Genomic DNA, 61,747 nt, shown 5'->3' on the forward strand with positions numbered 1-61,747 from the left:
TTCTTGTTTGAGTTTTTTTTTTTTTTTTTTAGTTTTGTGGATATTATATTTACATTTTTTTATTTGAGTTTTTTGTTTATTGTGAACATTCTATTTATGTATATTTGATTAAGTTTCTATCAACTGCAAAAAAAAAAATTTAGATATTAACTCGCTTTAACTTTTCTGTTGGTATATATATTTGTTTTAAGTTTTTCGCTCATGTTTATACTTGTTTATGAATTTTGGTCGCTCTATTATTTATGTTGATTATACTGTAATATTTTAAATTCTATTTTTAATAAAAATAAATTGTTCATTCTTTTTTTTTTAAAATTGTCCCGAAAACTTATTATCAACAGAACTACCTAGAATTATTTTTTTCTTTTAATAATGAAAATAGAAAAAGTCCAAAAAAACAGTTTCATTAAATAAGAAAAAATGATCCAATTTTTTTTTCTTTTGATAAAAATAAGTTTAATAAAGTTTCCTTTTAAATACAAACACTCCAAAATTTTTATTCTAATAAAATAGTCCAAAAATCATTTTTATTTTTTTAATAAAAAAAAATATAGAAAACTCCTTTTAAAGGTTCTAGAAAATTTGTTTTAAAAAAATCGAGAAAATCTATTTTAAAAAGTTACAGAAAATTTTTGTAACAAAGAAAAGGATTCCAAAAATTGTCTTTTAAAAAAAACCCATTAAAATTTGTTTTAATTTAAAAGGTCCAAAAAATTGTTTTTAATAAAATAGTCTAGAAAATCAGTTTTTTTTTAAATAAGTAAAAAATAAAGGTCCAGAAAATTATTTATGAAAAGTACAAAAAACTTTTTTTTTTTTTGGAAAAGTCTAGAATTATTATTATTATTATTATTGAAGAAAAGAGACTCAGAAGATAATTTTACTTTTTTTTCTGAAAAAAATAATAAATAAATAAATAAAAATCTCTTTTAACACATTTGATTTTCTTTATAAATTATTGGATAAAGTTTGGAACTCTTTTTAATTAAATTGAAGTATATATAAATATTTTAAACATCATTTTCTTAATAAATTGGTTTTGAAATAATTTTGTATATAGAATTTGTTAAAAAAAAAAATTGTAACTTGTAAAGTTACATTCCTTAAATAAGACTTTATATTGAACTTTTTCTTTAATAAATAAGTGAAATCCCTTTCTTTGTAAAATCACTTTTCATTTAATACATTTTTGTAAAATTATTAAAATATTGTTTTTAATAAAGATAATAGGAAGTTTACTTCTTTTGTAAATAAATTGAAAAATCTTTTTGTGAATAAATTTGTATTATTTTTTTTAATTTGTAAAAAACCATTCCTTAAATAATTTGTAAACATCCTTTTTTAGTAAATAAAATTTGAATTGAAATATTTTCTTGGAAATAAAATGGTAAAAATTCTTTGTTTTTCTAGAAAAGATAAATCAAAATCACTTCTTGTAAATAAAATCAAATTCAAATATTTATCTTATATTAGAATTGCATTTAATAAATTCTTTTAATAAAGACAAGACAAAGTATTTGAAAATACATTTAAATGCTAATAAAATTAAATCTTTTGATGAATAAATATAAGCTTTGTGAATAATTGAATTGAGGTTATAAATTGAAATCTTTTTTTAATAAACTCTTTTAAGTCTTCTCTCTCTCTCTCTCTCTTTTATCAAAATTATATTATGGCATTTTTGTAATTTATTTTTTCACCTCACAACCTATTGTATGTTTACTTGTGTCGTACTTTCTTGGTATTTATGATTGATTAATTAATTGTCATAATTCTATTAATTTATTCAATAAAGACTGTAGATATACAGATTTAGAGGAGTGTTATGATTTATTACCATACCTTTCTAACTGACCCCCAAATTTGTTTTTGGTTTATAGACTTGATTCTTTTTTCAAATAAAAAGTCACACATGATTTCTTTCTTATTTTAAAAAAAGAAATAAGTAGTAACCCCAACTTTTTCAAAAATCAGTTTTTTACAATAAAAAATCAAATTATACCCTTGACTGGGAATATACATGAAAAATGCAAATCCAGGTTTTGTTACACAATTGACTAATGCTAAGCAGTATACTTTAAACCACCAACTAAAACCATCTTTTCAATTGATAAAGAATTTTCATTCCCAATATTTTCCACAGCCAATGATTATTTCCTTTTTATTGTCTCCAAAAGTGATTAATCCTCCTTTTTATTAAGAGTGACAAAGTTAGATTTGTTTCTAGTCACGTGCCTTGAGCATCCGTCATCCAAAAACCACTTTTCTTTTCTTAGAACCTATAAATTAAACAAGTGAAGACTACTTATCCTCTACAACCTCAACAATTTTTAGTTTAAGAGTAATAAAAGATGACTTTCTCATAAGGCAAGTATTATTTGTGTAATATTTTCCCCCACAAAATTGTAAATAGTAGATGAGCTTATGTTAGAAGCTTCTTTCATAAAGTAACTTTTATTCTTAAAAAGCTTATAGCCTAGCTCCTTTTTGTCAAATATAAATTTTTGTCATGCAAAAATCATCTCAAAGGTTTCTTGCCCCTGAGAGAATTTTGAGCTTGAGTGGGAAGAGATCAACCACTTATTCTTCTTTTTCAAAATGTCATTTTCCTTTTCAAAAGAGATTTTCATCTTATGATGATTTTCAATTCTTTTTTAAGCCTATTGAGCTCATGTTCCAAACATAAAATCTTTTTGTTTAGACAGACAATTTTCAAAGTTTTCTTCAAATACATATTGAGGATCATCATCATTATCATCACCAGTAGTAGAATTTCTCTCATCTTCACGATTCTCAATTGTCATGAAGCACGTGTTTACTACTTCATTCTTCAATCAACTCCATCATAGGAAGTTTGGTAAGATCATTTGCCTCTTGTATTCTTGTGATTTTGACTTGCCATTTCTTAGAAAGGGACCTTAAGATTTTTATCACTCTCTTTGATTCCATATGGGATAATTACATTTTGGACTCATCTGGGCCTAAAAATTAAGATTTTGTCCATAAAAATTGCATAATTGAAGGGAATGATATAAAATATGAAAAGACTCATATACCCTTCAAAACTATTTTGAGTATTTTCTACCATAATGTTTAACAAACTTTTTTTATCTTAATTTTTTTTAATAATTATTCTGAAAATTTATTATTTTTAGAAAACTAATTTTTTTTAAAAAAATATTCTAAAAATATATCATTTAAAAATAATAATTTTGACACGTTTTTAGTTATTTTTTACATACATAATTTTAAACATATATATTTTTCAAGATGTTTGATTTTTAAATAATAATAATAATAATAATTTATTTTTATTTTTTTGGAAAATGGTGCATTTTTTTTTTCAAATCACTAAATTAAATTAAATTTTATTGAGGTTTATAAAGAATAAAATTTAAATTAATGTTTTTTTACTCTTTTTTTTCATAATCAATAAAGGTCATTTTTAGACAGATAAAAAATTCATATTCTTTTTCTTAATTTTCATACTTTCTTTAGGTCTTGAGTTTAAATGATGAACTTATATGGACCAAAACTTAAGTTTTAGGTCCAACTAGGTGTAAAACACAATTATCCTTATATCCTTTCCCATGACTTGGAGTTCATTAGTGATGTTAGCGAGTAAACACAATAATTTCATCATCTTTCATCGAAAGTAACTCATGGTTATGCACAAAAATATTAATCTTAGATTTTTTTTAACTTGATTAATTCCCTCGTGATTGATTATCTAAAAGTCTCTCAATATCCTTAGTCAACTCACACGTAATTGACATATTTTAATATGTTTATTTCTATCTAAAACCCAACGAAGATAATAGATTGCCCTTACATTTGGTTGAACATTTTTATTGTCATGTTGATCCCATTGATCATTGGTTTTGGAAATCGATCGTAGGAGAACATGAGGACCATTTTGGATGAGATATCACAAATCATAATTAATAGATTTTAAAAACCATATCATTCAATTTTTCTAAGAAGTATGATCGGTTCCCCTAAAAAGTTCCTTATATCACAACAAATGGATTTTTTTTTAAAAAAAAAATTATTTTCAAAAAGTAAATATAAAAATATGATATTTTTTATTTTTATTTTTGCATTGGAATTGTTTCTTTAAAAAATAAATTCACTTTTTATGTTAAACTTATTTTTTCAAAAGACAAATTTAATATAAAAAGTGATTTGTCAATATGAGTAAAAAAAAAAAAAAAACAAATGATGAAAAGTGTCATATTTTTATATTTATTATTTAAATAACTATTTTTTTAATAACTTATTTTTTCTAAAATAATGTTTTTCCTTAGAAAAAAAAAAATCCCTACAAGCATACCACTAACCTATTTTTTTCACTCTAACTCATCCGAATAACCACCATTTTATGGATTTCCTTTTTCAGAAAAGAAAAAAAACACATAATCCCAAAAAAAGAAAAAAGGAAAAAAAAAAAAAAAACCCGGTTCATGCTCTAGCTTGGATTATTCTTGAAGAGAAAAGTGCCCTAAGGTAATGAAGCCTTCTGCATTCAAATGATTTCAAAGAATTAAAACCTGCCAATATATTGGCGGGAACTTCCCATTCTGGCGTGTAAGCGAATTAAAGGAGTGAAACTGATTCAATTTGAATTGAGAAAAAAGGAGGAGTGGATCTAAATCAATTTCGAATTAATCCTCAGAATGGATGTTTGAGACCGCACAGTTGTTTGGATTAATATGGTATCATTTTCCAATTCAAGATCATAGTTTCTAACATCATAGAATTGGAGATTCATTGGAATAGAAAATGTTGGCTTGATTTGGGGGAAAATGGAGTTGCTTAAATTTTCTAAATTCAAGATCCAGCTTCAAGCCCTAATAGCCGAAGTTCGACAACTCCGTGTAAAATTCTTGCCATCATCTGTCTCTCGATAAGCGTCATGTTTTTTTTTTTTTTTTTTGTATTCATCTGAAATCCTTGGTTTCTGGAATTTCAGGAGAGGGAACGCTCAACTAGAGAAGAGCTCCGTCTGTTAATACAGGTCTCACTTAATATGGTTTCGCATGTGCGGTGTTTTCTTTCATATTTTTTTTCCCTGGAAAACTGTTTGTTCGGTGGTGTTTTGATTCAGAAACAAAAGCAAAACGAGGAGGAATTGGTTAGAAGGGTGCAGGATTTGCAGGCGGAGTTGGTTTCGTCCAATGAACTGAGAGAAAAACTCGAAAGGAAGGTTTGTGAGTTTCTATGAATTGTGAACTTTACAGTCATGTGTTTCGAGATTCACATTAGGGACTGCTGAAGCGTTTTTGCATATTTGTGGCATTTGTTTGGCTGCCGAGGAAATGTATGAGAAGAAACTTCCACTTAACTAATTTTTGTACTACTCTTGGGCTTAATTAAGCTGAGGTTCTCTCTTTCTGGATATCAAATGATGTAGAAGATATGGTTCAAAGTTTTAGCTTCTTTGATTTTCCTTGGGTTTCCCAGCAACTGAATTGGAAGTGGGTGGTGGTTAATTTGTTTCTTATGTAAGCTTAGTTTTACAGATGAGCTACCTTCAAAATGACAATGCCTTGCTTGAAAACAAGCAAAGGGAGTTAAATGGAACCATACAGAACCTACTCCAGTCGAGGGAAAATTTTGTTAGTGTTTATGAGGTCTGTATCTTTTGCTCTATATTAACAACTTTTTTTATTATTATTTGTCTTCTTATTCCATTGAAACTGAATGTTACAAGTGAAAGTGTGGCATAGCCCAATCTGAAATTGGAATTGATTGGAGATTACTTCTCTCTCTCTCTCTCTCTCTCTCTCTCTCTCTTCAGAAAAGGAAATGAAAGTATATTAAAAAGAAAGAGGACAATTCACACGCTATAGTAAGTCCTTGCTTTGGCGTCATCTATTATAATACTTAAAAGATTAGAGGGTAAGTCAAAATAGGTGAAACGACGCTATCCTGAGGGATTGCCCTACATTTTAGACAATTAATCTGCAGCCAAATGACCCTCCATATCTAAAACAAAACAAAACCTTAAGAAAGAATTCTCGAAAAGAGGCAATTTCATGAGGTACCATGAACTCCAAGGCCAATGCATAATCTCATTTAAATAGCCTGTAGCAACCTGAGAATATGAACAATACTGTAACATGGTTGAAAATCTTGAGATGCCATTTTTAACTTTAATAAACCCCACCTAATAGCTCAGAGTTCTTGAACCCAAAATTAGTCAACTTCATTAGAGGTGATTTCTTATCTGAGAATAACTAATACACTGTTTGAAGATATTGACATGATGCAAGGTGGATTGTTCTCTTGGCAAAATGGTGAATAAGGAATGATCTTTAGGAGAAATCTCAATCCCATCTCTGGTAGTTTACAACAGCTTAACCATGTTAGTCTACCAAGTGCTTGTCAGACTTTCTTGATCAATTCTATATGGTTTCAAAGAGGCATTGGTCCAATGGAGTTTGATTATGATTCAGACAAATTAATGAACATTTTTGTGTTCTTGGTTCCAATTGGGGATGTATGATTTGGTAATTTATGGATTCTCTATGGATCTGCTTGTCAAATTATGCAATCACTGGAAGGTATATAATATTTGGCAAACAATAATAACAGAGAAGGTGTGGTGATGGATGGCTTTGATCTTCTGAACCATCCACTTCACTTCCTTGAGCTAATTCTTTAGGGTGAAATAAGGTTTTGTATTAAGAGTTGAATTCATATGTATATCATATTCACTGGAAGATTTTTGTCTCACACTGCTATTGGTGGAATTTCTGGAAGTTTGTGAAATTCATCATATCAGCAGCTACTATAAATTAGGCTAGGAATAAAGGGATTTGGTCCTTTTATATGTTACCAACTGAGAGCTAGGAAGTGTTGCCATATGTTGGTTTTCTGTTGTCATTTAGGATTTTCATGGTTCATCCAGGTTACTTCTTCTTTCTCACTATCAAAGCTGCAAATTCTGAAGATTTTATTATATCAAGAAGCGTAAATCAAAATGTCATATTGATGTGCAGGACTCCACTTGTGAAATGAAACGTTCAATTGAAACCAGAGATAGGAAGCTTGCTATCCTTTCTCAGAAGATAAATGCTCATATATTATTGTTTGATTCAATAGAAAAGGAGGCTTCCAGTGTCAAGCAAGTGGTGAATAATGTGCAGCGCCTTGTGAGTGAAAAAGAAGAAGTAGGCATGTAGTTTTCTAAATGTTACCTATTCTGTTTCTATGCTCATGTGTGGCTTTGCAGCAGAAATTTCCTAGTTCCATTGTAATTACACTATGTTGATTTCTTCTTATATTTGCTTGTTATATTCAGTAGCAGGACTAAAAAGCAAAGTGGAAAAGGTTTCTGCATTTGAGAAAGTATTTTTTGGTAATTTCAAATTCTCAATCACTTCTCTTGATTAGCTCTTCATGATGAACCTTATGACCATAAATACATAATTCATAAATTATTTGGATTTTATATAAATGCTCATTGATCATCTTCAATGTCAGATAAAGGAGAGTTTGCAGAACATTTTCCATGTGATTTTGTGATTGGGAACTCTAGAATTGCACCAAAGAAGTTCATTGTACATCAATTATTTGAACTCTTCAACACTCACTGCTGAACAACGTTATTGTTTGTTAACATAACATTTAATCCATTTATGTTTTCATACAACTAGAATTCACTTTACTCTATGCAGAAAAGATCAGTGATCTGCAAAATAAATTGAGAAACAATGAGGAGGAGCTCCAAAGAAAGGATAAAATCATTTCAGAGATCGAAGTAAAGCTGGAGGCAGCAAATGTTGGTAACAACTGGCAACAACATATAGAAGAGATATCCATATAAACATTGGGAAAATATCTGTATGCTCTAAGATCCCAAAGAACCCAATGCACTTTCAGCTAAAAGTATTTCTTATGAGTTTATCTTAACCAATCTCACCTCCAGAAGAGTCTGTCAGCCAAGGATGCAGTCATACAGAATCTGCTTTCTGAGAAACAGGTCTGAATTTAGGCGTTTAGTTTTTATTTGATTTCATATTGTCAGTTACTTTTGTCTCCAAAACTTCTCCTGAAATAATCGGTGGTCAGGCATTGCATTTTGAAGTGGGATGTTTAGGAATTGTCTTACAGAAGATTCAGGACGCTGTTACAAATATGAATGAGAAGGTGAGAAGGGGTTTGATTTTACCTCTGAATTTGTTAGTCTTGAAATACAGTCTTTCTTGAATGTTCTCCCTTGTGAAATTTTCCCACTTTACAATGAGTGGCTATGATTGAGAAACAGCATACCTATTGTACGCAATAGGTGCCTAGGTGGGATCTAGAAATTTCTACATTTGGCATAATAATTTTGGAGCTTGCCTTGGAAGAAAGAATTTACAATTTGATGACTAAAAATTTTATCTAATAGATGTTATATCATTCATGCCACTTTGTTTATAACCAGGCTACACTATTTAGAAATTCCTCTCTCGACTCACTTGATTGTGTCAGTTATGATTGTTCAGGCTAGTTTTATTTGGGGTATATATGTGATTTTGATGTGACCTCTTAATTGTTTTTCATTTTGAACCCTGTTATGCCCCTATCATCCTGTCTCTGTGTTCTTCCTGTGGACCTTGTTTTTGTTACCTTTATACTTGTACTAGTTTGCTTGTGCTTGTGATTGTCACTTGCTTTCTCTGTGCTAAATATTGTTGATCCTGATGGCAGGATAAAAGGGTATTCTCCTCAATACTGGAAGGACAGGAAGTATGTGCTATGGAAACAACAAAGGAATATAGTAGGTAGAATAAATAACTTCATCCTCTACATCCATATTCAGGTTGAATGCTTTTCAACTTTTAAATTAGGACCTTTTTTTTTTTTCCAAAGAAGCTTAAGGTCTAGAAGGTTTACAGTTGGAAGCCATTTTTTTACCTATTGAGCAGAGATGGCACAAGCTCTATGATTATGAGTCAACATTCTGTTCCATGTTTTTGGGTTTGCCAGAATAATACTATGCATAGCAGCCATCCATCCTGAAAAATTTTATTCCCTAGATTGTTACCATAATGTTCTATCTGAGGCACAGCCAAAGATGTGCAGCATGTGAAGGGTACTGGTAGTAATAGGTTCACAATGTTAGCCTGTCTTTATGGTCCACTCAGTGTGTGCACATACTTGTTTGTGTGAAGCATACGTGCATCCCAGTCCTCACTTTCCTTGAAGATATGAATTTTAATAAAATGGAGAAATGGCTGATTTGGCTGAATGGTATTTCTTTCAAGGATCCCAAATGTTGTTAGTGCATTCCAATTCTCATTCTTCCCATCAGATTTTAATCCACTGAATGAAAAAACTCCTTTCCTTTTGGAGATCCCAAACATATGGGATAAGGGCTATAAGACTCCATAAATTCTTCTTCTTGCTTTGGTAAGTGTTTTTTATTTTTATTGTAATTGTTGCTGGCATACCAGAATTGACGAAGTGGTGCAAGGTAGTAGAGAAACCTCTCCACACAAGGCTTCAGAGGAAGATGTAAATACAGGTCTACTCTGCCTTTTTCAAAGTTTTCTCTTCTGGTGAGCTTAGTGATAGAGGAGTTGAGTATATTCACATGAATTTATGTCATTTTTTAATTATAAGTCTACCAAATACATGGAAACTCTGCAATCTGGAGAATTCTTAAGCTAGTAAATTCAGCATGCGTATAAGATAGCCTAACCTTACTGATACTTTAATAGGAATACATGTTGCCACCAAGTCATGCCAATCTACAAGCAGTTGGGACTAAGTGTAGCAATAAAAAATTGAAATAGTATGAAACAAGTTGGGTCTTGAACTGTTCAAATAGTATCCTTTTTCCTCCAATTTCTAATTTTTAATTTAAAAGAAGAAAGACTATCCAATGCTTATCTCTAGTTATTTTGAAAATCTGCAGCATATCAGAATAATTCTTTTGGCTTTAGAAGTGGAGGAAAATATGTTTCCTATTACAAGAAGTACCAAATATAGACAAAGGTGTTCTGTAATATTAACTTGTTGAGGCAAAATCTCCCACTTGTGGCAAGGAGTGGCACTGGTTCAAAGTAGAGCTGTTGATCCAATGCATAGGTATGCTAGAGCCACATTTTAAACCGGCCAATCACCTTCCCAGATGCCATCACATAGCTGCCTTTTTTTTGCCAATTCCTTGGTTGACTCTGCAAATGGCATTCCAACAAAAACATGAGAAAACTGTGAAACTAATATGTTGCCAGTGGAGAAGCCCCATCAATCAATTTTCATATCAGAAGTTTCCCATTTCTAGATCCTTGGCAAGGCAATGACTGTGCTTCAATTTGATTCTTACCAGTGCATGTTTTGTTTCTATATTGAACAAAGATGAAGTTTGCTGAATCCACTTCAGGGCATCCAAAGGGAGAGCCAGAGCCCATTTTTCTGACTACTTTTGTGGAGATGAAAAAATTTTGCTTCTTTGATGATGTCATTTTGAATGTCCCATGGTGATAGAATCTGAGGCCATTTTGTTTGGCATATTTGTTGAAGGTGAAAATTAATATATGATTGTATAAATCTGAATTTTCACTTAAAAAATCCTAGAACTGGATCCTAAACATGCAATAGAACAGTCATTCAAATGCCATGCGAAGCAAAGTAGTATAACTGTAAATGCAGTATTAAACACAAATGGATGACTAGATTCTTGTGGGACATCAGAATGTGTCCTCTTCCAGTATAATATATCAATAATTACTACAAGATTTATTAACAGATGTGAACTTTAAATTTTTTCTCCAAAATGTAGCTTCACCTGTATCTCAGAAGAATAATCCAGTAAGCAATGCCGTGCTGGAGAACAAGAATTTTGACTCCTGTGTGTCAGAGGCAAGTTGTTCTTTGTTCTCAGTTGAAAGTGTAGTAGTTTGAAATCCATTTGGTAATGTGCTGATAAAGATAAAAAAGTAATTACTTCCGTAAGATCCTATGGTTGTCTGCTTGTTCTTCTCCACAGTCTGCTTGCTTGGAACCTCAGTTAGAAGCTAATATTCCATGCATCTCTGCAAATGGAGCAAAGGTATGTAAGCAGTTTGCAGCATTGCTACTTGGATATATTATGGCTTAAATCCATGTCACCACAACTCTTGTAATTTTTAAGCTTGAATCTGGGATGTGAGAGCTAAAGCTACAAGCTAGTAACCACACATGGCCTTAGGCTTTTTGTGCCAGAACAAAACAGTCTTTGTTCCTTTTTTGTTGTTATGATCAATGCAGTAATTAGGATTGCCAGGTATTTACTTTTTATTATAACAAATCGCTTAAAAGAAATCAAAATTTAATAAAATCATCAGTACACCTTATTATATCACACTTGACACCGTTATATATTTTGTTGTAATGTGTATATGCATATAGGATAACAACACAGCATCAGTCTACCACTTGGATTCTGAGAGCTCAACAACCCAAGCAGAAACCTAGGAAGATCCCAGTTAAGTTGTTCTTAAAGTCTCAGCCTTTTATTCTTGAATGCTGGATCATGTGAACAATATTCTGATAGCTTACTAGAAGATATCCTTGTTCAAATTTCAGCAGGATGTCTGAAAGCCAATGCTTCTATCTTTTCTAATAGAACAGTCGTTGTTGGAATTCTTATTGGGCCCCTATTTTTTAAGAGATTGCAGTTCAGTTGTCGCTTTCTCAAAGATCAACGACATAGGTACAGGAAAGTTGTGTAATTGACATAGGTACGCATGCCCCACTTGTAGATGCCGTGCACGCTTTACAGATTTGAATGCTAAATGCATAATTTGAATGCAGATTGGGAAAGGGGTTTCCGGAGCTCAAACCATTTCTTTTTCTTATTGTTTATCTTAACTTTTCCATGTTAATTTGTCATCCTACCCATCTTGAATGACTCAAACAGGGTCAAGGCTACCTTTCTCAGACGGACATGGTCTAGCTTTTGTAGGCATGTTGGATAGTTGTGGGAAAGGTCAAGCAGATGATTATAAACCCGTGGTGAGTTTAGGGAGGAGAGGATCAAGTGGTTGAGATTTGATAATGGACTCAAAGTGCCGTTGAGAAACAACTAGTTAAAAGGTTTAGTAGAGGAACAAAGTGGCTTGGAAAAAGTCATCATAAGCAACAAAGTAAACCAACCAGTTGTTTTGCAGGCAAACTCATTTATATGCATTGGATTTTTTTCGTTGCGTTCGGAGCCAGAAAAACCGTCCTTTTAATGGAACCATGATAAAAAATAAAAAGCGATGTCCACAATTAGGTGGCTTAATATTGTATGGTATTAGTTGGCCATGTCTATACTCAAGACAGTTGTTTCTATCCCTTTCTGTTTTGATTTTGATTTTTAATCGTTAATCCTCACAAGTGGGCATCTTTTGGTTGCTTTGGGAGCATCCCCCTGCAAATTTGTCTGGACCTATTCAAAATTTAGCAAAGATGTAGGAGATACCAGCTCTATGTGTATCTGGTGTTGGGGGGCAAAGAAGCCAATTCCTGAACGGTTGGTGATCGACCCTAGAAATGCTGATTGTGTCCAATCTACATATGCCCAATTGACCTATCACCTGTCTTATCAACCCAATTCAAATTCCACACTATTCTTTCTGGTACGTAGTTTCTGCCTTTTTCTTTTTTTTTTGGCTTACACTGATTTCATGAACATAAAGCAGATAACACATTAGTTTGGTTGACATGATAAGATAGTATATTAATACATTATTATATCATATTCCGTTAGATTCAAAATGTATAAAAGATATAAATATGATTTTCAAGAAGATATAATATTCTTGAATATTAAATCAAGGTAGCACATCAATAAAATATATTATAATATTTTTATATTTAATTTATAAAATGAAAAAATAAATAAATACAATCGAATATTTAATATTTTTTTAATATTTAAAATAAAAGAGTTATATTATATTTTGATATTTTCTATTTTTAAAAATATGTAAAATTCAATATTCATATTTAAAATATTTAACATTTACAAATAAAAAAAATTATATTATATTATTCAATATATAAAAATAATGTATATAGATAATACATATATTAATATTATTTTATAATTCTTTTTTAATTAAAATTTAATTTTATATTAAATAAAAGAAAAATAAATTATGATACATAAAATATAAATTAACATTTATCCTATTTCATCCTCAATCCAAAGTGGAATACGATGTGTCATTCATTTTCTTATTCTATTTATGTTATATAACTTATATTTAGCTAATTAAACATATTCTAAATTAAAAAAAAAATGATTGGATTCAATTCTATTAGGTTACTATTTGATTTGGTCCCAAGTACATTTAAAAATAAATAAAAAAGATAAAATACGGGTTGCAGTTTTGTTGAATTAAGTAGGAGGGAAAAAATTAAAATCAAATGATTTTATATATATAAATATATATATATTGTATATTGTACGAGCAGAAACTATCATTCCAATACAAGGGATCTACCAAAACCCTTTGCGTGCGGGTCACTCCAATAAATTTGGAAATAGTAAGGAGGTTGATAACCAAATCGATGAATTACATTAGACAGAGCGGGTAATTAGATGTAGTGCAGAAGAAGAAACGATGATTAATATTTTGTCCGATGGTCCCCCACGAGTCCATGGCCCATCATCCCCACCATAAGCATTGAATATAGAATGCTGGGGAATCCCATTATTTTTAAATATTTTGGTATGCCATAGAGTGATGGACTGCCAAAGGAATTAAAAGCAAGAAAAGAATCTCCTATAATAATAAGAATGTGTCCCCACTCCCTCTCTCCCCGTGGAACTAGGACCAAGTGGTGCCTCATTCTTATTCATTTCTAATCGCTGGCGCACATTGATTTCTGGACCCTGTTTTTATGTCCCAACTGCCCTTTTTCTCACTTTTTACTTTTTATTTTTTTTAAATAATAACAATCTTTTGTAATTTTTATAAGGTTTTAATGTAATTTGCACCATTAATATGTCATTTTTATTCTTTTTTTTAATAATATTAATAAATAAAATTAATTTTTTTTTATCTCACAACTAATATAAACGAACTTAAAATAAAATAAGATATAAAATAACGTATCTTATCTCATAAACGAACTTCTATTTATAAAAATATGATTTTTCATTCTCAAAACTATTTTAAAAAAACATTAAAATTAAAATATATATTTTATACAATACCATCAACTAAAAACTACTTTGTATGAATGACAACCATTGGTGGAACCAGAAAATGACTTGAGGGAGGATAAATCTAATTATTAATTTTAGGGATATAAAAATGAATAAAATGTATATGCAGTTTGACGGTAACGAGGGATTTTTAACATATTCATTGAAGGCATATGACCCAGGCATTCATTGAATCTTGCTGCCAACTTATAAAAAGGATAAAAAAAAAAATTATTAAAAAAAAACACCCTCTTCTAGAAAAAATGAGAGTCAACAAAGGAATTTTCTCAAAAAAAAATTATTTTTTAAATCTTACTAACTTTTCCTAATTCTTTAAAAAAAAATTAATAATCATCTCATAGCTTCCAAGATATTCCAATTTTAAAATACTAATTTATAATTTTAAATCAATCAACTAAAATGAGAAAACATTAAAAGTCAGGATGTATTTTGTTATGACACTTTATTTGCCCTTGGTTATTGAAATATTTACAATGATGTCACTTATTATATTTATCTATACATATTATAATATTTACCATAATATCATTCATTATATTATTGGCTATGCCACTTACTATTTACAAAACAATAATATATATTATTGACTTGTTTTTAATATAAAATAATTTGTAAAAAATGTCATTCAAGAATTCTCTCACAATTTTTTCCAAATCTTTAAATTTTTTACTAGTTTTAATTATCTCATAATTTTCAAGATAGTATAATTTAAAAATACTAGTTTAAAATTTTTAAAAATCAATTGCTTCAATCAATTAAAATTAGAAGATTTTTTTTTTAAAAAAAAAAAAAACTTAAATGTCTTCATTAATTTACAAGTATGAATGATTAAAGTAGGTGTCATGTCGAAATTGACATCATAACTCTCAATTGTTAGCAATCTTATTTAGAAAAAGTGTAGACACATTTGCATGATATGTTTTTTAAAGGTTATACTTCGTTGGTCGTGGTCAAACCATGATAATTATGATACTAAAAAAATAACTTTTCTCTATCACATATCTTCTTTTCAACCAAGGACAAATTTCTATATATATAATTGGTATTTTCAACCAATAACATACTTATATGCATATAAATTGATATTTTAAAGTTTTTCTCTTTAAAGATAATTAATTCAAAGATCAAAATTTGTTTGACTGCATCAAATTTAAAATTCACAAAACTATAGTCACAAATTTAATCATAGGCTTTAACATTTTCTATATTAGAACTTTAAATGATTCAAAAGTCTATTGAATTATTGCTTATAAAAAAGACTCAATGTTACAACTTACGACCAATGGGATGATGTTGTTGTCAGGCTAGGATGATGCTTTGGATTAGAGCCGGAGGGGAGCAATAGTCAACGAATGTTAGGGTAGAAGGTAAATTGATTTGTTCAAAACCGACCAAGTCAACCGGTTCATTGGTTTGATCGTTGTTTTCGACGATTTTAGACTGATTCAAAAGTTGTCTAATTTAAAAGTACGAACCAAGTTGGAATGGTGACTAATGGACCAATCTAGTCCTTTTTTTCAAACCATGACTATACAAGGTAATGTTTATTCTATATTTGACTTTTACTTACGACTATTGATTTAGATAAAATTTTTGTGTCTAATTTATTCCTAGTTTTTTTATATCCAACTAATTTTTTGAATATTTTTATCAAAATAAAATTATTTTAAAAAGAATGTAATATATTGTATATCTATTTCTCATGGTATGATTAATAAATTCTTACATCAAAACTTTATTTTACATGTAATTTATGTTACAACTACTGAATTCTTAATTATTAATGTTTATAAAATTTAAAGTATTAAATTTTAGAGAGTTTTGATATTATTTCTCTCTATTTTAAAAAAAATACTTTTAAAATAATTCTTATCAAATAATCAAAATTAATTTTATTATCTAATCCTTCATGTTCAAACCTTCCTTAGCATTAATAAAAGATGATATGCTTACTTGGCTACTTCTATAGTTGAACATTGCTTACTATGCTATTCTATTTCTATAGTTGAACATTTAAAAAATCTTCAATTTTTCAACTTTTATTTTTATTTTTATCTCTCTACCTGCTTCCCTCCCTCATTTTTTGGTTATGCCAGAGAAGAAAGAAAATAAAATAAAAAGGAAAGTACAAAAAATTGGTTTTTTTTTAATCTATTAATTTTTTTTTATAAAAAATTTTAAAACCTAGACTTATATGCTTAAAATAAAAAAAAAATCTATGCAAAAAACAAATTATTTTTCAAATAAAAACACGAAAAATATTACATTTACAAATTTGAGATTATTCCATCTATTTTAACTAATTAATTTTTTTAAAAACATATTTTCCCCGTGTATTCTACTTTATTTTGTAACATTTTTAGAGTTTGTTTTTTTAAGAAAAAATGGTTATAAAATTCATCTTATTTTTTTTCTATATATTTATATTTCTTTAATATATTTTAATCATTAATTACTAATACTTAATCAATAATAAATTTATCAAAAGTAAGAATGGTTAGGAAAAGATTAAGGTATACGTTTAGATAAGTTTTTCAAAAAACAATTATTAAGAAACAATTTTAAAAATAATTTAAAAAAACACTTCTTTAATATTTGTTGGAACAAATATTTTTTAAAAATAACTTTTTTTATAATATTTAATTATTTTCATATTTATATTTGCAAAACAATCCCCATAACTCTATTTTCATAATAATTCTCAAAAATCTATTTTAAAAATAATTGATAGTTAAAAAACTGTTACTGGCGGTGACCCTAGTTGTTAAATATTTTTTTTTTTAAAAAAGTATTATTTCAATATAAAATTTTAATTAATTTTTCTAATTGTTTGATGGAATATTATAATACAAAGTTCGTAAAAAGGACGACAGCAATAATTGCACCTGTGTCCCCCGTGTAGAATTGAATATGCATTGCAAGTTGCACCTACTTTGTTGGCGTAGTGTATTGAAAACCTTAATACTCGAAAAACTTTTAGGACGTATTTAATTACGTAAATAAAAGAGTTAAGATATGAAGGGGAAGATGATACTAAATCCATGGTAAAAGTCCAGGGTGTTGACTGTTGAGTGGGTACCCCGAATCATGGCAGTTTGTCTTAAAGAAGAAGAGGAAGAAGAGGGCAGAGGGCAGAGGCGAGAGGGGAGACATGAGTACATGTGGCTGCATTTAAGGGAGCGTGGGGTGAGGCCCAGAGGGTCCTAATCCCTTGCTTCTCGGGAGTTGGGGTAGTCTGTTAGCTGTACCCATCTCTAAACCATATTTGCATATATATTTTGGACTTTTCAATTTCTGAAGGAGCTGTACCCTTTGGACGTTTACCTCTCATTGCTCCATGGCCCCATTCCAAATTTATCTCAACCACAACATTGCCCAATTTTCTATCACTATGTATAAGTATATGCTTTGACATTTGCTCCCATTCCCTTGCCAACAATAACCACTTTGATCACAAAAATTCTTTCAAGAAAATCGTTTTCATGCGCAATTTTTATCATTTAGTGGGCGGTGATGTGATGTGACCCTCAATATTCCACCACATTATTCGTCAAAGCATAAGAAATTATGTTCAACTTCTCCAACGCGTTAAAATATCGCATGTGAACAGGAAGCTAGCTTGAAATATGGTTTATATTCCTTGTGCTCTAAATTTCAAACATATATAATTACACATTTGGAAAAATGGGTTGGAAGGGAAATTTGTCTTCTTCCATTGGCATTTCTCCCAAATGTAGGGTGTATGTAAAAGCTTTTGCATTAACTTGTATGCTTGTGATTCGTAATTGAGAAAGTGCATTGATACATCAAGGCCTATGTGGGGTATTCAATTTCTTCAGCCTTTGGTAATTGGTACTGTACCCTCCTTAAAAGCTTGTGCTCCAGGGCTTTGCCTAAGGTTCGGTGAGTGAGGATGACTGGATGAGTCTTATCTCTTCATTACAATCGTCGTTTCCCACAACAAAAATGGTAATGAGCGAATGTCCTTTTTAGGTGGTGTGACAGATTCTGTCTCACCAACTATTCCTATTACAAGTCACGCATCCATTATTATTCACAAATGGTGTACCAAATCTTTTTACAAGGAAGAAAGTATCGGGCAAGGGCAATGTGGTGTGCTAGGAAATTGATTAGAGAAAATAAGAGTTGAAAGGAGGGGTGGGTTTGGGTAGGTGAATGGAGGAAAGGGTCATTGTCTTGAAAAGGGTGACCAAAATTTGGAAGAAGAGAGCCACTGTGTGAAATAGGAAAAAGGTTGAAACTCCAAGCAATCCTATTCCGCCAATGGCAACTCAGCCCACATCCAGATGGCAATCGAAACAATAATCGGAAATGAATTGATGAAGCGGAAGGCAAATCATATAGAAATGTCAAATATGTAAGAGGAGATCTGGGACAGGCTCACCCCACACGTTGGGCAAACCAAACACAGCCACGTCTCTTCGTCCTGCCGCTACGTGGGTCCCCAGCCCCACCAGATGCCTTACGCAGCCACCTGCCTTCCTAGTTGTTTTCATTTTTCCTTTTTTGGGTTTTTAACCATCCTCTTCTGCTGAATTCTACTCGGCTTCGAATAATTCTCTCGCTCTATCTCTCTCCTCTCTCGGGAATGGAATTTGGTGGAAGGTGAGAGTTGAGAGTTGAGAGGTGATCATTCTGGGGGAGGGATCATGGGTGCTTGTGTTTCGTCCCCAGAATCGTGTGTGGGAGGAAAGCTCAAGTATCCAAAGAACAAGTTTCGGAAGAGGAGGAAAATCAAGAGACGTGCGGTGTCTCGCTTCGCCGATGTAACATCATTTGACAAGGCTGACAGGCCAAGTAGGCCTGGACCACCGCCGGATCGATCCTTCACCAACCCCACTTTCCGTGGTCTGTGTCTCTCTCTTCCTTCATATTTGTTTAAGTGTATATGTCCATGTTTTTGTGGTTTCCTTTTGCGTTTCATTTGCGGTTTGAATTGGAATTATGGATGGGGTCAACTGCTTCTCCGCCATTGTTGCCGAGCTCTAATATAGTTGTGTGAGAGAGGGTGGGGAGGGTCTTCTATGAACGCATATTCTTTTACAAAGGCATGTTTGTTGGATTTGGGTGGCGTGGCTATAGGGGTATATCTCGACACTTGATCAATATGCCAGGTAAGTTATTCTGTTTATGCAAGGTTCTGGTGCGTATTTGGATAAAACTGATCGTGCTGATCGGCATTTAGTTTCAGGGTTGATACAAATTTCAGATCCTTCCCTTTAGTTTAAGTTCTTTCGGCTTGAAAATTTCCTTGGAATTCAGGACTTCTTTTGGGTTGGGTTCCTTATTTATTCTTTTTGTGGGTCGTTGTATAAAAGAGAATCCAGTTATTATCAGCAATTCTAGGAGGTTCACAGTAGTGAGATGAAATTGATAAGTTTGGGCTAGATTCTTCATTTTCTGGAGGATAAGCCGATTGCTGATCTTTAACAGATTGAGTTGGTGGTTGGTCCATTTGTTGCTTGACAAGTTGATCAAACCATATTGAGGGATTGGAGAGTCCATCTTGAGAGGCTAGTCTATGAACTGAAAACAGAGTAGTATTCTTTGCAGGCAATACCACCTGCTAGATATTTTCAGTGAAAATCGAAGTAATTTGAGTGGCCTGTCTTTATTTCTGGCTAAAGAGAAGCAGCATTGGATTTGGTGGTGGCACCCAGTCTTTCAGGCAACTATTAGATGGACCTGCAATACATTCATAAAGCTTAGATCTGGATGGCTTGTTTAATTCCTGTACTAAGGTTTTTGCAAGAATGAATACTAGTAGGCAATTCAATTTCTATACATGCAATGTGGTGGTTTATGAAAGAAAATTGATGGATCTTTATCTCTTTGGGATGACATTGGGTAAATTACTTGAGGAGCAATTTTCAAAGGCATTAAGATGGTACTTGGCTTTGTGATTAGCTGCTGAGGATTAAATTGAAATGCATAGAATCTTGGTAGATGCAAACTGGATGGCTCTGAAAGTACTCATTGGGACTCAATCTTGACCATAAAAATGCTTAGTTCTGCCTTTGGAAGAAGTCAAAATTCAAGTATTGTTACGAAATCCCAGTTCAGAGTGATGGTATGGCAATTGGGAGGTCTGCCCCTGTTGTGTAGGCTGTTGTTGCCTTCACATTGATAAGTATTTGTGCACTCTTATATATCCCTCGAACATGATCTTGTTTGCATTAGAATCACTTAACATTTTTTTCTAGTATTTGAAAATAATTACACAATGCTATTGTTTCAATTAATGTCGTGTATTTTTTTCTGTAAATAATTTCACCGTCACAAAAGGAATTCTATTGTATACTTACTTTGATTAATAAAGTACTTTTTACTAACAAGAGAATTATTAAAGTATTTCTAATGTCAATGGCCATTGGCTTGATATGCTTGTGTTTGCTTTATACTTCTTCAATCATTTGGAGGTTTTTGCTGAAAATGTTTAAAAATGAACAGTTCTCCTATGAGAAGACGGGTGTGGGAAATGCAAAGCAGTTATTTTATTTTTTTCCTTCTGCGATTATTATTATTATTATTATTTTTAATTTTATTCTTCCTCCCCCATACACCATATGATTAAAATTTTTTATTTCATTTCAAACTGTCATTTGATCTTTTCTTCTAGTAATTACCTGATTTCTATTACAATGTGATGGCATCAGCGGGAAGTCTTGATGAGGCATGGTTTGATTCTATTCCAGTTTTTGAGTCTGACTGTGAAGAAGAGTTTGAAAGTGTTCAAGAAGGTACTATATTTTGGAGATTTTTAAATTCCATTATCTAGTTCCAATTTGCCACTCCCTTTCTAATTTAAGACACAGTGGATGTTGATTTTGGATGCCTTCAATATCTGCAGAGGTTTTTTCTGTCAATGGCTTTGAAGGTGCTTCAGTATCAAGTATTTCATCTCTCAGAGATAGTAGTCTTTGGGACTGTAATGTCAACGTCCAACATACCTCTGGCATGGGTGAGCTACATAGACCAGGGGATTTGTCAACTAAAGGTTCTGCTTTTAATTCTGTGATTGAGGTTGCAAGAATTTCTCATAGTCAGGTCTTACATTCAGATGGTGTTGATTCTCAACTGAAACCTGATGGGCCTTCTAATGAGGCAAAGCAACCTGTGTTCCTTGATGAAATCTCCTTGACCGCGGATGAAAGTGGTGGCAGAGAGGAAGGAATGCTGGAAAATTGTGGCATTCTTCCAAACAATTGTTTGCCTTGTCTTGCTTCCACTGCGTCCTCCGAGGAAAAGAGAGGATCACTAAGCTCTAGTCCTCCAAGTTCACGGAAAAAGGGTGCCTTAAAAATTTCCTTCAAATGGAGGGAGGGAAATGCTAATGCCTCTTTACGTAAGTAACTTGCTGTAATAATTTGAAATTTTATAATCAATTGGATACCAACATACTAGTAAATTCAGAGTTTACAAGAGTTTACATCATTACAACTGCATCTCCTGTGGTATTAGCATCATTTGTATCATAATTATCATCCTTATTATATTGTTCTTGTTAATTTTTCTCTCCCATCATATTTTTCTTTATTATTATTATTATTATTATTGTTATTGTTGTTATTATTATCAATAGTATTAACATTGTTAGTATTATTCTTATTATTATTTCCTTGTTTCACAAATTTCCTTGTTCCTGTGCTATGGCTTCTGTCCACCATCTCTATTTTACGCTCTAATGTGATTACTTTCAGAGGGTCTTCCCTGTGATTGATGGGCATGGTAGATATTATAAACCTTTTTTGATTAGCTCACAGAATGTTTAATTTTTTGATATGACTGGAATCTGTAAATTTATGTCACTAAATATCATGTAGATAATGTTTTGAAATGTTTTTTTTTCCATGTTGAATAGCTTTTACTCATGCTGAAATCAGATATGATGACCAGCTTTAATGACTTTTCTGTTAAGAGAAACAAATTAAAATATATTTCTAAATGGATCTGTTCTACTCGAACTTATGGTCCATGGAAGTGCATATATTTTTTTTTTCAATTATTCATCATTTTTCAAGGTAACGGTTCTTCAAATGGAGTGTGCCTTCTGTTCATACAATAGTTTCTATTACAAGTTGGAGAAATCGGTTATATACAACTCAGGAACTGCAGGTTGAGTGTAAACATTATGTTTATCTGTTATATTATTATCATTATGAAGTTGTGTCTGGCTTTCATCATCAGTCAGTAGATTTTCTGAGTTATGTATTTCTTTTTCCTTAAAGTTATGCAATCAATTATATTTTTATTTTTGCGGCATTTTCAATTATGGTGCCCTGTTTTTGTCATGTAACATATTGCAGCTGGTAATGTAATTATTTTTTTGTATAACTCACTTTGTTTATCATGTGCATTTGCATTTGTTTATCAGCCTAGAAAATGAATTAAATCTTTGCCCTTATGTTTGTGGTTTGGAAGAAATTATTTGAACTTGATCCCCTCATTTGATTTCCTTGAGTTCCAAGCACATTCCATGTCTTGGCTTGATGAGTTGATTCCTAGTTTCTAGAAGCATATGATTGTGCTATGTGTTAATAATATCTTAATTTTTCAGGGAATCAAAATTCAAATAAAGATGCTAGATGGGGTCTTATGGTGAGCATCAGAACTAATATGTATGGATGTTCATAACAACAGTACATCAATATAGGAGGTCAATCTAGTTTAACACATTAGATATTATGTGAAGGGGCATTTGTATATATATATATATATACCCTGCAAAAATGGCAGATATATGAAAATTTTGCTAACAGATGGTGCACTCTGTCTGATCACTTAGTAATATGTGGATATGCATTCTTTCACTGCCTGGTATTTTGTGAGATGGAGTTTATCTGGCCTTGGGGAATAGATGAGTTGGTGACTGAAGTATGGGGATTATTAAGGAACAAACTTGCAAATGATAGACATTTTACGCGGGCAAATATAAGTTAGACCCATATACCCTCTCTGTTTTGGTGGTTTGTGTTCATCAAAGATATTTTTATATATCAAATAGACTTCAAAGTGTAATGTTCGTTGCACTTGATCAAGGCATTGAGCATTGATGGTCCCTCAGAAGATAGCATAACCTCTGAAGGTTTAGTTACTTGAACTTTTCATTTTTCTCTTTTGTTTCAGTTTCTTCAAGGATGCTTCTGCAGAGGCCAATAGCAGGATCCCAAGTACCTTTTTGTCCGATAGAGAAGAAAATGCTTGACTCTTGGTCAAATATTGAGCCAAGCACTTTTAAAGTTAGAGGAGAGAACTATTTCAGGTCAGAGAACAATGATTAACTGGTTTATATATAAATATACATGTATTGATGTTATAGCATTTACCTTTCTGAAAGGTGCATAAATCCTGGAATTATGAGTCTACAGATGTGGCTTATTTGTTACCCAGATGTTAGTCTGTTATAGCGGTTCAGTTGACAACCACCTTTTGTTTGTCAGGGATAAAAGGAAGGATTTTGCTCCAAATTATGCTGCATATTATCCATTTGGTGTTGATGTCTTTTTATGTCCTCAGAAAATTAGTCACATTGCTCAGTTTGTGGAACTCCCTACTGTTAATTCTTCTGGGAAATTCCCACCAATTCTAGTTGTAAATGTTCAGGTATTCCGTCCTTTTATTTTCTATTGCTTTCATCATTGTTTTCTTCTGTTTGTTGTGGTTATAAACATATTAATTTGCTACAATGAATTGGGTCCTTTCATTTATATTAATTGGGGTTGTAAAGCTAATTTGTTTGCCATTATTAATCAATTCATATTGATACTCATGTGTTTTTGTGAGTTCTACAGATTCCATTGTATCCTGCCACAATTTTTCAGAGTGAAACGGATGGAGAAGGAATGAGTGTTGTTTTGTATTTTAAACTTTCAGAAAGTTACTCTAAGGAACTTCCCTCCTGCTTTCAAGAAAATATCGGGGTAAGGTGTAGCAATTGTAGTTTTCATTTGAATTCCTTCTGTTTCATATCTTTATAATCTGTTTGATTTCTTATATATCTAATGCTGGTTTGGCCGCCATTCTAGTAACATCACAATAAGGAAGAGTTTGGTGATCTTTTACACTCGTGTTCTCATTTGATTGAATATGCTTATCTTTTCATTTGCTATGAGGTTGAGGCACATTTCATTGTTGTAATGGTGCTTTTTCATCTGTTATTATTTGCTCTCCTGCTTTATATGTTGTAAGATATTTTCATATTTTCTGATTCACAACTATATTCCTGCTAGTTAAAGCATTGGTCTTTTTTTGGAATAGAGGTTAATTGATGATGAGATGGAGAAAGTCAAAGGTTTTCCTGTAGATGCAATTGTACCCTTCCGAGAAAGGTTGAAGGTATTGGGCCGTGTGGTAAATGTGGAAGATCTTCATTTAAGTGGTGCAGAGCGGAAGCTTATGCAGGCATACAATGAAAAACCATTCCTTTCACGCCCTCAACATGAGTTCTATTCGGTAAGTTTTTTTCCAAGATTGTTTCAACATTTCGTACCGTACTTCTGCTTTGAAATAGATTTAATGCATGCCCTCAACATGAGTTCCATTCAGTTAGTTTTTATCCAAGACTGTTTCAATATAACTTACTGTATTTTTGCTCTGAAAGAGATTAAGATTGTGTTTGATAGTGATTTTTGTAAGTGTTTCTATCATTTCTAACACTTGAAATTTTTTATTTTTCAAGCATTAGAAATACTAAAAACATTTCTTAGAATCACTACCAAACATACTTTAAATGATACTTGGAATGTTTAATAGTTGAACAGACTCATCTAGATTCAGGAATCACTGCTAAGTCTCCAAATGATTTATTGCTTTCACTTGCACAAAAACTTCTTTTTCGGCTGAAATGACTATGAATATTGAAAGTGAAATGTGCTTTATCTATATTTTACTTGTAATGTGAGACTCGCTATTTCTTTTGGACTTCTAGCCCTGGTGGCAAGTTAGCTACTGTAGCAACACATAACATTTCTGGTCTTGGATCCACTTTTACCTGTTGTAGCATGACTCTTTCATCTGCTAAACACTTCGGCTCATCTACTTATTTCTGCTAGGTAAAGAGTTTCACTCTGGATCATGGATGCATATATCAAGAGTGGTGCTTTAGCCCCAAAAGATTGGCATGCTGAACATGGTCTTGTATTTGTATGTTAGAAATACTGAAAGTCTTTCTCGCAGCTTGACTAGTATTTATATTACAACTTATATAGTTTTATTGACATATTTATGTTTTTCCAAGAATGAGGTTGTTGGGGAATCTAGAGAAGTAAGAATGGGAGGAATGGGAATATAACAAAAAATTGATCACTTTTGGAATACGCAAGAACGACATCTATGGTTGATATGTTAGAAAGTCTCTCAAATTCCTATTTATCACATATCCTTTTTAGTAAAGAATCTTATATAAAATATTTCATATATTGGTATTTCCTTATGAAATTAAGTTTCCTTATGGAATAAAGAGTGATGCTAGAAATATCTTATATAGATAGTTAAAGACATGAGAGGTAAAAGGTTATGAGATCAGTGGGCTAGATAAGACCTAGGAGTAGAAGATTTGATGCTTTTCCCCTAGGTTTGCTTGATGTCAAAGTTACCACATAGGCAGAGCTATGAGGAAGAGTGAGAGACACTTGGTGGAGGCTGGAACAAGAATGACGGTTCAGATTGGAAATATTTAGTGTGGGAAATCAGGATGTTTAAAGGCTTAGAGGTTTTACCCGGGAAGTAGCATTATACTGTGTGTAGCATAACCTTGACTCTTACGGAAAATGAAAATAGTGTTTGTTGATGTGTATCTGACATTTCATAGCTGATAAATTTAATCTGTTTTATGGTGCTACCTTCATTAATTGCTGTACTATTACTCACTTAATGTGAGCATGTTAAATTGAAAGTGGATTATATAAGATTGTCAATACTAGAAAACGGTTTCATTTTGTGTCTTTCTCACTCATTGTAATGAAATTTATGCAGGGAGAAAACTATTTTGAGATTGACTTGGATATGCACAGATTTAGTTACATCTCTAGGAAAGGATTTGAAGCATTCCAGGATAGATTAAAGATCTGTGTCTTAGATCTTGGTCTAACAATTCAGGTAAGCTTTTATTCCTTACTACAAACAAGTTCATTGTTATTTTGTCATTCTTTTTTCTTCTTTCTCATCTCTTCCCTCTCCCCCCTTTCTAGCTTTTTAAAGTCCATTTTTGTGAAATCTTATTTCAATGTAAAACAGGGGAACAAAGTCGAGGAGTTGCCAGAGCAGATTCTATGTTGTATCCGGTTAAATGGAATTGAGCACATAAATTACCACCAACTGGGGTTGGGTCAAGAACCCCTTTGAATCTACATATTCTCAAACAATGTAAGGCTTAAAGTTTGATAAATTGAATAAAAATTCTAATTTCCATGGCAGCCATTGTTGCCTCTTGTTTATAGTTCCTGGGTCTCTCCTCATGTGAGAGGTGTGAGTCTGCTCCCATTCAAGCACAACCAAAAATACACATTTAATGGAATATACAAGTTTTGGAAAAAAGTATACTGTTACATGCTTTCCAGTCATCAATTTTCTCAGGAAAGGATGGTTGATACTGTAGCCTCAATCTTTTGCTTCTCCTAGTTAATGATTGAATATTGTTCACCATTCTGTCTGGAGGCATGTTCTAATTCATGAAGATGAAACATTTGGAGTACCATTATGATTTTCCAAGTGATGGATTTGGGAACAAAATGGTGCAGGCATGACTTCCATTATTTGGCCAGCATACTTGGCCATTTTCTTGTGGAGAGGGGGAGATCTCTTTTCTTTCTTCATCTGTTTGTTTTGTTGGGTCTCTTATTTATTTCATTAACAACTCGCTTCAACCAGATATGGGAGAAAACTTGGTTGTAAAAGATATTGAGAGAGACATTCATTGTTATTTTTCCAAATGAATATGATTAAAATCACGAATTTAACTCAGGGGGCAAGAGAAAAGAACATTCAATGCTCAAGGCTTACAAGGAGCAAGGGGCCTACCGCATAAAGCTCTGTTTCCAGAATAGGAGCTCCTTGGGAAGTCATCCAGGGGCTTACCATTAGGAATTTGTCCCACCAGAAGGTTATCTGACAAATCCAACTCTTTCAGCTTTCTCAACATCAAATACCCATCTGGTATCTTCCCTGTAAACCGGTTTTTCTCCAGCTTCAGCCTCTCCAATGATTTCACATTCCCCAGAGACTCTGGCAAGTTGAAACCCAATTCATTGTGGCTCAAATCCAAACTTCGCATCAGTTCCAATCTTCCTATGGAAGTTGGCAATCTACCTTTGAGAAAGTTATGAGATAAATTGAGAAACTCAATCCCATGTTGTTCTCCTGCACCGATCTGCTCAATTCCACTTGAGAAACTGTTATGAGAAAGATCGATGTACCTCAGTGATCCACCAGGTAAAATGCTTCCCATCTTGAACACCTCAATTATGGAGCCTGTTAGCTTGTTAGAGTGGAGATCAAGTACACCCAACTCATGCAACCTTGTGATTGAATCAGGAATCTCTGAAACTAGTGCATTCTTGGAGAGATTTAACAAGTAGAGCTGACTCAGGCCACCAAGCCATGATGGGATGCTTCCTGTAAGATGGTTGGCTGATAAGTCCAGCTCCTGTATTGGTTTTCTCTGCAAAAATTCTGGAATTTCACCTTGGAGTCCACATCCTGCCATGTAAATCTGGGAAATTGATGGTAATTCTGCCATCCACTTGGGGATGGAGGAGAAGTTTAAAGGGTTGAATGACAAAGTGAGGGTTTGAAGATTCTGGAGGGAAGACATCTCATGAGGCAACCCTCGAATCAAATTGTTTGAAAGGTTTAAGTTGATAAGCTGAGAGAGTCGACTGAATGCTATTGGTATTAGGCCTGATAACCGGTTGCCACTGAGGTACAACTCCCTCAAATCTGAGAGATTACCCAAACTGGAAGGTATTGGCCCATTGAGCTTGTTATTTTCTAGGTATAATCTCTGTAGGGAGACCAGATATCCCAAAGCTGGGGGTATCCTTCCAGTCAGATGGTTGTGATGGAGGGCTAGAAAGCGGAGGAAGGGCATTTGGCCAGAGCAGGAGGGGAATGGGATCTCTCCCTCAAGGGAGTTGTTACTCAAGTCAATATCTTGAACAGTAGTGATATTAGTTAATGAAACTGGAATTTTCCCGCTTAAGAGATTCTCCGAAAGATCAAGCTGTTCCAGGACCTGCAGTTCACCAATTTTGGCTGGCATATGACCGTTCAAATAGTTGTGATGAAGATCTAAAACAACCAAAATTGTCAAGTTTACAAGAGAATCAGGTATTGCACCAGAAAATTGGTTTGAATCCAATAGAAGTCTATTGAGATTCTTCAGATTCCCAAGGCTCAAAGGGAGAGACCCAGAGAAGCGATTCTCACTTAGTATGATTTCCTCAAGTTTGGACAACTTACCAATGCTTTCTGGAATTGGGCCACTCAGCTTGTTGCGAAGGAGATAGAGTTTTCGGAGGTTTGGGAGGTGAAAACCAATTGAAGTTGGAATGTTTCCAGTAATGAAACTGAGTTCACTGAGATCAATTACTTGAAGAGAGGTGAGAAGTGTTATCTTTGGAGATAGTGAGCCTTTCATCTGAGTTTGGAGGATAGAAACATCTGTGGAGATGAACCCTGGGAGGAGGAGTTGTGTCACCCTCCCAGTTGTATTATCACAGGAAATGCCCTCCCATTTGCAGCAACTGCGGCCAACCCACCTCTCCAACCGACCTGAAGTATCAATCCGAATTCCAGCCTTGAAACTGATTAGACCCATCAGGTCATCAGGATGGCACGATTCACCTGTACTTTTCTTGCTTTCTCCCATCGATATGAGAGTGAACGCTACAATAATCCATAGTAGCCGACACCCCATTTTGTTCACACAGATGAATGAGGCTCTCATGTTGCTGTGATTTCAGCAGAGGAAGCAGGACAAAATGAGTTGGGTGTGTTGGTTGCAGCCTTGAATATCAATTCAAGGAGGACCAAAAGCACAATAAGAAATAGAACTTTAGGGTCGGTCAAATATCTCAATTTTCGCTTTCTTTTTTTGGCTTCTTTTTTCCTTTACAGTTTGTAGTGCCAAAAAGCACATGTGTGTCCGAATCATTATGTTCCTTGGTTACGAGTAAAGGAGTCAGGGAGATGAAAGACCCGCACATTTGATTATTTTGAGAAAATGTCTGAGAACTCTTCCCCCAATAGACTCAACATGATCAACATATTCCTCAGCTTCTTTTGTACTGTTCAAAAGATCCAAAACAGCTCCCTGTGAAGCTGCAATTGTATATGCGAAGCTGCAATTGTATATGCAGCAGTTTCAAGCCAAGTTTCCTGTAAGTGCGCCTCAAAATCAGTCCACTGACAGCACTCTAGCTCCTTAAATCCACAAGGCAAGTAGATGGGGCCTCAGTGGTGATGGTCAAAGGGTTATCTTGCTTCCCGGATCATGCCTTCATTGTCTTTCCCTCATAGGAAAAGTTGTGCAATTTCCATGTTCTTAGATTAACGGTCCTGTTAATCTACTTTAAAAGACTACTTTGTCTTCCTGCCGTTTGTTTATTCACTCCGAGGACTAATCTCTATTTCATATGTTTGGAATTTCAAGGAGGATCTTACAGCCAACAGCATTGTTTAAGACTTTTTCAGGGCACAGTTTTTGTCACACCAATTAAAATGAGATTCAGCTATTAAGGGTGCACTTTACAACAAATCTGAAGCTACTACAAGAGATAATATATATATATAGATAGAGAGAGAGAGAGAGCTGAAGCTACTCTTTCAAATTTCATCCCAGTTACCAATGCATAATAAATAGAAGTCCTCGACGTATTTGAATAAAGAAAAAAATAATCAGCACTGCATGAAAAAATTGCATGTTGAGCTAGTAATTCGTACAATTGATATAATTAGTGCCAGATAAAAGGAAGAGCATGTTGCCTGTGTGATGAGTGAATTAATATGAAGCTAAAAATGGATGTGATTGAAAAATATGGGAGCCCTCCCTCAGTTTTGGATATCTAACAGTTCTAAGAAGGTTCTCGTGGTACAATTTGGTTGAGATGATTTAATCTCCATATTGAAATTGTTCTTGAGAACAGTTTTTTCATTTATTAAACATTTTTGGTGAACTTTTCACAAAAAACAGTTACAAAAATGTGTTATAAAAACATGTTTTTTGAGAACAAAATTTAGGTGTTTTTATTTGTTTTTTTGCATAATGTTTTGAACATTAATTAAAATATTCAGAATTTTTAAAAGCTTTTTCATTGTACATAAGTGCAAGATACTTTCATAAAAAATAAGTTAAAAAAACCATTTTTCATATTTGAGTTTCCAAAAAGAATTTTGCTTCCTAAAATAATTGATAACCATTTTTTAGGAGTTTTTCTTAAAACCTTTTTTTTGAGAATTGTTTTTGAAAATGTTCCAAACAAGCTCTTAATTATTGTAAATAAATATCTAGATTATGATATTAAAATAAAGGGAGGTTGAATGATATATTCTTCGATAATGCCCAAGATTTTGAAAATAACATAAATTCATGTTGAAATTAGTGTTGTGCCAATGAGGAGAACTTAGTCGTGTAACAAATTTTCTTTAGTAAATGGCCAAAGAAATTTAGGTTTTTTCATTCTATATTCTTTCCTATCTTGCCATTGAAAAGGAACTTAAATTTCCTTCTTTCTACTCTTTATGTTTTTGATATTTTTAATTAGATAGTATTTATTTGAAGAACTAATGAAATAGTAACTTCTTTGAGTGTAATGGAGACTTTTTAGCACTGTAATTACTCTTTTGAATATAGTGAATTGGTTTCCTCTTTCCTTGTGGAAGTCAACACTTTGTTGAATCACATTAAGTTAAATCTTGTGTTGTCATAATTGCTTTTATGTTTATTTATTTTTCTTTTCTTATTTTTCACTTGCTTTATTATAAGATACAATAAGTGATATCAGAACCAAAACAATTAATGTTTGGGACTAAGTATCAGATAAACAAATTTTTTTAGGAATAACTTTTTCTATGAAAATGGTAAATGAAGGATCTACTAATTCAACAAGGAGTTCACAAAGTACTACAAGGTAAGTCAAAGAAAGCTAAATATATAACAAATAAAATATTTGAGGAATGGATGAGAAAGTTGTTAGTATGATTTGTCTAAATCATTTTGATGAGGTAATACATACTATAAATTTGATTGATGAAACAACAACCAAAGATATTTCAAGTAGCTTGAAGTAGTTGTATATGATGAAAAACTTGTTAGATAATTGATATATGAAGAAAGAGTTGTATGGTACATGTATGTAAAAAAACTCAAATAAATTACAACACTTGAATATTTTGAATTGCTTGACTTCACAACTATTGCAATTTAGGGTAATGATTAAAGATAAGGATAATAATTTTGTTGTTGACGTCACTTTCTTCATCATATGATAATATTATAACCACCCTATTGTATGAGAAAAAGAATGGTGTTTGATAAGATTACTAGAGCTTTTTTGTCATATGATAAAAACTTTGGGTGAAAAACAACAAGAAATTAAATAGTTTGGTAGCAAATTTAAAAGACAAAAGGGGGTTAGGTTGTCTAGAGGAAGTTCATTGAATGTATATATAATTATAGGGTACAATCATGTCATCAAGATAAATTTTGAAAAAGGCTTGAAAGAAAGACTAAAAAAGAGCCCATAAATGTAACCCATGTTATTGAAGTTAAAGATGAATCTAATGAATTAAAAGTACATTTGTTCATAATTTCTTCAGATAGAAATCTTCTTTAAAATGTTTAGATTATAAATTCCGCTTGCTCCTATTATTAGATTCGAAATGTTTGATGAAGTGTTTGAACCCTCATAGGTGTTATATGCATTCTTGAATTGAAGAGCAATTTGATTTCCTTTACTACATTAGATGCCGTGAGATGTAGTTATACAACTAGAAATGAAAAGTCGAAAGTACCCAAAGGAGCATTGGTGGTTTTGAAAGATGAAAATATTATAAATTTATATAATTTGGTGGAAAACTCTATTCTAAGTAGGGTTGCACTCTCCACAATATGAGAGTTAGATTCAGATGATACAAAGTTATCACATAGTCTTCTTGGACATTTGGGTGAATGGAGCATAGTGGAATTATATAAAAGAAATTTATTAAAAATATGAAGTCATGTAAATTAGACTTATGTGAATTCCTCATGTTTGAGAAACAACATAATTTTAGTTTCAAGTTAGAATCACACTGAGTTTAGGTAATCTTGATCATATTCATTCTAATGTTTAGAGTCTTGTTTCAATTCCTTTTATTAGTGGTATATATTATTTTATTTGTTTCATTGATGATCATTCAAGAAAATTATTGAAGTATAAATTTGAGCTCTTTACTATACTTAAGCAATGGAAAAAAGAAATTAAAAACTAGAGAAGAAGGAAGACACAATATTTTAAATAAGATGTTATAGGAATACTTTTGGTATCGCTTGATATTTTACATGTAAAGGTACTCCATAACAGAATGAGGTGATTAAAAGGATGAACAAAACACTATTGAAACTTGCTACATGTATGATGTTTAAAGTCAAGTTACCTATTGAGGCTTGTAAACACAACTTTTTATATAATAAAATTGATTTTCTTGCTTTTCAATTAATTTCAAGATTTTGGAAGAATGGTAGTTTGGACCACTTCCATCATATTTTCCGCGTAAGTTAGCGTTAAAGGGAACCATCTTACCCTTGTAATGGCTAGGAGATTCCTACATTGAATTCTTCAAGTAGCAATCTCGGAAGAGTGCTAGTCCTTACCATTTTCTCAATCATAATTAGAGTAGATATTTCCTTATAAATTTTAACTTTCATTATGTTTGTAGTAGCAATAAATGGTTTGTTGTTAGCTTTTACAAGTTTTACCTCATCATTGTTCCTAAAGATTAAGAATTAGTGTAGAGAAAAGGGAAGACAAAAGCTGACTTGTACTTAATTTCTTCCCAACAGTAGGTTGTAGCTTAAACTATTGTCCACAACAAAAATGCCATATATGGTAAAAGTTTGTCTTCCAATAGTGGGGTTAAGTGGAATCATTATCAATGTCTAAACCTTGCATCCACAATTTTTTCAACATAAAATAGGTTGGAATAAGGACTTACCCCCTTTTTATAGCTTCTCTAATGTAGATAAAGACAAAGAAATTGATTACAAGTCCATTGTTGATCAACACCCTACTCACTGACTATCCTTTTAGGTATGTTGTGATGTGTAGTGGCTTTTGGTTCTCAATCAATATTTTTTTGTTAGCTTTTCAAATACATAGCATTATGGCTTTCCACCATCTTCTTCATTTCCCTGCATGATTGTACTAATATATTAGACTTGTCCACCATGCTAACTCTTTCTTCCATAACATGGTTGGTAATGTGAATACCATGTTATACTTAGTTGACCTTAGGATTATGCCAAAATTTGCATGATTTTGCTTATGTTTCTCAAAGCTAACTAGGTGAACTACACTTTTTAGTTGTTCGTTTTGCTTAATCTCTATTTCTTCTATTTTTCTCGAAGCTTTTTCTCATTGGTTTTTTTTTTTTTATAGATTTTTTTTCTTAGGTTCTAACTTACCACATATTGATTTGGTAACACTTGTTTGTTGGAACATGAGATGGTTTAAAAATCATTCCATGTGATTGATTATCTTTATGGGTGTGTTAGAATAGGTTTTCAAGGAGAGCCACCAAAAAATCCATTTTGTGACTACTATGTGGACTTTGGGTGGCACTTATTAAAAGAAGGAAGAAGTAAGAAGCTCCTGAGATGTCCTTTCTAATGGTTAAGTCAATCATTTCCTTTAATTTTCTTAAGAATTCCTAAAAAGGAAAAACATCCCTTGCCTTTGTTACATGCTGCATATATAGTAGGCACCAACGACAACCTAACATTTGACATCACTCGATACTTAGCTTTCAACTATAAGTTGCTTTAGCTACTTGTATGGGTTTAACATGGACCACTTACTCTTTTTTAATTAGGGAGTATGACAAGGAGAAAGAGATGGCTAACATTCTCTATAAGGGGTGTGTAGGGAATTAAACCAAATTCCTAACCCGTGAGAAACAAAAATAGAGAAAAACACACGCCAAAGAAAAACAATCACATGCACAAAACAATATTTATGTGGTTCGGCAATTTGCCTACGTCCACAGAGTTGCAGGGATATCACTATTATCAGGGAAGAATACAGAGTACAACCCCAGCGGCTACAATATTTTCTCTCTATATATAACACGACAACCATACCATACTAAAAAACCCTAATTACAAAAGGTGGTTCCACAATGGACTAAATGGGCCCAACAGGCCTCAATAAATCTCCCATTAAAAAGTCATGCAATATTATTCGGGTCAAGTCGTCAAATCGGATCAAACAAAACTAGGTTCCACAAAGCCCAACAAATCTCCCACTTGGAGACTAGTCCAATCACCAACATCAAACCGCTATCTTCCAAGAAACAAACCCTCATCCCTGCAACTCATCCTCCTGTCCTCAAGCTAGAAGACCAATTGAAGCTGCGCACAGCTTCAACTTCTCAATAGTGACACCCTTAGTCAACATGTCTGCCAGGTTCTTAGATCCACAAATCTTCTCAAGTATTACCAGTTTATCTTCAACAAGATAACGGATAAAGTGGTATTTTGTTTGTATATGTTTCGATTTTGAATGAAAAATCGAATTTTTGGCAAGAAAAATTGCACTCTGACTGTCACTGTGTAGAATGCCCATCTTCTGCTTCTTACCCAATTCATCTAAGAAACCATGTAGTCAAATCATCTCCTTTCCAGCTTCCAAATCCTTCATTGCAAATTGTTTGGACAATTGCTTCTTCAGATTATTAATCTCCTCAATGCCAAACCCTACAATAAGCATATCACCCACATACAACAATAATATGATGTAAGAATTGTCAAAAAACTTAACATAGCAACAGTGATAAGCTTCACATCTCTTGAACCCAATTCTATGCATAAAACTGTCAAACTTCTTGTACCACTGTCTAGGAGCTTGTTTAAGGCCATACAAGCTATTTCTCAATTTGCATACTAGATTCTCTTGTCCCTGAACAATGAACCTTTCTGGCTGAATCATGTAAAGGTCTTCCTCCAAGTCACCATGAAGGAATGCTGTCTTCACATCTAATTGCTCAAGATGTAAGTTTTCTGCAGCCACCATTCCCAGTACAAGTTTGATTGTTGACATCTTCACAACTGGAGAAAATATCTCTATGTAGTCAATGCCCTCCTTCTACTGGAACCCTTTAACAACTAATCTGGCCTTGTAATGTTTGCTACCATCATGCTTATTCTTTATTTTGTATACCCATTTGTTGTGCAAAGCCTTCTTTCCTATTGGCAATTCAGTCAGTTCCCATGTTTGATTCCCTAACAAGGAATCTATCTCATCCTTCATGACCAACTCCTACTTGCTTGAATTCTCATCTTGCAAGGCTTCATCATAACACTCTGGCTCACCACCATCAATCAACAGGAGATAATTTAAAATAGGTGAATAACACTGCAGAGGTCTAATGTTCCTAGAAGATCTGCGAACTTCAGCTACAGGTGTACTCAGATCTACCTGTGAATTTATATTCTCCTTATCTTCTTCACCCCCTTTTTGGACAGTACTTTCAGTCAATTCATCTAAGTTGACAAACTCAGATTTCTTTTGATCTATCTCTGTAACATCTGACACTACAGTTGACCTGTCCTTGTACATAACATGTTCATTAAATATTACATTTCTACTTTTGATGATTTTCCTGTTTTGTTTATCCCAAAACCTATAGCCAAATTTCTCATCACCATAGCCAATGAAAAAACATATTTTTGACTTTGCATCAAGTTTACTATGAGCATCAGAATCAATATGAACATAAGAAACACAACAAAAAAACTTTTAAATGTGAAAACTTCACCTCTTTACCGCTCCAAACCTCCTCAGGAAGTCTAAACTCCATGGGAACTGATGGTCCTCGGTTTATCAGGTAAGCTGCAGTGCTAACAGCATCAGCCCAAAAAGTTTTTGGTAGTCCAGCATGCAACCTCATACTTCTAGCACGCTCATTGAGAGTTCTGTTCATGCGCTCAGCCACACCATTCTGCTGTGGTGTCCTAGAAATGGTCTTCTCCATCCTAATTCCCTGTACAACACAATACTCACTGAACCCTCTATCTATGTACTCTCCTCCATTATCTAACCTCAAACATTTTACTTTCAAACCTGTTTCTATCTCAACCATGACCTTCCATTTTTTAAAAGTTTCAAATACATCAGATTTATTTTTCAGAAAATAAACTCATACCTTTCTACTTGAGTCATCAATAAAAGTGATGTAGTACCTTGAACCACCAAGGGATGCAACCGGAGAAGGCCCCCACAAATCAGTGTGTACTAGTTCCAATTTTTCAGCCTTTGGTGTCCTGCCAGTTTTCAAAAAGCTCACATTTTTTTGCTTTCCTAAGATGCAACTTTCACACATGTCAAAATCAATGGACTTCAATTCTGGTAGTTTTCTTTTTGACAATAACATCTTCATCCCTTTCTCACTCATGTGACCAAGTCTACGGTGCCATAGGCTTGTATCAGTACTTGCATCAGCAACTGCAATTGTGTCTCTTGGACATGAGGTCATATACAGAGTACCAGTCTTCTTTCCACGAGCCAATACCCTAGCTCCATTTGTAACCTTCCAAGTACCACCAACAAATAGTATTGCATGTCTTTCATCATCAAGTTGTCTAACAAAAATCAAATTCCTCTTTAGGTCAGGAATATGTCGAACCTTCTCCAGTAACCAAATAGACCCATTGGGCAACGATATCCGGACGTCTCCCAGACCCACAACATCCAAGGCTGAACCATCATCCAAATACACCTTACCAAAATCATCTGCAACATAATTTTGTATGATTTCTCGGTGTGGAGTGGTATGAAACGAAACTCCTGAATCCAAAACCCAATCATTAAGTGGACTGTCTACTGCAAGAAGTAATGCATCTTGTACCTCTTCTATTACAACATTAGTAGAATCATCTTCATTATTCTTCTTAGGGCTTTTGCATTGTCTTTTAAAGTGACCTGTTTTCCCACAGTTCTAGCATTGTACTTGTTGGCTTGATCTAGATTTGCTTATGTTCCAATTAGAATTTTTGGATTTTGATCTACCCTGGTTTGAATTTCTGTCATTACCTTTGCCTTTTGTCTCAAGGTTTAGGGTAGAACCAGATCCTGAGGTTTCGCCTGCATCTCTTTGGCGAATCTCCTCAACCAGAATTAAATCTTGTATATCATTGTACTTGAGCTTTTCCTTTCCCGTAGAATTGCTTACTGCCATCCTCATTGCCTCCCAACTGTTTGGCAAAGAAGCCAAGACGATCAGAGCACGAATCTCATCATCAAAATCAATTTCTACAGACGATAATTGATTTGTGATTGTATTAAATTCATTCAAATGTTGTGTTACTGATGCATTCTTTGCCATCTTTAAATTGAATAATTTCTTCATCAGATGCACCTTATTGTTTGTGGACGGCTTTTCATACATACTAGACAAAGCCTTCATCAGATCTGCTGTGGTCTTCTCCTTTACAACATTGTGTGCAACAGACCTAGACAGAGTTAACCTAATAACTCATAGAACCTGTCTATCAAGAAGCGCCCATTCCTCAGCCTTCATACTTTCAGGTTTTGTCCCTAAAAGAGGCAGATACAATTTCCTCCCATATAGATAATATTCAATCTGCATCCTCCAATACGCAAAGTCTGTGCCATCAAACTTTTTTATTCCATACGCCTTTCCTGCTTCCTCTGCCATTGCTTCCACTAAAACCTAACCCTAGGCTCTGATACTAGTTGTGGGGAATTAAACCGAATTCCCAACCTGTGAGAAACAAAAATAGAGAAAAACACACGCTAAAGAAAAACAATCATATGCACAAGACAATATTTACGTGGTTCGACAATTTGCCTACGTCCACGGAGTTGCAGGGATATCACTATTATCAGGGAAGAATATAGAGTACAACCCCAACGGCTACAATATTTTCTCTCTATATATAACACGACAACCACACCACACTAAAAAAACCCAAATTACAAAAGGTGGTTCCACAATGGGCTAAATGGGCCCAACAGGCCTCAGTAAATCTCCCATTAAAAAGCCATGCAATATTATTAGGGTTGGGTCGTCAAATCAGATCAAACAAAACTAGGCTCCACAAAATCCAACAAGGTGGATCTATAAGGAATGGACACTCTATGCGACAACACATTACAAGAGAATAGTTATCACTTGAGATAACATGGAATTGTTAGTCTCATTATAGGTTGTTGTTTTTCAAACTTACATTTTGGGGAACATTTGCTTGAATAAGATGCTTAGCCCATCCATTCATTACTTGGGGCAATTGTAGAAGTTTGGAGCACCCTTAACAACTTTTATATTTTAATTTGTCCCGAGCCTAGGGGAGTGGGAAAAACCTACCTTTAAGGCCTTTCAAATTTTAAATGGAGTATGGGTGTAGGTCAAATGGCATCATGGGGAGATACTATCGGATATTTTCTTGAAAAACACACTTAATGTTTATTTAGTCACTTCCGATAGGAACAATGATGATGCTTTTTATTTTCCTAAGGTAACTATTTAGTTCGGTATTTGACCTTTTTTTTTCACATTTTCTATCTTTCCTACCAATTCTATTGCATCCACAATATTAATGAGTTCTTGCTTTCCATTAAAGACATAACCAAGACCCCTTTCTAGGAGTTCAACTCACTTTATTAAGGTCACTACTTCTTTTTTATTTTTGTATGATCTTTCTTTCTATTTTCCCTCTCTTTTTAAGGCTATTTCTCTTCTCCAAGTAATATCGATAGTGATGGTTGTCACATGGTCTTGTGGCATTGGTAGGTGCCCTAGTGGTAGTGACTTTATTTATTTATTTTTTCGCTATTGATCATGAACTTTTATCTATCCTAGGGTTGGGGTTCCCTTTAGGCACTATAGGTGCTATCACTAAGTCCTTAGACTTATAACCTAGGGTAGTTTTTGACTTGGGGTCATTAATATACCTCAATGAACTTTTGGCCTCATAGTGTGTCTAACTTAAGCAAAAAGACCGATGTGACACAAGATGACCTACTCACAACCTTAAGCATAACGCTTGGCGGATTTGCCAACTTATTACCATTTGGGTAGGGACTCCAACTGTGATAGAGGTGATGAATCTGATAACTTGATTTGTAATATTCTAGAGTTTTGGGTTCTCAGGCTAAATGGAGAAGGGGAGCGGATCTTCCATGAGCAAGGGCATGTGTAATGACCTAAATGTTACTTAAAGTCTAATATTGGTTTTCTTAGTCTATTGATGAAGATTAATAACCTAATTAGTGAATTGATTAGTTACTAAATTAAGAAACATGATTAATTGGATAATTAACATACTAAACTAGTTGAAAAGTAGTTTAATGATGGTTAACAATAGTGGAATTTTTTTTGCAACACCAAGTTGGTAACTTAGTCGACTGCTTGTTGAATTTTGTGTTGTTGAAAATTCAGCTAACTTTTTCTATTTTACGTAATTACAATAGAAGCCATTTGTTATCTCAATATTTATCTAAAAAGGAGTTAGAATGGGTGCTATAATCTTGTGATTAGTAGAACACTTAGAGTGGTTTAGAATTAGACATTTAGTAGTAGCTTAATAGAGTCAACCAACTACTAGTTTCAACTTATACTTTTAATATGTAAACTTAAATGTGTAAGAAAAAAGTACAACAAAAAATTTTCTTTGAAAACTAGAATCACAGATAAAGGGAAGTCAAGGGAAAATTTGGAAGTTAAAGATTAATAAGTTATTGAATAGGTAGAAAAGTACCTATTTTTTGAAAACTTTATTTTATGATGATTCTATGAATTAAAACTATTAAATAATAATCTTGAATTATATACGAATTGTAAAAACAGTTGATATGTTGAAATTACTTATTCATGAGAAAATTTTGATCTAATGTTATGATTGAATAAGATTGATATTATTGAATTGCTAGGAAGTGTTAGCTCATGGCTGATATTTTCTTTTTGTTGCGATATACTCTATTTGTTGAGATTAACTAGAGTTTGCAGCATAAGCAACATGGAGTGTTGAAGTCACTAGAAACTCATATTTAAGGCACCATGAGGAGCAACCTCATAAGAAATCATAGTGGGAATGGTCCATAGGTGAGAGTTCTTAAAGGAAGAATGGTAAAGCACCCTAGGATGAAAGACTAAAAACATCCTCAAGAGATCTAAACATGTGTTCCTAAGTGAAAGTCTGTGAAATATAAGGTATTTACAGTTGTGGACAAAGGAATGCTAGTTAGAAAGGTATATGAAAGTCTCAAGGAAAATATATAGTAAGTTGAAAATGATTTGGAGGAAATATATTTATATTTTGGTGAAAATTCACATCTTTGAATGAATTCTGATGTAGTGCTATTAAAGAGTATTGAATACATATTTTATAAATATTTTAATTATAAATAAACTCTTATTCATTGAGCTATGACACACTTTATTTTAAAAAAAAATTGATTTTCTTGATTAAGTTGGAGGTGTATAGGAAATGAAGAACACTTGAATAGTTATGCAAAACTTGAAGACTTTTGTTGGTTGTGTTAAGTGTGGTTTCTTTATGTATTTTAAGTGTCCTTTGGTATTAGGTTGTTGTAAATGAAAGGAATAAAGGGTTGTAATCATAACTTCATAAAAGTAATTACTCTTTATAGGAGCTAGGTGAAGGTTCATCATTTTGGAGATATATAAATTTGATTTTGATTATGGAAATCTAGATCTTTAGTTGTAAATAAGTTTTTAAAGTTTAAAATTATTCAATAAAAGTTTGAAGTTAATTTTTTGAAGTTCTAAGTATAGAAAAAAATAAAGAAATTATGAAAAAATAGGGAAGTTTTAGGGTTTGGCAGAGGTATTGGGTGTATCAAGTTGAGTTGTGCTAGTAAAGGTATGCCATTCTTCCTAAGGAGCATAAGATTCTTTTAAGCATAATGTACACAACTTAAGTGGTATGCAACTTAGTGGCACACCTCTCAACTTGTATACCTATTAGCTTAGTTACTTAAGTTCAACCACTTTTACCCCAACACCTCAACACAGTTATACTCTCAACATTATATTTAATTAAATGTCCTCATTTATTATTTTATCATTTATATCTCCATTTACTTTAAGTTTATAATGTAAATAACATAATACCCTTAGTTAAATTCAATAAAATTAGTTAAATTCAATAAAATACTTAAGAAGCTAATTTTGAGTAAATCAAAATCTGATTTTTCAATTTCAATTATAAATTGATAGTTTTTAAAGAATTTTCTTTGAAAAAAGTTTGCTTAAGTAAAATTATCAAAGATAAAATACCAAAACATTATTTTCAATATCACTAATGTGAAAAAAAAAAAAATCCACAACTTTTTATTTTAATTTTTTTAAAGTGACCTATTTTCCATACTTAGTGAAATTTCTGCACCGTTAAGATAACATACATGATAATACCTAAAAACTCTCCATCCATTGAACCATGTTATCTATATTTTTTAACAAAAAGAAATCTTAAATTAAAATAAAGTTTAATATTATTTTTATTAAAAAATGCAATGGTAAATAACTAAGTTTTTGAAAAAAAAACTTTGTTACTTGTATAATATAACTAGAATTTCTAAATTAAAAAAATAAATTATTAGCATATTATATTATAAATATTATATCATTATTCATTAATTCACATTTTTAATTCTAAAATCATGATTTAACTTTTTAATATTATAATTCAACCATACTTTTAGAATTTGGGGTGTGACAACATGACCTCTTGTGATAATGATTCTTGGTTAGGCAAGAGTTATGCTGCTTGTTCGACAAACAATCTCTCTTTAGATGACTTTGATATCAAATTTGCGATATGAAACACAGTGGGTGTTTGCTTCCCATAGGACCCTTTTGAAGCTCTATCCATAGCTGGCTCTCTAGTTAAAACCATGTACTTCGTCAAAGAGCAATTTAATGTTGATTTTAGATTTTCTCTTCCTTCACTGGTGAGACGATTCCTCCATTACTCTAAAATGTTTATAGTGCACGCTCATCTTTACTAGATTCAAAATTTTTAATAGGGTATAGTGTTATAAACTAGCTATATAAACTAGATCTTACCTTATTAGGGATTTTGTTCATCTATATGATAAAGTTGAATTGATGGGATAAGTTCTTGTTATTAGCTCACAACCACTAACTCTAATTTGTCATCAACCTCTTAAATTGTTGCAAGAGTTAGGCGAAAGACAATTTTATCTTGATCATTTTATGGGAGTAGTCAGATGGAGAGCTCTAGGATGAATTCTTTCTAAACTACACAATGTTTTGAGTGCCCACGCTTGATCACTTTTTTATTACTTTTGACTATCTCTACAAAATACTAACCGAGTGTTCCCTAGGCAAGAAAAGACGAAGGAAGCTAGTCAAGTGAGTCAATAAGGGTGCATTCAACAAAGTTAGCTGACCATACACTTTTGATTTCGACTAGAAGCGACATACCCTTTTATTGATGAAATGCAACTTAGGTTAGGTTCTTGCTAATCCAACCCTTTTCGTCTCCTAAAACCTACCTAAGGTTTCTATCACATAGATGTTTGACGAGTCTCATCTCATAGTCAACTAGTAATAAAAATTAAATAAAATTAATTTTAAAATGGTTAACTTTAATATAAAAAAATCAATGTCTAAGGAAGTTGTTTGTTGAAGTAACATTGTTAATAAAAATTAAGTATTCATAAAAAATTGGTATGATAAAGTTGAATTGACCGACTTTTTGTAGTTTATATCTCTAGGTATGCAAATTTTTTAATTGCCTCCACATTAGACACGAGGAATCTCGTGTAAATACCATAGAATAAGGTTTGATCATATTCATAACGATTCTGTAAATATTCCATCCTATATATATATATACACACACACACGAATGTGTCCAAATGAATTTGTAATTTCAATGCTCGTTGGATTGGATTTGAACCATTCATCATATTTCTAGATAAGTTTGGTCATTTGTTTAATATTTTATCTCTCAAACCAGTAATGCTCGATCAAATTAACAATCATAGCATTACAATCTAGAAATTATTTTCAATCAATAAACACAACTTTGGTAAGGACAAGGTGACTTTTTCATCAAGGCAAGAGTGCCCCATTAATTAAAACCTTTTGAGGTAAAGCTATATATTTTGTAGGTTTTTGTTTTGTTTTGTTTTACTTATTTATTTATTTTTGAAAAGGATCAAACTAAGAGAGAGCATTAGGCAATCAGCATCCCATGACTTTGTCGGGATATAGCAGAGGTTTTTTGGGCACGGTCCCATCATTTCCAGCGAGTGCTCGGTACTTATCTTTCCTGGTAAAGCTAGTGCATTCATAGGAAAGAGTGGCAGCAATCACCCTCTGCATGTAGTTGGCCACCTCATGGCTAGATTTCCCCGAACTGCAAGTAAGTTCCAGGGGCAGCTTGTTCAAGAACGTTACCTCATACGCTGGGCTTGGATTCATGAAGAAGAAAAATGGGTCCATCCCTTTCCACCCTCTTGCTGTTGTTCCATGGAACATGCTCATGCGGTTCATCATAGCCACTGGAACAAGCTGGTCAGTCAGTTCAGCAAACAATGCTGAGAACCTGAGAAGGAAAGGCTCACGGCAAGTGGTTCCTTCGGGGCAAATAGCTAGGTCACCTTCTTCAAGCAGTTTCTTTATCATGGCTGCGTCTTTGACTCGATCTCGGCTTAGGCGAATGGTTTTGATAGGGGAGATGAACTCGGAGAGGCGGGAGACGGAGTACGTGACTGCAGGAATGGGACGGCCGAGCGCTGCGGAGAGGAATATTGGGTCAAGGAGGGTTCGGTGGGAGCAGATGAATAGCACGCCTGACTGGCCTATTGACTTTTTGGCAACAGGAGGTGGGGAACCCTTGACGGAGACTCGGACACCCAGTGCCCAGAAAGCGTGGTAGACAATGCGCATGGGGAGGAGTGAGCCAGCGGCGATTCGCAAGCATGCGAGTGCGAAGCCTATGGGGATCCAGAGAAGGGTGAGGAGTGCCGTGAGAGGAGTTGGCTTTTGGACGAGGCGGCTGTCGTGGAAGATGATGGGCTTGGGAAGCTTGTCACTTGTTACCGCCTTAACCTCTGGTTTGGCTGCCACAATATAGCCCTCCTGCGTTTTCAATGTTGTTTGTTAGCAAGTCACAAAATTTTTGTCCCGCTAACTGTATTTTCAATGTATAGTTCATTTCAACAAAGCCTTCTTTCTAATAATTTGGAGCTCCTCGTAGTGATCTTACAGTTTGTCATATATGATCGATGTAAATTAAAACTTTGAATTCGTATCAAGTACAACTATAGTCATGTCAAAACTTGTAGCGCAAACTTAGAGCATGCAAGTGCAGTCCATGATCATGAATCTTGAGAAGATATAGTGAGTTGCAGTTTTAGGTCTTATTGAACTTTATTTACGTACTAGGAGGTTAGGTTTAATATGATAAATGACTATAAATTCGATAGTAACTTAATATAGTAGAATTTGACATTATATGGTATGTAACCGTACTATTTTGTTGCCAGTGGAAATAGGAATTATTAATGTTGCAAACCTTGCATGAAGCCATGAAGGGAAAATCAGTGTGACGATCACCCAGCCCAATCTCAGGCTGGGTCTCTCCAAAAGTCTTGTTGAGAGCATATGCCTTGTTCTTGCCCACAAGTACACCTGGATCACAAACAAACCCAGTTGCCCTACCCTTATAAGTGGCTATCTCAGTCCCCAAAACTAAATCAGCTCCCAAAAAATCTTTCAGAAATGCCTCAACCATTATCCTGGGGTTTGCGGTAAGAACACAACGCTTTCCACATGATGAGAACACCCGCCATGACTCGGGATGGAGATCGCTCAAATAAAATTTGGGCAGCACAGCACGTGCAACTGACTCAATGTCTGACACCTTCATCCCAGCGAAGGTTACAAAGATGAGAATCTGGATTCCTGCAGACTCCGACACAAAATAGTAAAGAAGTCCAGCGAGTGGTGAAGCCAAGAGCAGGAAGAGCAGCCTTAGAACACCTCCCCCCTCAAAAGCCACCAAAGCAAAGTAAGGAAAGGAGCTCCTGCCAATAAGCAAGGTTCCATCCATGTCCGCAACCACAGTGTGCTTTTCTCGGCCAATGGATTGACACTGGTCCACAGTTGGAAAGGTAGTTACAGCCATGGGGAATCAGATTAAACCCAACCAAGTGGCTCAATCTTTTGAGGGAGAGGAAGACCTCAAGTGGGAGAGAAGCTATTGTGATTTGGTGCCTTCCTGTTGGACTATATATAGGGAGATAATAACAGAAAGACAAAAAATGGAAGCGCAAAAAGGTGAGGGTGTCAAGGGACATAAGTATAGGAAGTAAAGACTTCCAAAAGAGCATCGAAAGCCAGATAAAACCGAGGCCCTGGTGATTCTTGTTTCTGAAGGAACAGAATATTACAATTAAATTAATAGGGGTATGCTATATTTATTGTCTTAGTTATATCCGCTCTTTTCTTGTTATGTAATTGCATGCCATTTTTTTGAAGCCTGTAGTAATGAGACATGGAATATCGGACGTTGTTTTCTATTATCCCCCGACTTCAACTTTATATGTCTTAATTTAAGTCCTACAATAATAAGTCTATCACTTTATGGCAATTGAAAGTTGTTTTCTATCCCTCCACCGGCTTCAGCTGCATGCCCGGTACACTCGTACTAACCTTTTGTCTTTTCAAATTCAAATCTACCTTCAAACGTCAAAGAAATTAATATGGCCTTGCCCCGTACACTCGTATTACTACCCTTTTGTCTTTTCAAATTTAAATCTACCTTCAAACGTCAAAGAAATTAGTATGGCCTTTTTTCATTCAACTGCTTCAGCTGATCGGTGCTGGAAAATTTGTTGCTCATTAATGCATATTTCTTTCCGGAGTAAATGCACCCAAACCTATATAGAGTTTTACATATTACCCTTTTAAGTTTAAAATCGAAGAAATTGCCCTCTAAACTTTTCAAAGACCAGCACATGCATTTTTTGTTGGATGTTGCTAGTTTAATTGGATGGAAATGTCATGTGCACTTAATGAGCAAGGGTAAGAATATCATTTAAAATATCCAAAGCCTTAAAACCTCTCATCTTCGTTCTTCTTCCTTCCCCCAACCCAAAAATCCAATTATTGCAAAATCTTCGTAGTTTCAATTTTCTATTATCACATCATCCGATTTTCCTCTGTTGCATTCTCTCTTTCATTAATGATAGTTGCAATTCTCAGTCCTCAAAATTCTATCAAAGATCATCACCCTCTTGGAAACCTAATTTTTTCCCTCTATGGAATGCCACCAAGACCCTAACCCTAACCTCGATCGCTCTCCTCACAAAAAATGAAGCACTAGAAGGAAGGTTTCTGATTGAAGTTTTGATTTGGAGATGGATTGCGAAAATGAAAAAGCGTAGTTTTGATTTGAATTGAAGTTTTGTTACTTTGATTTATATATATATATATATATTATGGGGGAAGATGAATTTTGATGTGTAGGTTAGACTTTAGTTTACAAATAATCGTAGATGTGCTTCCTATGTAGGAAGTTTTCCCCTATGTTTGGTTCTCGAGAATGTAGGAGAGATTAAAAAAAAAAAATGTCTTGGAAAGAAGCATTTTTTTTCCTAAATTGAGTGTTTTTTTAATTCCATCTAGTGCTGGGAAAGAAATGAAAAAGAGAGAAAAAAAAATATTATGAGCACTGTCACTCTGCTATTTTTTCTATGCAACCAAAGCTCATTTTGTGTATTTATTTTTTATTTGTAGTTGTTGAGCACATATTCAGGATTGGCAATTAACAAAATTAAAGAGAGAATCCAATTGAGAAAATCTAGATGATATGATGTGTAGAAAACTAAAATCGAATTTTCAGGCTTGGGGATTTAGGGCTATTTGAGCAAGAAAAACAAAGATGAAGAAAGAAATGTTTTAGGACTTTGGATATTTCAAATCACAATTTTATTGTCGTTTATTAAGTCATATGCACAATACATAACATTTTTGTCTAATCAAACTAACATCGTCCAATAAAAAAGGCCTAGTGTTGGCTTTTAAGAAGCTTAAAAGGCAATTTGTTCAATTTTAAACCTAAGAGAGCAATGTGCAAAACACACGATAAGTTGAAGGGGTAAAGTGTATTAAACAATTCTTTCAATATTTTCACAATTAGCTCGAAAATCAGAAAAGTTAGTTCACGATTGACTGATAGTTAAACCGTGATCAAATCGATGACATTATAAATATATATTTGATATATTATTAAAATAAAAAATAATTATAAAATTTATAAATAATTAAAAATTTAAACACATTTTATCATTTTATCATCATTAATATTGATAACTCTTTAAATTATTATAAAGATAACACAAAGATTTATTTTATTATTAGTAATTTTAATTTTATTAATATGTAACTTTTAATTATTAACATAAAATAAGTTTTTATTATTTAAATTTGTTTGGATTTCAATAGCTTTATATTTTATTATATTAAAATGATTAGTTTTTATTTATTTATATTATTTTGATATTTACTATAGTTAAATCATAAATATTTATATATGAAGATGCTTAAAGATTTTCATGAATAACAAAAAATTCTTCTTTTTTTCTTTTTTAAATACAAAGTGAGTTTTTCCAAGAGAGAGGACCCTCATTCTCTTTGTTGCCTATGGTATCTTTTATAGGCATTCTTCCCATGTAGATGTAGGTTAATCTTGCGAAGGGGTAAGTTTTTCTATGGGCTGTTACATGCTTTGTTGACTTTTGGACACATGAGGACAACAATAATTGAACTTGTCTTTTTAGGTGCAGGTTGGTTAGTCAAGTCAACCTGTGAAGAGGTCATCTCCCTTTTTATGGTTCTTATTTTAGGTTTTGAGGTAGACCATTTTCCTAGTGGTTTGATTTTTTGTACCACTAATATACATTTTAAATTTTGGCTTCTCTATTTGTTTTTTGTACCAAAGATCTAGGTTGAAATTGCATTTCCCATGTCAAAAATGTAGGAAGCCAAGGTACCCTTTTCACATGTATGGTACAATTGGTGGCTTAGGTGAAGTCCCAAAACTAAAGTATTCAAAATACAATTGATGACTTTGGTGAAAGCCCAAAACTTGGGCTCAATTGAATTGGGCTAAAAGTGAAGTTTTGGATGGAAGGGAATGCTTAGGCCAATTTGAATATAGGCAACCTAAACAAGTTTCTCGAAGATCAACACAGTTCAACTCATTTCTGGCATGATAACATGAGTCAAATCATATTAGGTTCTAGTCAAAACTTAATATTGGTTCTTTTAATAGCCTTGATAATTTGTTTTTGCATATTGTATTATTTCCTCAATGCATTTTGGTTTACTTATAAAAAAAACACAATTATTATTTTCATTGGAAAACAAAGGAATAGATTGCAAGAGTTAGGGTACCAAATATTGTTGGAAAGTAAATTGAGCTTAGGAAGTTTTTAAATATTAGAATTTGATTTGGTATTTAAAAGTCCATTAGAATAGTTTTAGTTTTAGTTATTGATTTAGTTTCTATATTCAAGTAATTAAGTTATTAAAAATCTCTATTTGTTAGGTATGAGTATCAATGAACAAGATGTTGCATAATAGTTGAAAATGAGTGATAAAAGATACAATTAATTTCTCCTAATTTTTCACTATTAGTTATCTCTCTTTATTTGATCGTGTGTGTATATTAGACCCATTACTCCAACCAATCGGTATTAAAGTCATTGAAAAAAATTATAGTTGGGATGAATTTGCTTCAAGTCCATCAATCCAATAAAAACAATTATGAAAATTGAAGTATCAAGATGAAAGTTTTACTTAGCTTATAAGATGGATAAGAGGTTATAGAGAAAAACTACATGGAACTTCAAGAAGAAACCACGCCATCCCAAAATTAAAAAAGATTATTTTTTAAAAAATATAAGGAAGAAAGATAGAAAATTATTGTTTTTATCTACCAGATAATAAATGAAGATACCTTTGAGAATATTTCAAGAATAATCACCATTAATGAAATCATCAAGGAGAATTTGATAAAAACTTGTAACTTAACTCATCCCAAACTTTTTTAACATGAACAAATATTTTTTACTCTTTATTGATAATATTAGTATAAAAACTTGTGTTTCTTTTAAAAATATGAAGTATTTAGTGCTTTTAAGAAATTTAAAACACTTGGAAAAGAAAACAGTTATAATATAAAAAAGGTAAGATCCAATACAGGTGAATTCACATAAAAAGAATTTGAAAAATATTGTAAAAATCATGAGATTCATCGATTTTTAATGATTCTATATTCTTCACAATAAAGAAAAGTAATTGAAAAAATAAAAACGAAATTATTTTAGAGTTGGAAGACTTTGTTGCTTGGCTTATACAAAGTCATATACTCTTTTTAGAGTTGGACTTATTAGTCATTATATGAAGCACCAATGGTGACTAACATAAAGACCACCAAAAGAATTATAGTTTACAAGACCTACCTTCTAATTTTAAACTTATTGGATATATTGATAGTGATTAGGGCAAAAACTTAGATGATTGAAAGAGTATCATCCACTTTTTGTTTTTTATAGGATTCACTTGGACTTCAAAGAAGCAACCTATTATGACACTTTCAACTACAGAAGTGGAATTTGTTTTAATCATTTTATGTGTTTTATTCGTAATTTGATTCTAATTCTCATTGAAGAAGTTTAATTTACCATATAAAAAACTAACAAGCATCTATGTGGATATAAAGTAGATTTATGATTACATTGTAGAAAAACTTAAAGTTTTATTATTGAAGCAAACACATCAATTAAGATATCATATTATTAGAGAGTGCATTATAAAAAGGAAAAAGGAATTGAAATTTGTTTTCCATGATCAAATTATTGATATCTTTATAAAAACTCTCAAATTTGTAGATGTTACAAAGCTAAGGATGCTATACTTGGAGGTACAAAAATAAAAAAATAAAAAATAGAAAAAAAAAATTGAAAGGGGCATGTTGGATAGTAAACTTGAATTTGGAAAATTTCCAGAATTTAATATTTGACTTGATTTCTAAAAGTCAATTAGAACATTGTTAGTTAAAGTAGTTGATTTAATTTACATATTTAAGTAGTTGACTCCTAGAAGTTTTCTATATTTTTCATTATTAGGAATCTTTATTAATTAGATATGAATATCTAGAAATGTGAGTTTGTCTAATAGTTGAATAAGAGTGATAGAAGGAATAATGAATTTCTTTTAATTTTCTTCTATTGGTTATCTCTCTTTATTTAATTGTGTGTATTTTAACACTATTACTTCAATGGTCACATGAGATTACATAGAATTAAGTTTCAAAATGAATTACTAGCAATTAGCTAGGTTAGGTTAAAGGTCTTCTTAGACCTCTAAGTTTGTAAGAATTATATTAAGTATTACTTGTTTGATTACACAAAAAAATAAAAATTCTCCATTGCCATTTTTTGTGTAGTTTTAGCGACCCACACATGGAGGATGAAGGTGAAATATTTGAAATGAACTTTATTATGTTTATGATTGAATGATATGATCAAATATAATTTAAACTATATTTTCAAATCAATTGAAAAGATATTCAAGGTCTAAGACTTACAATGAGAAATAGGCCTACCATACAAATCTTCATATCTAGAGTACAAACTTTTAAGAAAATCACTTGGAGGTTCATCATTAGGAATTTCCCTACTAGAAGATTGTCCAACAAATCCAACTATATTAGATTTCCTAACTTGAAAAAAATTGTATATTATTTCTCTAGTGAGCTAGTTTGTCTATAGCTTTAGTTTCTCTAATTAAATCAACTTCCTTAGAGACTTTGGTATATCCTAATCTCCCTATGGAAGTTGGTACTTACATGTGAAAGACTTGTGAGATAAATTGAGAAACTCAATTCCGCTAGAGAATATGTTATTAGAAAGATCAATACATCTCATTACTACATAGGATGTGCTTTTCACCTTTAAGATCTAATTAATGGGGTTTGTTAACTTATCAAAGTGAAGATCAAGACATATCAAACTATGCAAGTTTATAAATGTATCAGGGAAAGCTAACCTAGTGTTTGAAACCATGATGGGATGCTTCCTAAAGGGTGGGTATCTGATAGGTCTAATTCTTGTATTGCTTTTGTTTAGAAGAATTATAGAATTTTGCCTTGAATCCCATATTCCGTCATACCCTAAAGTTTGAGGTTTTTTTTTTCTTTTCTCTCTCTTTCTAAGTAGTCCATAATGACAGATTTTGGAGTATGATAAATTAGTATCAAAGCAACTCACCAATCAAGCATTTAGTTACCAGGTTTGTAGCAATTATCAAAATCATTCAATACTTGTCAAATAATCAAATTCATAAGTATACATAAAACATCACCTCACCCAATACATCCTGGGCAATCAAGTGTCAAGTGCACTTTAAGGACCAAAGCATTAATACCATCAAGTAATTAAATTATCAAATACATTGTACACAATTAAATCATTAAAAACACATCCAAAATCACAATTCAAATATTCATAATCACACGTTTAATCAAGAGCACACATTCCATTTGGACATAAAATCATTTACTTTGATACCAAATTATCACACTCTAACTTGAGAGTATTTGTGATGTTAAAATGGTCAAATGATAAAGTGAGGTAACAAAGATTTGCAAGTGAATATTTAAGTAGTTAAGTTGAAAGAGACAAAAACTCTAGAGGAAAGGTTTAGGTAGTCAAAATAAAGGACTTTCCTATTATTATATATGAACTATCTTATTACGAGCTTTTCTTTTAACACTAGTACTTATGCAATTAGCTTCTTATATGAAATATTCTTATGTGATTAGAAAAAATATAGGAAGAAACTTTGACTAAAAGAGACTTAATATATGAAGAAACTTCAACCAAAAGAGATTGTTGTTGTTGTTGTTTTTTTTTTTTTTTTTTTTTTGTGGTGTAACTAGGACTTTGAGATTTGAGAGTTGGAGGATTGTAATTTCTTGGAACAATAGTAGAAGTTCTTCTTCTTATACATTGGTAGATGTATGCTTTATATTGAACAAATCATTGTGTGTTTAATGTATTTTCTATTTTCATTCTTTTATTTTTATTTTTATTTTTCTTGTTATTGTTCTTTGTTGTGTATTTCACAATGAACTAATGTTAGACCTAAGGTTATAAGACTTGGAATAGTTACAATGTTTGAGACTTTTGATAGAAAAAATGGTTTAGCTTATTGGTTCAACAAAGATTTTGCAAAACATTGAAAGATAGAGAAGCTTTGTCAACAATTTTGCATGAAAAGAAGGAAGAACTTATAGAGAAAGTGCACAGTGCTATTTGTTGTACTTGGGTAACAAGGTACTTATTAATGTTGTAAAAAAAGGATTTGCTTCTTGGGTTCTCTATTTTTTTCATTTTTATTTTGGTGGGAAGAGTTTTCTTTTATTTTTTCATATTTTTCTGTGCCTTTAGGTTAATATTTTCTGGCTTTGGAACCATGAAACCGAAGATTAGTATGATGGGCCTTTCAGGAACATGCTATAGTTAGTGATACCACTTTAAGTGAATGTTTTTCCTAATATCTTTAGGTTTTTCCTATCATTATGTTCTTTTGGATGTTGTAAAAACAAAAGAAAAAAGGATAATAAGTTACATGCCTTGAAGACAAACTAAAAAATCAAATTGCTACAAAGCACTAAAACCCCAAAATTGATACTAGAGATTGGACATTGAGATTTATGTGTTGCCCTACCACATTGGTTGTATTGCATTCTTCCTAATAGTATATACACACTAAAAGAGGGCTACCTTTTGTACTACTAAAGTTTCTCTAGACAACATAAAATTTTCCTTTTTCGTATAATAAGGAAGCCCTTGACCATATAATAGAGATTTTCATCACTTTCACTAAAAACTCAAAGTAATTTGTGTACAAAGTAGAAGTCAACAAAAGATATATAATCTCAAGCTCTTTCCTATCATTGCTTGTACAATTGATAATAAATATTCTATAAAATTTGAATCAATTGTTCAAAATATAATTACTTCTTAATAGCAAATGCATTTTTTTTTGCTATGTTTAGAATTTGTAGTAATGACATTTATTGGTAAAAAAGTTTCATGTTCCTAGTAAGGATAGATTTTCCCCATCATTAGCTCATCATCTACATATACTGTCTAGCCACCTTGATATTCAACACTTGGATAATAACAGTCACTTACCTCTACCAAGTTTTCTTGAAATTCATTATCTATAACTTCTAATGCTACAAATTCCTTTCTACTTGAAGAAAGGCCTAATGGTTTTGGTTCATTCTAACTCTCTCTCATTTTTTTTTTAATGAAATTTAAAGAAGTCCTACTTAATTGGTTTCCTTGAACAAAGGGTAGCACCAAACAACTCGTTCAATTGCTCACAATAAAATTCAAACTCAAACACAAAGAGATTCCTTGTGACAATTTCTTGAACATACCCCTTGATAGAGTATCATTCTTATTTTTTAATTTTAACCTCTTAAATTAATACCACCTACCTTCTCTCATGAAAGCATATAAGTTAAATGAGTAGTTTGGAAAAGATGTTTTTCTACCCATATTGTATTCACAACTAAGTCATAGAGTAGTTTGGAAAAGATGTTTTTCTACCCTTATTGCATTCACAACTAAGTCATATATATCATATGTTAAATATCTCTAAGAAATCCACAACATGCTTGAGCTAATGACCTGAAATATCTTTGTTGAGTTGGTCAAAATCCATGATATTCTAATGCATTGAAGTTTTCCATAATATGCTAGTTTCCTTAGGATATAGTCCATGAAGATGCCTTGTATTCAATAAGTCAAAACTTATATGCCTATTATTCTAATACATATTCAATCTAGAAAATAACAAAGTTGTGTTTAGTTGGAATTTAAAAAAAATACACCAAAATACAAGAACAACTTAATAAACAATTAATAAAAGGTAGAGAAGGTTTGAATTTGTGGCATCTAGCCAATTTGAATTTATGAAATAAGTATAAGAATGGATGTATGAAGAAGTTACAAGAAAATTTCTTTTATATTTTTTTTAATTATATATGCATAACAAATAATATTTTCATTTATTTCATAGCTTTACAAATATATTCAAATGTTTGAAAAATTTTCAAAATTATATTTGAAAAGTTATTCTTAGAGACAATTGGCCATAGAATCATCCATCATTAATGAAAGATATATGATCCATGAATTTACCTTTTGAATAAAGATCATGTTGTGACAGCTGAAGCTTTCATGCAAACAAGGTTAATTCAAGAACACAAAGATAAAACAATCACACATACAGAATATGAGGTTTTAACGTGGTTCAACCAATCATGCCTACGTCCACGGATGGGAGAGAATTATTACACTATACAATAGAGAATATTATAGAGAAGACACTAGTAGAAAAAATGTAATTTATGGTGCTTGATTCTTTGGCACCTCTAAAAAGTGTCAAGGAATTGGGTCAACCTTGGCGCTTGTAGAATATTTATAAACCTAGGCACTTCTAAACCATATATATTGGATTCAATGACGCTTTTTAAGTTGATCCTTTTGGAAGTGTCATGGTTGGAAATGGAAGGTAACCTTGGCACTTTTGTAAGTGTCATTGAAATGGAGTTCAGACATTGGCACTTATATTAAGTGTCATTGAATTTACTAGTATATATTTCTTTCTTTTTCCTCATCCTAACACAGTACACTCTCATCCCAACCCTTGGAGCCCTAAGCCACGATAATCACCCACATCTTCAACCATCACCAGCACTAATCGATGAGAAAATGTTACGAACATGTTGAAGGTACTCTCATTTCATTTCTTTTTGGTTTGTTTGATTACCTAGAAAATGAGAGGAAAAAAACATAAATTAGGTTTAAATTTTTTGAATTTAAATCTTGAAAATTTTTTAATCCAAAATCTTGAATTGGTTGATTGGATTGTTTCAGTTATATATAACTTGCTGATTTTTATGTTTGACTGAGAAAAACGTGAAGAGATTTAAAAAACGTAGAGACCCTACTATCCTAAACCCTAACTCTTTAAACAATCCATTATTGAGGTTTTCTCCATTGTAAGGAACCTCGAGGTGCACTTGTTTTATCCATTATCAGCTTCTAGAATTGACTGCGTGGGGATGCCTAAAGGCATCCCTTTCTCTTCGCAACACCTAATCAACTTAGAATATGAGTATAATTTTTTTCTCTAGGTTATGGACTTGAATATCTTTGTTGGATTTCCAGCCATCGCTTTATTGATCTCTCTCCAAACTCCGTTGATGATTTATTGAAGGTTGATGTATTTTGCTATTATTGTTAATATCGGTTGGCTTCCAAATCATTGAACATGCTCCAACCAAAACGTTCGAAGCTTTTTTGTATCAACTTGATGAAGATATGGTCATTACTGGATGTGAGAATGGGTGCATCAGGTGAGAAGTGTTGGAAAGGGGGAGGTTCTCCACATTTTTTACTTTATCTGATCACAAGCTTCATTTCTTATATCAGCCTGCTAGGCATACTACAGAATAGAGTAATCCAACCAATTGTAGAGCATTCAGAATATCCTGTTTGAGCGCCTCGGTATGTTTTGCCTGCTTTTTCTTTGGAATAAACATCTATGCTTGTGAGAGTTGTGTTTACACTCATTTAAGGTGTTTAGATGATTAACAAAATTTTCTCTAACTTATAAATTTGTTTGCTCTTGTACCTTTTTCTTTTGATAGAAAGTATCTTGCCAGTATATGGCATGACTAGATGTTGAAGGTACAAAACTCTCTGTAATAAATCCATGCAACATTGTCTGTATGATAGGGAATACTTGGTAAAATTGCAGGTAGATAATTTGTGGAGTAGATATTGGATTGTATTGTATAAAATGACCATGAAGATTCTTCAACAAATTTTAAAACCATTTAATTAGACAATCTCTTGATTGGAAAAAACTTTTTTTAGATAATCAGGTAGTTTCTATAAAACCTTTTCAGTAGATGGTTTGTTTTTAAAACTATTTTAATCAGGCAACTTCTTGAGAATGCCCGGGCAACTTGGTGAGATGGTTTGTGTCAACGAGTGATGAACCTCAATTTGTAGCACTCATGACCTAGAGATATCCTATTCAATTCCTTGTATCAATCAAATGTTAGATTCAAGATGTTAGGCTATGGCTTTAGGTGGTTCAAGGTTGGGGTTGAGCTAGACGTGGGTTTCGAACTTTCAGGCTCAATTTGGATGATGGAAAAGAAGAAGAAATGTTAGAAGGAATCCATATTGCCTTGTTCGGTTTACCCCATGGATTGTGGAAACTATAATAGAAAATAAAATATAATGAAAATTATTATTATTAAATTCTTCATTGTTCATAAAGGAGAGGAAAAGAAACAAATTCAGGAAGACATGTGAGAAAAAAGTTATTAAGTTTTAAACCTATCTTTTAATTTTCCTCCCAGTTTTTCCCTCCTATTTTCTTCTCTTTATATATATTTTTTTAATTTTCTAAGATCCAAATGGAGCTATAATGTTCTAGTCTATGTATAGAAAGCATAAGTTCAAGAGATTTTGCTTGTCATTTATACCATGTATTTCTTTCTAATTTTTTATTTTGAATTTTGATGTTCAAATTATATTATGTTATATCATGATTAGCTATTGCATTTGACCTTAAGTATTTCCTCTCCCATTTCCTCTCCAAATCTTTTTTTTTTGCTTGATTTCTATCCCTTAAGTTTGTCTAAATTCAGAGTATTTCATGTTTTGGCTTCTAGGATGTGTTCATTTCCTCATTTTTATAATGCATGTTCATTATTATCTAATTGATTTCCTTCTTGTGGGTTTTTCCTGATTCTATTATTTCATTTTTTGTTATGATATTATGATCATAGTGTGCTAAGGTTATGGGGATTTTTTCAATGTTGAATGGCTTTGTTTTTTTAAGACTGTTATTCTCTCTGTGGGTTTGGTCAAATTGAATTCCTTGACTAAGACTCTTTGATTGATTTAGCTATTGAAGAAGAAGTTTTCATATAAGTATTTGTCTCTCTCAATTTATCCAGTGGGGTTAATGTCATGTTTTTTCAAGACCATGCAATCTTAAGTTGAGAAATATGTCAATGACACAAATTATTTGAAAGTATTCATAAAGGGGTAAAAATTGGGATAAGAGGTGTAAAGGATTTTGATCAATAGAATGGGTATGAATTTGAATTTGCGCTAGCTTTGATTGTTTTTTTATAGTGAAAAAGACTTGTAAATTTTTTTTCCCTTTAAGATTCTTGGCTACCAAATTAAAAATTATTGAATTTGCATTTACCAAACTTGGTATTAGATAAGAATTACAGAACAAAGTTTTCTCTTCTGTTGAAATAATTGTTTTGCAAACTATAGCATTCCATATCTATGATTAAACTGATTGTACTCTTAGAGTGATCAGTTGGAAAGATGATGGTGATAAGTTCTTCATTACCTATTTCTTGCAACTTAGCTTAAATATATTCTTTTACTCTTTCTACTGTGATTCTGTATTCTAATTGTCTTCTAAGCTTTTGATACAACAACTCAAAATATTTTCCATATTTTGCATTATCTGTTATTTGATAATTCAGCTCATGTTTATCCTTTTAGTTTCTTTCCCTTTGTCATCCTCTAATTTTTCCTTATTGTCTTCGGCCACTTGAATTCTTGATATAAATCTTTGGGAGTTTTTTTTACATAATGATAGTTAAAAAAATAATTTAGATAAAATGTGTAATTCCACTTATTTACTTGAAAACTAGATGTTGATGCAAGTATACATTATTATTATTTATTTATTAATAAATATGATTAACTTTATTTATTTTTCATTGTCAGGATTGCAAGGTTTTGTCATATGTTGATAATAGGTTTGTAAAATATAGTCTAGATTATGTGTTAAGAACAAGAAACCAATTATACCAATTTTATTATTTATTTCTCAAGTTAGTCTACCAATGTAGGTTTAGAGTACATCACTTAACAAAAGCTATCCAAAGTCGTGAGCATACCATATTTATGTGGAGTTTGTTGTAGATTTTCAATAAGTTAAAAAAAACTTTATTGTATTTTCAATGCCTTCTTCAACCTTGCTCGCTCCACCTAATTTTCTTGCTTGTTTAGGTGTGAGCATTTTTTTCCATTTCTTAAGAACCAGTGAAAGAACTATCTTTATTTGTTATTAAAAAACAACAAAATTATTTTGAAAATGACAACAATACTTTGGGAGCAAAGTGTTTATGCTATGCTTTTAGTTTCTTTCAAAAAGTTTAGTTTGGTTGGGAATTCTTAAAAATAATACCTTGATTTAATTTAAGGTTTGTTTCCTTTGTTACTTCTCCTCAGGTCATTAATGCAATCTTAAGTTGAGCTCCTAGTAGTGATATTTTGTTTCTTTTTCTTTATTTGATTTCAAATAGGGATATTTTATTCATGAAAAATACATGATACAAAGGATAGAAAGAGGAGAGGTCATTTCTAATTTTTGTTTTTTAAGGGGACTTTCATTTAAAGTATTTGAGGACTCTTTAAATATTATATATATATATATATATTATTTTATTACTAAAAATTACTCTAGATGGTTGACTGACTACGCAACTAATCCTAATTTAAAAATATAAAAGTTTGAGTATTCTTTATGTGGGTTCATGAATGTGTTCTCCTCCCTCCTTATTATACATTTCTATTTTTTTTTTATATTTCAAAAATATTTATTTCTAATAAAAAAAAAACAAGAGATTCAACTTTCAATATTTTTTAATAATATATCTTCATTATTATTCAATGGAATGAGATGTAGTTATTAGACAAAGTGGTCTTCTATTGTTGATACAGGAAAACATGTTATCATTTTATATGACAATTACTAGTAAAAGGTAATGATTGTGACAACTAGGAGTAGAGGGCTAGATGCACATAAGACATTGTTTTTAAAGGCAAGTATCTCCTGCTATTTCTAAAGGTAATCCACCACTACACTAGAAACTTCTCTCTTAAAGATAGAATAGCTTGAAAGGATGACTAAATAGAAGATAAGATTTTATTTCTATTACTTTACAAATTAATTATTTACTTTTATAATTGCATAGGAGTTATATGTTATCCTAAACAAGACAATGATAAATTTCATGGTTTTATTGAAATAAAATATAAAAATAAGTTTATTTTCCTATCCTTGGATTCTTATCATACACTTGCCTAATGATTTATATTTTCAAAAACTTTGAACATGCACCTCTTATCAACTCAATAAAATTAAAAGTCAAAGGAACTAAAATAAAAGTAAAAACTAATCAAGTAAATAAAAAATAAAAATATAAGAAATTAAAAAGGAAATTAATATTAACATAGTGATAGTAAGATGGTTTTCATCTTATTTGGACCTTGGTTTTTTTTTTAACTGTGCATAGTAGGTCTTATGTTATTATTTTATTTGATAATGTTTTAAGAGTTCTTTATTAAAAGTCCATAAGGAGTTGCCCCAACTCCTATGCTTCATTAATTAGCTTTTGAGATTTGCATTTGTTAATGTTGAAAGAAACTGTGTTTCTTTCTTATGAAGTAGGCAACTATTATCATTGTAATTCTTAAAATTGGTGCTTTTCATATTACTTGTTGGGAACATGCAATTAAGTATGCTAGTTGAATGATATTCATGTTGATCCACTAAGGGCATATTTGAGTGCATTTTTTTCTTCTATTATTTTTCTCTCATGAGCTTTATATCAATAAAGCAACATCAGAATAAACGAGAGTTCAAGTTCATTGCATTACTTTTCAAATATATAACTTAATTCATTCATCTTTCATTTGCTTCAAATTTTTATTGACTGCTAGTTTTATTTTTATTAATAAGTTTGAACTCGATAATGAATCAATTTTCAAATCTCATATATGATTGTTTGAACATTCATCGGCCAATATATGATTATGTAAATTTTGTTGAATTTTAAATTTCATCATCTGATTAGATTTGATTAAAACTCTTCATAATATACATTAGTTTTTCTTGTAAATTATTTTGAATTCATTTTCTTATAATTTTCTCTTTTTCTTGTAGTGGCTATTTTGCGAAAAATTAAATCTATTAATGTTTATTTTTATTTTTTTAATTAACCTCTTTTGATTTATATTACTCTAATGTTATTGATAACCTCTCTGAAGCAGAAGCCTAATGAAGAAGAGTTTGACGGGGATGATGCCAATGACAAGGTAAATGAAGATTTATTTTTCTTCACTATCAACATAGTATAAATCATTTTAAAATGGATCTTTTCAATTATTAAGGGAACTAAGACATATTCATGTGGTTGTATACTTAATAATTAATATAATTATCTTACTTAGTAGTAGTATTTTTTAACACTAATAATTTATTTACTCTAGTAAAACTTCTTACCTTTGACCTAATAAAAAGAATATTAGTATGTTTGTTTTATTGCTTTACTTGAACAAAAGCTAATTAACGTGTTGGATTATTTTCTATTCTTATATCCTCTTTGTTTCAATTATACCGATTGTTATATGTAAAAATTAAAAGTTTTATATTTTTTTTTTTTACAGCTTGCAAAGGAAATTGGCTTACAAGAAGAAGAGAAATCATTACAATGAAGTGATGTTGGAAATCATGAAGATGATATCATTTAAATCTTTAGGAGGTTGAAGTAGGCTTTTATTGATGATGGTTTTTTTTGTAGTTATTACACTGGTATTTGTTTTTATATTGGATTTAAAAATTCCAATTGAAATATTTTGATCTAATGAACAAATTTATAATTTGTATACAAGTAATTATACTAATTATTGAAACTAAGCCATTGTATATTAATATTTGGAGATATTTTAATTTGTACAATTCAATTTAATTTTATGATTTATAATTTATTTTGATTTTATTTAATTATATAGGAAATTCATTATTTTAAAAACATAATACTAATATTATTATTAAAATAAAATGCTCAAAGATGACGCTTCTATTAAGTGTCATTATTAACATAAACCAAAGATGATGCCTCGTATGAGCGTCAACAATGACAATTCTATAAAAATTATTTTAGTAAAAAATACTCAAAGAAGATGCATTTATAAGCATCATCATTAACGTTATTCAAAGATGACACTTCTTTAAGTGTCATTGAAAGTATAAATCAAAGATGACACTTCTTAGAAGCGTCATTATTGATTAAAACATATAATAGTAGGGGAAAAGAGGACGCTTTAGAGAAGCGTC

The 61,747-nt window shown here is 32.1% G+C and overlaps 4 protein-coding genes across 6 annotated transcripts; 2 read left to right on the forward strand and 2 right to left on the reverse strand.

Annotated features, from left to right (window-relative positions):
- The first annotated feature begins 4,408 nt into the window (after positions 1-4,408).
- LOC100855041 (uncharacterized) lies at positions 4,409-12,061 on the forward strand. Of its 2 annotated transcripts, none has more exons than XM_010654444.3 (15): positions 4,409-4,877; positions 4,973-5,017; positions 5,108-5,206; positions 5,523-5,633; positions 7,005-7,179; positions 7,307-7,363; positions 7,683-7,819; positions 7,928-7,987; positions 8,077-8,154; positions 8,701-8,774; positions 9,447-9,517; positions 10,778-10,857; positions 10,985-11,047; positions 11,386-11,461; positions 11,563-12,061. In XM_010654444.3, the coding sequence occupies exons 1-14, from the start codon at positions 4,806-4,808 to the stop codon at positions 11,449-11,451; spliced, it is 1,188 nt and encodes a 395-aa protein (XP_010652746.1). In that variant the 5' UTR covers positions 4,409-4,805; the 3' UTR covers positions 11,452-11,461; positions 11,563-12,061. The 2 variants fall into 2 exon arrangements, with proteins under 2 accessions (XP_010652746.1, XP_010652750.1); XM_010654448.3 differs by having other exon boundaries at positions 11,566-12,061.
- A 6,400-nt stretch (positions 12,062-18,461) lies between these two features.
- Positions 18,462-26,631, forward strand: LOC100260447 (uncharacterized). Of its 2 annotated transcripts, none has more exons than XM_002272918.4 (10): positions 18,462-19,066; positions 20,875-20,958; positions 21,069-21,179; positions 21,279-21,563; positions 23,345-23,480; positions 23,659-23,821; positions 24,010-24,138; positions 24,476-24,670; positions 26,192-26,314; positions 26,453-26,631. In XM_002272918.4, the coding sequence occupies exons 1-10, from the start codon at positions 18,868-18,870 to the stop codon at positions 26,558-26,560; spliced, it is 1,533 nt and encodes a 510-aa protein (XP_002272954.1). In that variant the 5' UTR covers positions 18,462-18,867; the 3' UTR covers positions 26,561-26,631. The 2 variants fall into 2 exon arrangements, with proteins under 2 accessions (XP_002272954.1, XP_019076220.1); XM_019220675.2 differs by lacking the exon at positions 18,462-19,066 and adding an exon at positions 19,078-19,332.
- On the reverse strand, positions 26,380-29,247 carry LOC104879912 (LRR receptor-like serine/threonine-protein kinase GSO1). Its single transcript, XM_010654438.3, has one exon. It carries the CDS (start codon positions 29,160-29,162, stop codon positions 27,207-27,209), a length of 1,956 nt encoding a protein of 651 aa, XP_010652740.1. The 5' UTR covers positions 29,163-29,247; the 3' UTR covers positions 26,380-27,206.
- A 14,419-nt stretch (positions 29,248-43,666) lies between these two features.
- LOC100243321 (glycerol-3-phosphate acyltransferase RAM2) lies at positions 43,667-52,478 on the reverse strand. The gene is made up of 3 exons (XM_002268477.3): positions 52,460-52,478; positions 45,003-45,619; positions 43,667-44,566 (listed from the first exon to the last, which is right to left on the reverse strand). Exons 2-3 carry the CDS (start codon positions 45,612-45,614, stop codon positions 43,667-43,669), a joined length of 1,512 nt encoding a protein of 503 aa, XP_002268513.1. The 5' UTR covers positions 45,615-45,619; positions 52,460-52,478.
- Between the last annotated feature and the right edge of the window lie 9,269 nt (positions 52,479-61,747).

Source organism: Vitis vinifera, chromosome 1 (genome assembly GCF_030704535.1).
Source record: "Vitis vinifera cultivar Pinot Noir 40024 chromosome 1, ASM3070453v1".
Taxonomy (NCBI): Eukaryota; Viridiplantae; Streptophyta; class Magnoliopsida; order Vitales; family Vitaceae; genus Vitis; species Vitis vinifera.

Coding starts and splice junctions, on each gene's coding strand:
- LOC104879912 (XM_010654438.3), bottom strand. CDS start 29,162: ATGAGAGCCTCATTCATCTGTGTGAACAAAATGGGGTGTCGGCTACTA.
- LOC100243321 (XM_002268477.3), bottom strand. CDS start 45,614: ATGGCTGTAACTACCTTTCCAACTGTGGACCAGTGTCAATCCATTGGC. Junction 44,567..45,002: donor CCTTCATGGCTTCATGCAAG/GTTTGCAACATT, acceptor TTGAAAACGCAG/GAGGGCTATATTGTGGCAGC.
- LOC100855041 (XM_010654444.3), top strand. CDS start 4,806: ATGGAGTTGCTTAAATTTTCTAAATTCAAGATCCAGCTTCAAGCCCTA. Junction 5,207..5,522: donor GAGAAAAACTCGAAAGGAAG/GTTTGTGAGTTT, acceptor TTAGTTTTACAG/ATGAGCTACCTTCAAAATGA. Junction 7,820..7,927: donor GGCAACAACATATAGAAGAG/ATATCCATATAA, acceptor AACCAATCTCAC/CTCCAGAAGAGTCTGTCAGC.
- LOC100260447 (XM_002272918.4), top strand. CDS start 18,868: ATGGGTGCTTGTGTTTCGTCCCCAGAATCGTGTGTGGGAGGAAAGCTC. Junction 19,067..20,874: donor CACCAACCCCACTTTCCGTG/GTCTGTGTCTCT, acceptor TGATGGCATCAG/CGGGAAGTCTTGATGAGGCA. Junction 21,180..21,278: donor CCAACATACCTCTGGCATGG/GTGAGCTACATA, acceptor TCTTACATTCAG/ATGGTGTTGATTCTCAACTG.